At 41.4% G+C, this 72,089-nt stretch overlaps 1 protein-coding gene across 2 annotated transcripts; it reads right to left on the reverse strand.

The window, feature by feature from the left end:
* Nucleotides 1-8,023: 8,023 nt before the first annotated feature.
* Nucleotides 8,024-19,862, reverse strand: SLC38A2 (solute carrier family 38 member 2). Of its 2 annotated transcripts, XM_032347972.1 has the most exons (16): nt 19,557-19,862; nt 18,196-18,394; nt 17,784-17,865; nt 17,521-17,636; nt 14,602-14,675; nt 14,417-14,509; nt 14,207-14,288; nt 12,700-12,782; nt 12,181-12,239; nt 11,922-12,089; nt 11,440-11,519; nt 11,224-11,324; nt 10,551-10,675; nt 10,022-10,166; nt 9,811-9,908; nt 8,024-8,871 (listed from the first exon to the last, which is right to left on the reverse strand). In XM_032347972.1, the coding sequence occupies exons 2-16, from the start codon at nt 18,309-18,311 to the stop codon at nt 8,773-8,775; spliced, it is 1,521 nt and encodes a 506-aa protein (XP_032203863.1). In that variant the 5' UTR covers nt 18,312-18,394; nt 19,557-19,862; the 3' UTR covers nt 8,024-8,772. The 2 variants fall into 2 exon arrangements, with proteins under 2 accessions (XP_032203863.1, XP_032203864.1); XM_032347973.1 differs by lacking the exon at nt 17,521-17,636 and having other exon boundaries at nt 19,557-19,861.
* Between the last annotated feature and the right edge of the window lie 52,227 nt (nt 19,863-72,089).

Genomic DNA, 72,089 nt, shown 5'->3' on the forward strand with positions numbered 1-72,089 from the left:
TCCAGCATAGAAGTATGGAATCGGGATACTCCAGTTGTTGTTGTTTTGAAGTTTATAAAAAGCACATAATGCTCTAAGTATGTGATATTCTGAGACTTGCTTTTTTCTTCAAAGTATTACTAAAATGAACTGTAGTTCACTAATTCTCAGTGTTTATAGTATTCCATTGTCTGATATACAGTGAAAAACACTTTCCGGGTTACTTCACTCCATCTCCAAACAACCCCCAAATGGGCAGTTCTTATTCATCCTTACTTTGAGAGTAAGTTAATTAATGGTAAGACATCAAGACTGAGGCTTGAGTCTCAACTCCGTCACTTTCTGGGCAAGTCGCTTAACCTTGAAAGGTTGAGATTGATCTACAAGCCTCAGTTTCCTCTTCAATAAAATTTGGATTAAAAAAAAAGCTCCTGCCTTAGGGTACTATAATGATTATCCTTAGTGTGACCCGGCAGGTGGTAAGCACGAAATGATGTGAGTTATGTTAGATTTTATTACAAAGCGTACCCACTGGGGCATAGGCAGATTGAGGAACTTGCCAGCGATCAGATAGCTAGTAATGGCAAACCAGAACTTGAACCTGTCTTTGCACAACACAATGACAAGGTCATGTTTTTCCCCAAGACCTTATCAGTGTATTATGAGGGGTGTGTGTGTGTGTGTGTGTGTGTGTGTGTGTGTGTGTGTGTGTTGTGCTTGTTTAAAATGCAATTCACTAGGCTTTCTGTCACAAGCAAGAAGAACTTTCTCTTGCTTCATTGCCTTCAATACAGGCAGTAAGTACTAAACATTTCTTTGTGGAACAGTTTATGAGAGAAGAATGTTTTCAAATTTATGAGGCTCTCATGCAGTTAGAGAAGAGATTTTCATATTCCACATATTTCCTTCTTTGGATCTTTCTATTTAGGGATCAGTTTAAAAATACAATCCCTCTATCTGGAGCAAAAGGGTTGTGAACTCTGAGTTCCACATCTCTTGAGACTTTCAGTCACTTTCAAGGAGAAATACAAAGAAAATGAAAGGAAATAAAAAAGAAATATAGCTTATTTTTGGCTTGGAAAACAGCATGATTCTGTGTTAGGCTGCAGTCCATTGGAGACACTGGAAGAAAATCTGTCATTTACCAAAACTTCAGGGGTGCTTTTCCTCTCAAGAAAATAAACAGTTGCTTACTGGAATTGCATCCTTAAAATAGGCATCTTCAATATACTTGGTTTCTTTTACTGCCTGTTGACCAGATGCCTCACTTTTAAAAATTGTATCAATGTGGGATTTTGCCACATTTCCAGGAAGAATGTGTATAACTTCGGAAGTTTAAAGCTAAACACCGAGGACCTGGGAATAATTCCAGAAACCCCTGAGAAACAACAGATGATTCACGGGATTCATTTGTGATCACTTGTCCTTTTAAAGCTAAAGACCACCGGAACTAGATCTAACCAGAGTTGAATTTTTCTTCAAGATTTCTTCCCCTACATCTTTGAAAAGACGATGGCTTCTTTCAGCAAACTGAAGTCACTTGTTGGCAATGGTATCATCTTTGACTGGGGGCAGGAAACAGATTATTCAATATCTATACCGATTCTCTACTTAGATTGCGTTACCTACTTTACCTTAGGAATAGATGCCTGGAAGGACCTGAGGATTTCCTCGGCCACATATTCATAGTCATGGAGACTTGACCTCTTTGTGACTCTAGTGTCAATCTGGAGGTTGTTGGGTTGTACTGAGGTCAAGATGATTGGGTTACAGGGGTGTCTGGGTAGCTCATTCATTAAGCACCTGCCTTCTGCTGAGGGCATGATCTCAGAGTCCTGGGATCAAGCCCTGTATCAGGCTCCTTGCTCAGTGGGAAGCCTGCTTCTCCGTCTCCCACTCCTCCTGCGTCTGTTCCCTCTCTTGCTGTGTCTCTCTCTGTCAAATAAATAAATAAAATACTTTTTTAAAAAAAAAAAAGATGATTGGGTTATAGACAGGATGCTAGGACACCACCACCTTGTCAACAAGGAGAAAAAGAGACTGCTTGAAAAAGGTGACTCAGCAGCTGATCTTCAGGCTGGCAGGATTCTTGGCATCTTGGGGTCGCGATCTCCTGAAAGAATTTAGAGCCATGTTTTCACGCCATGTTCCATAGGTCTCTAGATTACGGTAGGACCTCACGGGCCATTGTGGAGAGATGAATCAAGTGGAAGGAGGTTGGAAGCTGGATCTCTTAGTCTGTAGACCTCACCCCTCCCCATTTCAGTCAGCATAGCTTTGCTTTTATTCTCATTTATAGAATGGACTCTACATCAGATATTTTTAATATAATCAGATGAGAAAGTTGAACTTGCCATAACTCCTTTCAGGGAAAGTAAGTAGTCAAGAAGAATACTAAGGTAAGTCCAGTAAATTTGTGTTCAGTAAAATGCTATCTCAGGAAACTGAGTCCTGATGACTTAAGAACTTCTGTTTATCTGGGAAAGATAGACTGGTTTGAACACAAAGTAGAATTACCCATGGGAATGGAAAACAGGCTGTGTATGTTGTGGGAGGAAGGGCAGATAGAATCTCTAGTTCACAGGCATAGCCAGAGGGACTTGGGAGAAGAAATATATCAAATCAGGTTTTACAAAGTGGTGCACAGTGGGATGCGTAAAGTAAAAAAAAAATTTTCTTTGGTACCTAACCCTCTCGACACCCCATGCCCCACACAATATTTTGTAAAACTTGTTCAGTAAGGCTTCGAGGCTTTCATGGTGGATAGATTCCTCCTGGAGAAGGCAAGAGATACCGATGCTTGCAAACTGATGGTGTAGAGAAAAAAACAGATACCATGCACATGTTTCGTTTGGTGATTTCATCAGAAGGGCTTCCAAGACTCAAAAGTAGATGATACTCACTTGCTCAGATTTATTACAGCAAGGGATACAGAGCAAAAGGGAGAGGGAAAAGATGCAGCAGAGGAATCCGGCGAGGTCCAACACAGGGTTCCAAGAACTTCCTTGACCGAGGCCACATAGGAATTAGTGCTCTTTCTCTAACAGTGAACTATAGGGATGCATGGGGAATGTCTCTGCCCGGGGAAGCCAAAATGAGTTCCAAGTCCAAGGCTTTGGTGGGGGACTGGTTACGAAGGCACATTCTGCTTGGCAACCGGTCTTGGCAACCAAAACTCAGGACCCCAACAACGAAACCAGGTGCACATCATTAATCTTGGCATCTGTGTGGAACAACCTGAAAAGCCAGTATAGCATGGGCCGTTGCTTCGAGTGTATGCAAGAAAACCATCAATCACTAACATAAGAACAGCCTTCTGAGGCCCACATTCCCAGGAATTGGCCAAGGAACATTCATGGTTACCTTGAGGACATAAGGAGTAAGCAACCAGAATAACTAGACCCGGGGCGTGAATGTTCCCCCTTAGGGTACCTGGAGCACAACCAGGTCTGGCTAGCATTTCAAATGGATTTTACCGCCGCCGCCGCCGCAGCAGCACCGCTTATATGGAGTAGAGGTTAAGGATGGCTTCTGCCACCTGGAGGCAGATCCCAGGCTAGGCAAGGAAGCCTTGCTGTCGGACAGAGGCTTCCGGTTGAATCGGAATAAACTCTCTTTTTAAGTCAGAGTGTTGAATTTCATGGTACTCGCTGTATTTATTTTACAAGCATTTAGTAAATTTTTACTTAAAAGTTTAAGCCTCACCCCAGCTATGCTATAAGAAATACAGGGGATATTTATTTGGAGTACTTAATGTGCTGTTTGCTGGACTGTTGTGAATGTTGGAGATGAATTAATAAAATGACAGTTGTCTGCTCTTATGAAGCTTACAACTCACGTGGGGGAAAATCAGAAATGTAATTGAAGGAAGATCTAATCCACTGTCTTGGGGCAAAATTATAAAAGAAGACAGATGTTCTACCTACAAGTCTAGAAAAAGGAAATCCTGAGGAAATGAGTTTATTGGTATCACGAGGCTGTTTTATCAGACACCTTTCTGCATGTCTTTCTAACTAGGGTTAGGGTTACCAACCCTCCCGGTTTGCATGGATTAAGGGGTTCCCCAGGTTGCAGTACTCCCAGTGCTAAAGCTGCGACTGTTGGTGACCCTATTTCTGGCTCATGACCATGTCACTCCTCCTCTGAGAACTCTTCTCCCCACCACGGGGCTGGGTCTTGGCAGCCATGAATTTTTGTCCTGTGTCATCCTGCCCACTGGGCTGTATTGGAGATCAGGACCCATTATTAGCCAATGCGTGTCTTGAGAAGTTGGCTGAAGAAATTGCTCAGAATCTAACTGCCGAGCTCTATAGTAGGTTTCTGTCCGTAATTCTGGCTTGTAGGTTTCTGTCCTTAAGGTCTCTTGGACAAATCCAGCATTTGACCCTTGGGAAGGCTGTTTATCTTCTAATTCTCTGAGGAACCTGATCTCCTGCTAAGTTCTCTTTTCCCCTGCACCATTTTTGCTTAAGCTAATTTAAATAGATTTTCTTTACTCTAACCAGAAGCTTATCTAAGCCAATTGTCCAGGAAAAGAGTATTCTCAAGTCAGGACAGACTACTCTAGTTCTTCAGTTAGAACATTCCTAGAATATTTTTCAGGTTTACTGGAAATATCTTTTGGTATTTCCCTGGTTAGAGAACTGCATTTTCACCCCTTGATATAGATATATTTGAAATAAATATATTTATTTCAGATTAATCAGCATTCTGCTTCATTTTGGTATCATTTCTTTAGAGTGGCTAATTCAAAGTGTATGGATTCTGTTACAACTGAGTCTGACACAGAAGAACCCCACCCTCTTTTCCTTGGGCACGTTAATTGTATGCAGTAGGCATTCAATTAAAACTTCTCAGAGGAGCAACAACCCGCTAAGCCTTTTCTTCTTCAGTTCAGGTGTGTCACAAATTCTGCTCTATTTTCTAACCACAAATAACTGTCTTGACCATTGCTACCGGATTATTCTCTTGCGGAAAATTTCACTTGCCTTTGCAACCACTCCCAATCATACCTGCTACTCTGAGGGATCTTCCTTTTTGTTTCAGCCCTAGATCTCTCACTGCATATGCCCTTAAGCTTCCAAGGCTCAGTAGGCCATTCCCGACCACTACCTTGTGTGTCTTAGCAAGCCCCCTCATAGCTAGCTTTATCTAGTACCCAGTCAGATAAACCTCAGCTTGCCTACGATGGCTCTGCCACCACAAGGCTTCCTCTTCTTCCCTGGACTGGAGCACCTCAGCTGAATTCCCCAGACTTCTAGACCTTTCTCAGTGCCCTTTACTTTCACCTGTGCCTCTGCATCACCTGGGTAGGACTTGGGTGAGGGGGAAATAAAACTCTGGGCTGCCTTCCAGACCAGTGGAATTAGACTACCACAGGCACATGTTCCAGAAAGCTCCATTTTTATTTTTTTTATTTATTTATTTTTTTTTTTTAAAGATTTTATTTATTTATTTGACAGAGAGAGATCACAGGTAGGAAGAGAGGCAGGCAGAGAGAGAGAGGAGGAAGCAGGCTCCCTGCTGAGCAGAGAGCCCGATGCGGGACTCGATCCCAGGACCCTGAGATCAAGACCTGAGTCGAAGGCAGCGGCTTAACCCACTGAGCCACCCAGGCGCCCCGAAAGCTCCATTTTTAAATAGCTCCCGGATGATTCTGATGCACTACTGGCACCCCTACAGTAGGCCCAACCCTAGGTCCTTGAGGTGCCCTTTACCGTTTTCTTTGTATTCCTTCTCACATGTTGCAAACTTTAGGAAAACTTTTTTCTCACCATGCCCTTCATTAGAATTTCCCTCATAGGGGGCCTAATAAGCTCTGATGTATCAACAGACACATTATCCCCCGACCTCAAAGAAAACACTGCTACTCAGGATTAAGCATGTATTTATTTTAGTTCAGTTAAAACATACATTGTTTCATTGAAACGGTGTAGCACTCTTTGCCAACAAGTCCTATTGGAACCGCTGGCCTCTAACAGTACAGTGGGGGTATTTACACTATATACAGAAAGCTAACACACCCAGGTTTCTCAAAGATCTTTCATTACATTAGATCACATTTGATTTCATTATACTAGATCACATTTTGAAACTACTGCATTTTGAAAATTAGACCTTATTTAAATTTTAAATAAGAGATCTGAATTTGCACCAAGTTTTCATGAAAAAATGTGATGTTCATCCAGTCTGTTTATTGCAAATACAATTTAAACAATATTTTAAATTCTTAGTGTTTACATAATTAGTCAATTTGTTTATATTGAAATCTCTGTACAGGTACTTTTTGGGACAATTCTTATAGATACATGTGAGTTCATCAAAATGCAGTTAAGAAACTTACAGGAATATATACACTTGAACCCAAGACCCAAACCTGACATTATATACATTATATATTACAAATACATATGGACAGACAATGTATGTACAGATTATCATAAATATTGAAAAATAGGTTAGCTTTAATGGATTAATGCTGTTCTATAAATAACATTACAGTTATAACTGAAACATCCACGGAAGACAGTAATGCAAAATGAGGTGACAAGACAGTGGTTTTAATACTGAAGACTGCTCATTAATGGGAATTCACTGTTTTAGGAACCTCAAGGCAGACAAGATAGCTCCAAGAAAACCATGCAATGGAATTTACCCTAGGCAGTTTGTTTTGAAACTCCAACAGCCGAAAGAGGATTGAACAAGCCTCCCCACGTCAATTTGCTGTGAGTAGAAAATTCCTTTTTTCTGTTCCTTCCTGGTTGCCACGGTAGTTTCTCCCACATGAAAAGGATGTAAACTGTAGAAAACATTTCTACTTGGTACTTCCTGGCAGGTCTCAGATACAAAATCAGCAATTCTTCCAGGAACTCAAGCAGAAGTGCCAATTCTTGGTCTGAACTAGAGGTGAGGTTCTGGATCTGAAGGGAGTGAGTGCTAAAACCCAATTAAATGAAAGCAGCGCCGTAGAATCCATCTTCTCACTGCCTTTCTGGATGGTCCCCAATCATGTTATTTTTGTAGGAACACAAATGGACCATTGGTTTCACCCAATGTAGCACTACAAGACGTCTTCCAGTTCCACAAGGGTCTTCACAGACATATCCTGTCTGTAATTTAGTCACATATAATACAAGAATGTGTAACAAAAACCATGTCGGCCATGTTTCTGGCCCCTACCTAAAACTAAAAATGCTTAGTTTAAGAGGAAACCTTAGAGCCAGAGGACCAATTGATGATTCCATTATTTGCTTCCCTCAACCACTAATGGAATTATGTGTATTAGATATTAGACATGATGCCTGATGAGCAAAGTACCACATTATTTAATATATTCACCATACACCATAACGTACAATAAATGTGCTCTTAAAGCCACGTGATTTTTTCACTTATAACTGGCACTGAAATGGAAGGATGAACATGCAGTTGGACCAACTACTTACACTCAGGATGCACTGTTTTCCCTAGCTAACCATCTGTTGGATGTAAACAAATAATTCTGTGTTGTACAAGAATGAGATGACAATCCAGTGCAAAGGAGTTTTAAAACTTACTGCATGAGAAAACCCAGTGGCCTGTCTGAAGAGAACTTATACCAAATACCGGTGTAACCTGTGAATTAGACCTCTACTGTAGACAAAACAAGAACACAACTAAGCCATACATTATCAAGTAATTCCCACTTCCAGCAGTAGATGAACATTGCAAAAAGTTGTACTCTCTGGATAGAATAGTTTTGGCCTATAGCCATCAAATGCCCATTTCCCACTGCTGGAAGCAATGTCAAAAAAAGGGCTGGCCCAAAACAAAAACAAAAACAACCCCCCCCCCCCAGAGCTGTCAATACAGCTCTGGAGACAGATGCAACTGAATAAACCCTGTTTTACCCAATTGCACTATTTGGTACCTCAAAATTAGTTATTTTACTTCCCACTGCTTTGTATCTTCCATTCTAATAGATTGAAGCCATAAGTGTATTTCAGTCTGAACGAAATAAATTAATCGGGGCCAGAGAAGAAAAGTGATGAACGAGTTCATCTGATTTGGTATAGCAATATAATCCATCAGTTATTCTTTAACGGTGAAGTCTGAATGGAAAAAACTACGCTCCTATTCATGGTACAATTTGTCATTACATCATTTTCTCTAAAAATTTTTTGGGTTAAAAAAAGTATTTGGCTTATTATGCCTACAAAAAGGCAAATCATTTCACCATACTAATATTTGTTTTTAAACACCAATGGTTTTTTCTTATGGAATTTGTTGACAATTGTTTTTGGATAAAGTTTAAAAAGAAAGCAACTTTTTTTAAAAGTAAAATAGTGCTTCTGAGGTCTTAAAATATTTTTGGTACAAAAAAATAATAGTGTTTTTCTCAATGGTTATTTCAATACTTTGCTGTAAATTAATAAGAATTGTTTCTCACATCGAATGGTTCCATTAGGCACATTCAAGTAAAATCATAAAATATCCAAGTTAAACAATGACACAGCCAACCATGTGGCTTGATAAAAGTTAAAGAGTTCGTCCATTCTCTGGAATGGAATAAAATTGTCACTTCCATTAACCCGAGACTCGTGGTTTGGTTGTTCATATCCATTTCTATCATACAGAATAGTTTCTTTAAAAAGAAAAAAAAAAAGTTCACTTATTCTGCACTCAGAAGAACCAGCGAGGAATCTGCACTTCAAAAGGAAGTGAAACTGAAAACATTAGGTGAAATTTCATAGTAAGTTGAGAGTTGACTCAACACTGGCATCAAGTGGACTAGCGGGGTTTCAGCGGCACCAGTTAATGGCCACCTCCGTGGGCATCGTGTACCCAATCCAGAACAATCAAGGCCATGCTTCCGGTCATCACGACTATGCCACTTAACAGGAAGAACACAGCCTGCAACAAGCATAGACAGAAACTCATCAGCCAGCAGAAGACATACCCATGAACATTCCTTCCTACTTTTAGGAAAACTCGGTTTTTGAAATCTTCCCCAAATTTGCTTTCTCATTCCTTTGTTTCAGACAGAAATGTAAATACTTTTCTTTACGGAATGAACTACTTCACGTCGTAAGCAGAACGGGACTAGTTTTTTGTTTGCTTCTCACATTTCTTAAAACTTCAAAAATTTTAAGTCACAATATCAAACCGAAGTCATCCTAAAACACAGCCTGGTCAAAGCCAGAGCTTTTCTAAGAGACATGAGTAAGTTTACTCCTCATTCTACCCCCTTCAGTTACTGCCACTATGTATTTTGAATAAAACAAGAATACAGCTGAATTATATAGAATTATAAACAATTTTAGTGTTTTAATCAGACTAGAACTGTAGCAGGGTGAGGACTGAAAGGCAGTCTTTTTGCTAAATAACCTCCCCCCCCAGGACCTTCTGTAGTTAACATTATCATGTTCTTTGTAAAATCAGCTGTATTACACTTTAAAGTACATTTTATTATTTTAAAGTATAGGTATAGCCCTCCTCCCCTTGCTCCTTGCTTTGAAGACAGTTTGAAGGCACATGTAAGTGTCGAAGTGGGCAGCGAGAGAGACAAATACCAGCTCCACTAATGCGGGACGCTGACTGAGCACCTCCACACTGCACATACACTCTTTATCTGTGCTCCTACCTCTGAAATATCTCAACTGCTTTCTTGTAATTAACTTAGGCCTATATTCGAAGGTGAACTGTCTTCCACTTTTCCTGCCCCAACCTTCCACCTGTGAAGATCACCATTAAAGAAATATACACTAGAAACTTAGAAGTAGAACTAAGGGACTAAAATCAGGTAATTCTAGTTTTAGAAGATCACGACTGTTTCTGTAAGTCTGAACTCACCCCAATCTTTTGTACAGATTTCATAGGTTCTTTCTTCACTAACTTGATATAAAAGGCAGATGGCAGAATAAAGATCAACATAGCAGCCGCAGATGCCCCTGAAAAAGAACACAGACCACTTCTTGAGAATTCAGTGAATCACTGGTCATTCCTTTTTTAAACTTTAAAATCGCTGATGTGATGAAGGACTCTGACACTTTCTAAAACTTACCGATGAAACCAAAGATATCTCTAATTGTTGGGACAAAGATGACAAGCAAATTGGTAAATGCCAGGATAGACACGGTTATGATACTATGACGCCACCAACTGAAATCTTTTGCTGCACACAGCAGGTGAGTTACAGAACTCCGGATCTGCAAAAGCAAACAAAGAGAGAGATGAAAATTCCAGCTTTAAATTAATGGGGGAAAAAAAATCCCCAAATAACAGGGGCTGTATCTTTAAAAAAAAATTTTAAAGCCCCAACTTTCTAAATACTTAAATTGTGCCCCTTCTTCTACTGCTGTTTCCTTAACATCCGAACATTAAAAGATCACTTTAGGTCTTCAATTACGGAAAATATACTCAGAATGTTTTAAAAACCTACAAAGTATTTTAAATAATCCTTTCAAAACCACCATCAACTTGGTATTGCTCTAAAAGCATTTCCCTTCTTACAGAAAAAGAAAATCTCACAAGTCTTCACATGTTTAAAACCTCATTCCTGGTGAGCGGAAGGCGGGCAGGTGACCACTTACTGGGAAGATGACTACTGGTACGGTCAGGGTGACAGCCACTAGCACAGCCAAACGAACAATGAGAAGAAGAATATCAGTTCCCATGACTGTAGAGTAGGTATGAAGCAACTCTGATTCAACATGTTCTATGGGGAAAGACAAAGAAAAAAAAGCTTCAAGTGAGCGGTTTCCTCTAGAGATTAGGTGGGAAATCTAACTTACAGCAAATACGCAACAAAGTTATTAGCTACTCACAAAACGGGTATAAACTATGAGGCTAAGAAGATTAATTTGGAATTAGGATTAATGCAATTAAAATAACATTGAAGGAAAATTTTCCTAAATACCAAGTAGAGATTTAGCCACATGACCCCCATCAAAAACAACAGGAGCTACATAGCTAAATCCCATGGTCTGGCTTACAGTTTGTGTTGTAGAATGTGAAGATGACTGGAAAAGGAGATAGCATAAACCCAGATGGAAGCATACCGTAAGAATGCCACCAAATGGCTAAGATATGACCCTGGGCTTTAGAAATTACTGATTAAAGACTATAGGAAATTCTCAGCTCTAAATTCAGTTTCTCATTCCAAGTAGGAAATACACCGAAACATGGAATTTAAGTGATAGATTATACATGTGCAAATATCAATTTTACTTCATGAAGTGTTTCTGAAAGCTAAACATTACTTACCATAAAATGTCAGGTATCCAAAGAGGGCAGCAAGCAGGTACATGAGAAACATGGCGAAAAATGAAATCTTGGACACATTCATCATTCTTCTACGGCTGCGGCTATGTAAATTCAAAGAAAAATACAGATATATACTTGAGCAGTAGTTATAAGCAGTAATCAAATGTTCTTCTAACTTTCCCAATGAATTTACATAAAAAGAGGAAGAGCACTCACCCTTTGAGTTCTTCGTAAATGGGAAGGATAGCAGGATGACAGACAAATGAAAAGGTCAAAATTGGAACTGCATAGACAGTCTGTAAAAAACGTGAAACATTTACTTAAAATCCTCATGTAACACATTTGGGTCATCACAGGTCTGCAGTTTGTATTTTAGAGTAATGAATTTTAGCATCAAACCCTTAAAGTTTTCCTTCTTCTAATCTCTCACTAAGTGTGATCAATATCCTAACCTCAGAAGGTGTCAATTATTAACATCATAGGATTATTTCATTTCAGTTCTCCATCCATTTTAAGATATAATCTAACATTTTCTTCTCAGTCTTCAATAATTCAGTAACCAGCTACTCATGTTTTCTAAAGAGTAGCTATACTACCCCTCCTCCTTTTGCCTTGGGAGTTATTTTTAAATTTCCAGGGGCTAGAATCCCTCTCTTCTTCCCTAAAATCTTAAGAAAAGAAAAACTACATTTAGTCACCTGTGAGTTGAAGATAAAATAACGTGGTCTGCAAGAATCATTGTCCGTCATATTAAATACCATCTCAGGTGTAAAAGCCGTCGGCTGGGTTAAGGTGCTGTTTAGGGTCTCATTAATTATCAAGCCAACTTCCACAGGGCAAGGAATCTGAAATTTCTTGCAAATCACCTGAAAACGGATTATTTTTGCATTTGTTAAACTGAATAACCTGACTGGGCTCATAAACCAAACTCTAGCTTTAAAGAAGAGATATACCTACCACAATCAGGAAGAACATCATACACAATAAGGAAAGGCCACTGGTATATCCCAAATATCCTGTAGGACGCAGAAATTATTGCTTCAATATAACACATTTCAGGCAAAAAGATTTTCTCAACTTTTAGGCAGTAACTCAATTCTGTCCGAAAGTCTTTAGTAATGAATACAATATTAAATTTCTAATTCTTATGTACTAAGGTATAGAATTACTTAACAAAGCTTGCTAATAACTAAAATAATAGAAACTTTCATTTTGTGTTATTACTATTTATAAAGCACAAATATTATCAAGTGTCAAAATATCCCAGCCCATCCTGGTAGCCACTGTTAGGATTTTGAAAAGGCCCAGCCCATCTGGTAGCCACTGTTAGAATTTTGAAAAGGCCTACACATGTGTACGTGGCAGCTCCCAAAGTCCTGTTTTGGGGAGCTTTTTAGCTTTCAGTTTCTATTAAGAGATAGCCAACTAGCTAGTGATAGGCTCATTTCAATTCTCTTTAGAGATGGGTTTACTCACCTAAATTTCTCAGCAGGGACAAAGGAAGAATGAGCACCAGCGACACCAGCAAAACCAAATAGTCACCGTTCAGATACCACAATCTGAATTAAAGAAAAGAAACACAAGGTCAAAACCAATCATGAAAATTCCCAAGATACTATACACCTCTTCTTACTGGACTCATTTCATAGAGACACTATAAAAATAAACACAAAAAACGGCAGGTCTGGAAAAAGCACTGCTTATTCACAAAAAGCCTATAGACAGGCTTTAAACAGCCTATAAACTTCTAGCTGTGTGCTAGCTCAATATTCACTCAGGTTAGAAATGGGGTATGAACAGTATAACTTTTGTCCCACTGTTTGCTCTGGGAAGGCTGCCAGCTGATTCATAACATAAAATGCTTCTTAAAGGCTTGATACTAATGTAGGGAACAAAGCAGCATTGTTAAGTCAGTAATCTTATCTTTCAGCATTTTTAGAAGAATTGTATACCAACTCGGTTATAGCTTTGGCTTACAATTTTTAATGCGAGAAACAAGGAAATTTAAAACAAGTTTCTTTTAGACACTTATTAGCAAGTGGAATTATTAAACACTTCAACAAGGAAATCTTCTCATACTTAGGTAAAACACATAGGCAAAGACAAACAACAAAACCCAATCCCCCCAAACCAGGATTTATTCCAGATAGTCAAGAGTTATGTTGTGACACCTTGACCCACCTTGACTCCAAAAACAGTCAAAAGGTCTCTTTTGAACTTAGAGAAAATATTACCCATGTCTCCTATAAGAGTTTTAACAATGTCTTTTCCTTCCTAGGTAATCAACCATACCCTCTCTTAAATCACTATTTTCAAATTCTAATTGTCCTGTGAATTCCACTATACTTACTTACTTCAGCAACAAAGACCCCACAGAAAACTAATGTTTAAAGATCAGCTTATTAAATTTCTAAAGCCAAAGAGATAACCACACTTCTCTATTTTGAGATAACGAGCTGTAAGTAAGTGGGGAAGTAAATTGCCCTTCCCCATGTTTACTCTAGATAAAAACCTGTTAGTCCACTGGGAGGAATAACTGTGCTACAAGGATAAGGTTTCTACAACGTGGCCATACATTTTCTGGTCTTATGCATTTGAACAGATTAAGTTTTAAGAATTTCAAATTTATGAAAAATCAGACAGGACTGATTTGTAATGTAATTCAAAGCTTCAACCTGACTTAGGTTAGATTTTGTGTTTCTCTGCTACAATTTCTTAGAGAACAAATACCAAAAGAAAGTTAAGAAAACCTGCTTTCACACACAGGTTAGAGAAATTATTATCCAGAATTACAGCATGAGCTTCAGTCTTTGGTCTTTCATTCTTACGACTTCAAATCAGTCTATGAGGGACTTCTTGGTCAATTTTAAGAGGAACATTTACAAAAAATAATTGCTAAGTATTTTGTATTCAACTTTGATAAAATGTATCTAATCATGTTAGACTATAATTTTTCTTATGAGTAACCTTACTTAGCACCTACCCAGTTGTATCTTCAATGTTCATTAATGCCTGGATCACCAAAGGTAACTCATATTTCACTATGAAGAGGTAGCTTGACATAGCTGGAGGAAAACAAAATTATACCATTACAAGTGCAAAATGTGGCATGTGACACCAAAAGTAACGTGTCACCACTCTGCTACACAAAGAGTAAAAAGTCTACCCAAATGACCTTTTAAAAAATTCTCACCTCCAATGTTCTGCATTGTAATTGATCCAGAGGCTGCAAGCTTTCCAACTAATCCAAATGCTTTATGTCCCAACTGTTCGTATAATAAAGACCCTAAAATAGAAGAACACAGAAGCATGAAGGAACGAACGAAGAAAATCCTGACAGGCATAACTGTTTTAGAAGTATCAAGAGTGCTACCATACCTCCTTCATTGGCAGTCTTCAGAAGGAGATGAACAGAATACAGGGAAAATATTGACACAAATGTCAGGAGGATTCTGATGAGAGAAGGAAAAGGCACAGGGTTATACATAAGCACAGCTATATGTAAAGGCAATTCTTATGCTTGTTATCAAAACATTATGTCCTAATATTTCTGTGCTAGATAGATAGATAGAAAGCCCCTAAGAACTGGTGCTCACCATCCTGGCTAGTGTCAACATCTTCCCTTAACCTGGTATTAAAAACCTGCATCGTGTCTCAGGTGTTAGCTCCAAGGTACTGGTTAAGAGCAAGGGTTTACCCGCTGCACCAAGCATGTCGGGAAACCCAGGAAAGCTGAACTTTAAGGTGGTGGAGTTATGAGACCTAGAATTTGGTTCTGGCACCAAAATATTTAACTGTATTCTTGCCACTTCTCTGCATTTTAAGGTTCCTTTTATCTGTAAAATGATGCCTGTCAGTAAAAATGTAGCACATGAGGCACTTGTGAAATCCAACTGAGACAGGTTCAGGAAAGACCCTGAGACCACTTGGACTATGTAAATAAGAAGAGGAATGGGACTAGGAAGGGAGTGAGATACCAACATTGGAAGCATCGGGCACAGCTTTAGAACAATTAGGCAAAAGTTAAAGAAGCACTGGGATGATGTACTGTATTGCACGCCATGGTGTGGAATACAGGCCGAGTATTATGATGAAGTTAAACAATGCCTGTGCTAGAACAAGTAGCCTATCAGTCTGACTGGGGTTGCTCTTGGCTCCACTGGGTGGAACAACAACAACAAAAGACGAGGGGAAACTAGAGGTTCCCCAGTGTCACTTCGTTTTCCTTTAAAGATACAAGTTCTCTCTCATTGCAGATTTACTTTCCTCCCCTCCTGGGAAAGCTAAGGAAAATGTGGATTTTTTTTCTATTAAGAACAACAACAACAAAAAAATCAGGAAAACCCATTGAAAACTCTGCAAACAAGACCATTACTTTTCCTGAATTCTGTCAAGGAAAACCAAATCCGGTACCATATAAGATCTGGCAAAGAAATTGAGGTCTGTTAGTTATAACACAGGTGGTGGCATTGAACTGCCATTCCAATGTCAAAAGCTTTACGGGGCCTAGTGAGAGGTAGAAAAATGACACCACTGGCCTTACCAAAAACAATGTTTGAAGTATGCAGACAAATTCAGTCTTCCTTTCTTACACTGAAATTACAATGAGGGATGAATGGACTTTATAACCTTTGAGCTCATTTTCAAGCTCAAGGCTGAGTCTGCCTAATAAGGTTAGCTAGAGTTGTTTAACCACACTGTGATAGCCACATGGCTTCTGGCCCATTTACCTCTACATCCTCTAAATGCACCTTATAAAATACTGATGGGATTAAAAACTCACTTGTTTAACCATTTATTAAAAGGGTTAATCAAACACATAGACCTTATTAAAGTATAATTTCAAAGGCACAAGGGTAACATCAGAATTTTGTTTTCACTTATGAAACAGGTGCCATTTTCTCTCATGTTAACTATAACCACACTAGCAGCATTAAAGATCGTCCAGTTTTTACAGTTCAGAGTCAGGAAGGATTTTGGAGTATTTAACAATGAGGCCATTCAAGTTCCCCAATAAAAACTTCAACACTCTCTGGTCCTTCCTATGTAAATTCCTTCACCTTAGTAGGAGGTCTCAAAAAGCTTCATGCTAATGAAGCAAGCTGCTAGCTTCCAATGCTCAAATGCCAGGCTTAACTTCAGTACAGGATTTCACCACAAAGTAGAATTTTGCAAAGGTCTTTTCTTTTCATGAGCATTCTATTCTGTTGGAGAAAATAACTTGAGTAGATGGCACCCGTCAGCTAACTGAAACCCATGTGTCACGAGGGGACAATTCCCTGCTCCCTCTAAGATGTGGTTTCTTCATCAGCACAATAAATCATACTATCTTCCACAGAAATTGCCTTACCAGGAGCCCAAGGGTACTTAAAGTTAACAGCTATGATACAAATATCATGGAAGATGTACGTTCAAATCTGCATGTGTTTTTGTTGTGTACCTTCTTCTCCCTGGAAAACAGGGTTCCTACTTTTCTTATTAAATTATCTGAGAATCATGACCCCAGACCAGTTAAGAACCACTGCACTAAAAAGTGTTCTACTGCTCCAAAATCCTATTCTAGGCATTTATGCTAGAGAGCACAGGAATAAATCATTTTAACGGGGCAACTAGGGAAAAGAACATTTAAAAGCAAGTACTTATTAAAATATTTATTTTTTTGCTATGGCATGTGGCAATCACACAGACCTGGAAGAAATAAATATTAGAATAAAACAGAACCAAAAAAAACAAAAAACAAAAAAAAACAAAAAAACCCAACATATGGGTTTCTTTTTAGTGTCCAGAAAATTATGACTCACTTTTCTTAGAACAAGCATGTTCCAGGTTAAGCAAATACCACCACACCCTATATATTCTAAAAAGTCTGTTTGCCTTATGAAAAGGTTCTTGGGAAGACTATGTCAATTTATAAACTGAGTTGGAAGTACCATACTTATTAGTATTTTTTTGCTAAACATTCTGCCAGAACAAAATTTCTAACAACTATGGATTTATCAATGGTTCTTTTTAGATATACAAACCCTGTTACCACTTAAACTATTCCCACTAACTTAATGACTTTTGATTTAATTACTAGTTTCCAGTGTTGTCCTATTTCTTCCTAACTGGCTTTCTGGAGATCATGCAGTTTACATATTACAACAAGGAGGCTTTTGGGTTTCTCATCTTAAATTTCACACAAATGATTTTAAAGTTAAGTATTTCAACTGTAAATTCTGTCTCTGGAGCCGAGAGTTTTATGTTTTATCATATTAACTGCCCTGCATGGCAGACTCACTACTTACACATACTTACATAAAAAGAGCAATTCCAGTATTAGCCATGGCATAAGAAAGCCCAAGGATTCCACTGCCCACAATCGCATTGCTCAGATTAAATACTGACATTCCAAAGGAAGTAGTACCTGGATGCTACATAGAGGGAAAAGGATAACCAAACATATAACAATAATTAAATGGAGAAAACCAGCTTTGGGCAAGTTAGATTGAAATCTAAAAGTACAACTATTCTTTCACTCCATAAAGCCAAAGACACACAAATTATTATGTTCAACTTACAAAGTCTGTTTCATACTTCTTCTTCCCCAGATTTGATTCAAGTAAAAAGTTCTGGTTTTCAGGATCTACATCTGCATAATGGCTGTGAGAAGGGGGGAAAAAGGAATTCTCAGTCTTTTCGAAACAGACAACGGAATGCTTTAACACAAACAGCCCTTTAGTTGTCACGCACCTTCCCTGAAATGCGTAAGCGTTAAGTAGGAGTCGACTTTCACCAGAGATACTGTCAATGCGACAATCGATGCTCGTTTCAGAGACTATACTCGCTCCAGATGCTACGGTAAGTTACAGCAACCGAAGCAGAATTCCAGGTCAAGAACCCTTAAGCCCCGCAAGCCGATCAAAAAACAAAACAAAACAAAACAAACAAAAAACCCCACAACAACTCCAAAACACACACAACTTCTCCCACCTTTTCAGAGCAGCTTGCTTGGTGGGGTAGGAGTAGTTGAAATCGCTGTTGGAACTGTAGCTGCTGCTGTCCTCATCCGGGGAAATATTGAACCTTCCCATTTCGGCTTTCTTCATGCTGGCACCGGGAGGAAGAGAGGGTGCAGCGGTGAACACTGGGCTCCTTTTGTCCTTGGCGGTGCACCGGCCCGCGCGGCTGCCTGCGAAGAAGGTAGAGGCGGCGCGTCAGGACTGCAGCGCTCGCCCGCCCGCCAGCCCGCCGTGGTCACGTGACGCCGCCGGGAGGCGCAGCGCGGCTGATTCATCCCCGGCCAGGCGAGTGGAAAAGTACCAGCCGAGCGCGAGGGGCGGGGGCGCGCCGAGGGGCGGAAAAGTACAGACAGCGGAGCCGCGGAGAACAAAGATGGTCCCACCGCGGCGAAGCGCCCGCAACGGCCCGCGCCCTCCGGACCCCAAAGCCCCTCTCCAGAAGACTTTAGTACTGCACGCTCTCAATTATCCCAAATCGGAGGGGAGGGGTGCACGGGGGCTCTGTTTCGGCTTCTCTCCAGCCTCTCTGGTCGTGCACAGGCATGCAGGGCACACATCCCACCCAGACATTGGTTAGGTGTGCGTGCAGCCCAGGCGCACGGCTCCCAGTTTCTAGCATTTGCAACAACAATGCGCGTAATCTATCTTTTCATGCCCGGAGTCCCAAGATGGGGAAATGCCTCTGCAGCAGAGAGAGAACTCAAACGGGGCAGAAAGAGCTGACACGGGTCCTCTCCCGAGAAGGGGAGAAAGCCCGTTCCCCGGCGACAAGAGGCGCCGCGGGTTTGTTTACACGCGCACGCCCGTGCCCTCGAGCACACTCGTCTACAGGCATTTGGCTCGCGAGCGCTTTCGCCCGGCCGGCCCCTCCTATGCCCGGAAAAGAAACTGATGCAATATCGATCTCCGATTATCAAATCTTCCGGGGCCGTCTTCCCCAATCGTGGCCTGTGTATACGAGAAGCCGAACCTTCCTCCGCTGCCCCCATATACCAGATCCCCCTCGATCTCATTTTTTTATTAATGCAAATCAGTCACAAGACTTGCCGCAGCGGAGCCGCCGGCCGGGGTGGTTCCCCTCCCCCTAACGGGAGGATGCGGCTCCGCTCCCGGAGGGCACGCGGCCCCCGCGCCGCGCCCCTCCCCCGCCCGAGAAGGGCGGCGACCCCCGTACCGGCCGGGACCGAAGGCGGATCCCGCCGACCCGACACGCCAGCGCCGGGAAGAAACAGACCCCGCAGCTACCTTCCCGCCGCGGCCCCTCCCGAGAGCCCCTCCCCCACTCCCGCCCGGGCCCCGCGCCCTCCGCACAGACGCCCCCGCCCGCGTTACCTCGGTGGTCTCGGCTCCTGTATCCCGGAAACGTCACGCAAACGCCTTCGGTGGGTTTTTCTCCGCTAAACAAAAATCGTAAAACAAAAACAAAAACAAAAAACCAGCAATAGACAGGAAAAATAATTTTAGTAAAAAAAGGAAATGGCAAGTCGCTGCCGCCCCAATCGTCCGGCGTCCGCCGTCTCGAGGGAAAGGCGCGAGGCTGCGGGAACGCGTGGTCCGGCTGCGGGCGGTGCTGTCGAGAAAGCTCTCCGGGACGGCGGCGTCGCGCGGCTCTGGTGCTGCCTGCCCGGCAGCGGGTTATAGCGGCCGCCCAGGAGGACGCGTCAGGGGGCGGGGCCGCGGCCGCCCGGGTGCCTTCTCTTTGTGTATCAACACTACCTGGGCTCCGCCCCCGGCCCGCCCGGGCCCGCAGACTCCGCCCCCTGTCCCCCTCCCCCCTCCTCCCTCCCCCCTCGCGGCCCACTCGGGCGGCCGGCCCCGCCCGCTGGCGCCCCCACCCTTCGGAAGAGCCAAACCCCGCTCTCTCCTGCCTCGGTCAGCCCCGAAAGACCCCCGTGCTTCCCTTGGCCAGTTCATTTCAACCTCGATAGGTGCCCAACACATGCGGTTGTCTTTACGGAGCCTTCTCCTCAATCCCTTCCGTCCGAGTTACCAGCAGTCTTTGCTATCTCCTCGAGGCTTTTTGGGGACACATCCCGCCCACCCAACCCTTTCCTGCCTGTTATTTTTGTGATTTACTTGGGGTTTTTCTCTCGCAAACTTGGACTAGTGCGGCAACGTGGTCTCCATGGTCGGTTCCGTTCTCGTTCTTTCTTCTCCATCTAGACCTGCTTTCACTCTAAGGAACTAGCCTGATTGGGTCCGTTGGCAGCTGTATTTGGGTCTATCCTTTCTGTACGAGCGTGGAAAACCCTACTGGGGGAAATGCTGCATCTCGACCAGGAAGCCAGACCCCTTGCAAGGGGATCCCGGTTAGGCCTCCGGTTGGGGGACTGGCTCTTTTGAGGAGGCGCAGGAGTCCCCAGTTTTCCTTTTGCAGACGCATCTCGCTCATTCCACCACCCCCGACCCAATCTGAGAGCTTTCTCGCCCTCCTCGCCTTCCTTCCCCTGTATTTACAAAGGCGCAGGCTCCCCTGGAATGCTGGTCTGGGAGGCTTTCTCCCGAGCCGGTCCTTCCCTTCCAGTGGTGATATGGTCTTGCTGAGCCAGGCAACTAGGGGGCCCCTTCGCTGCGGAATCCTCCGTGCTGCGGAAAGGCACGAGTCCGTCCCTTCGCTGGAAACAAAGGCCCCTTAGGAGAAATGCTTGTTGAATGAATGAATAAACAAACGAGTTTGACCTCCTGCTCTCTTCCTTTTGGGGACGTGGGAGAGATTGGGCAGGGCATAGAGGAAAGGGCTGGGTGTGATCACAATTTTTGCTTTCAATGTTTTCCTGAGGAAATCTGTACAGCTGTCTGTTTCCGTGGCACGTGAGGCTGCGGGTGTCCTGGGCCTGCACCAGCGTTCATGACTGACAACGGAGGACCCGCTTTCCCCTTTGCACTCCTCTGTGCCCAACCCCTTCTGCTAGTCAGACCAGTCTCACCTCAACAATACTCTTTCTTGCTTTAGTGCCCAACTTTCCCCTGACCATCCCTCAAGTCTTAGTCACTGAACCTCAGGCCGGGCCCCTCTTTTTTGCGCGAACTGTTTTTTAAGCCGTGTGGTGCTGGGCTTTTTTAAACCTGTGCTGTCTTGTACTCAAAATTGTCCCAGGTTGTTTGCAGTCTGGTCTCCCCAGGGAGAGAGTGAACTTCCCCAAGTCAGGATTGGCATTTGACATACAATCCGGGCGGAAAACACTTACCTTTTTTCTGCATTGTTTCCTTAATAACACCAATCAACTCTTGTTGGAGGGCATTCTTAGCGGTGGGTTGGAAGGACTCCCTGGAAGTTTCTTTATATCAGGTTTCAACTGATAAAAGTCAGAAGGTCTTAAACCACCATTTCATCCAGGTGGGTCCCCTTGCCCAGTCAGAGGGGCTACGGAAGCCCTCAGGGTGGGTGGTTTTGGTTGGCAAGGGGCACCCTCACAGCTGGATCTCTTGTCCTTTGGACTTTTGGTGGTTTGTAGGGCAACACATGCTTAAGAGAACCTGTAAAATTCAGGGTGTGTGTGTGTGTTTGTGTGTGTGTCAGTGTGTTGAAGGGAGGACCGTAATCTTGTTCTGACCTCCGTATTAGAACCTGAACAGTAACTGGTGAAAAAGAAAAAATTGGCAGAGGTATTGAAACATCTGTTTTTCTTTTGCCAGTTTTTCAAAGGCCAATCTGAGGCACATCTGTTAACTCAAGTGGCTTCCAGCTGAGGCCTGATAAGCTCTGGGCTAAAATGCATGGGACACAGTGCCTTTACCCAATTTCTGGGAGTCTGTGCTGCTCAATGCTTGTTGGTTAGAAGTGCTAAAATTTTGCTTCATTTCCAAACTACTGTTTTTAGAGGAATGTTTTTCAAACTGCAGAATGGAACCCAGTGGTGGATAGAGACAAATTCAGTGGATTACTATGAGCTTTTTTCCTTGAGTGCCAGAGAACAAAATAGAATAAAAGATACCACTATGCTATGATATAGTTATGCTCAATACTATTCTATAAAACTTTAATTTTGATTTATACATATGCATATATTCTGAGTTGTGATGTAAAAATGTATTTCTTACATTTTCTGGGTTGGGATCAAAGAATTTTGAAAGCTACTGAAAGCAAACCCATGCCAAGACAGAAAAATAATCACAAATATTCATTTGTCAACTTGGATTTTCAGAAATGCAGTCAAGGTGGATTGTTAGAACTTTCTAGCAAAGGTAGTTTTCTTCTGTCAAATTATTTGAACATTATCACCTAATAAAATACAGGGGTTTTGTTTCCTGGGGGCACAAGGAGTTGACGTTCCTAAAGGGTTATTAAACAACTTGGTCTTTAGGATGTTCTTCAAAATTCTATTTATCCAGCATTTTATTTTGCCTGAAGTAGGCTTAAATACTAAATATGCTTCTTTCTAGCCTCCCTTTCCAACCAAATAGTCTGGTTTGCTTCCTTTCTTCCTTGTTTTTTTTTTTTTTTTTTAATTGGGGGGTGGGTACAGAGGAAGAGGGAGAGAATCTCAAGCCGACTCCCTGTAGAGCAGGCAGCCCCCGATGCAGGGCTCGATCTCACAACCCTGAGATCATAACCTTGTGATCACGACCTGGGCAGAAATAGAGAGTCAAAGGCTTAACTGACTGAGCCACCCAGGCACCCCTAAATAGTTCTGTTCTCAGGTTGGCTTTCATGGCTTTCTTCAAGCTGGCTTTACTTAGCCTCTGTTTCTGTCCCTATCCTTTAGTATTCCTTGTGGTAGACAGCTGCCTGCCATTACTGAATACCTAAACTTTATCTTTCCTTTGATGCTCAGCTTAAATACCACAACTTTCATTAATTTTTCTTTATTAGATGCTGCCATTTGAAACTGATCTCATTCTACTTTGAACTTAGTGCTTTGTCAGTATCTTTTTGTGGCACTTCTTTTGGTGTTGTCTGTGTAACCGATTTTATGTTAGTATCTTTTCAGGGTAGAATTTGACTAATCATACCCAGCCTAGTAGCTTGTAAAAAGAAGGTACTTTCTGAGTAGAGAGATGAATTGAATAAGTTTTTTCTCTATAACACCTATGTCTACCTGAATTATACTTATTTATTTATTTGTTTGTTTATTGTTTATCTCCCTCACTAGAATGTAAGCTCTGTGAAGGCTGGAATTTAATCCTGTGAAAATTAATAAAAGGAAACCTCACCCAATGTGGATTTGGGATGCTAGAATGGGAGGCTGGTAGGGGTGATGGTGAGTGGTGCTGGTACCACTCACCATCAATTAGGAAAAGAATTGTTGATTATGGACCCAACAGAAGAATCCTCAAGTGGAAAGAATCATCAGTTACAGGCCCCCAGATGAGAAGATGTACATTGCATCTTCTTTCAGATATTAACTACCCCTGTAAATCAGTGGATGAGAAACTGTCATCACTTGAACTCTTGCTTCTCTCCAATAGACTTTTTTTTTTTAAGATTTTATTTATTTATTTGACAGAAAGAGAGATCATAAGTAGGCAGAGAGTAAGGCAGAGAAAGGAGGAGAGAGCAGAGAGCCCGATGCGGGGCTCGATCCCAAGACCCTGAGATCATGACCTGAGCTAAAGGCAAAGGCTTTACCCACTGAGCCACCCAGGTGTCCTCTCCAATAGACTTTTGCTCAAAACAACCCCTCCCAACCTTCTCCTTCTTCTCCATAAAATAAGGTTCCCCTCATTTGTTTGTTGGACTTGCCTGTGGTTTTGCCCTAGCTTGCCTGGCCCAGATTGTAATTGTCTGCCATTCCAAAATAAACCCACTTTGCTAGTAAAATGACTGGCAGTTGTAGTTTTACAGTTAGCTGCTTTGATCGCTGTTGGCTCCAGAACCTCGAACAGTGCCTGACAATACATTTTTGTTGAGTGAATAAACGCAGGAATAAAGAATTTTGAGCTTCTCTAGGACCAGGAGAAAACATACTATCTAGTGTAGCTAAAGAGCATCTATCTGATCCCCTACTGGCCAAAGCAGAACTCTTGATTTCCCTAGCAAAACTGTTCCTCTCTTAATTTTTACAAGTTAGAAAAGTAACACCACCGGGGCACCTGGGTGGCTCAGTCAGTTGGGTGTCTGCCTTCGGCTCAGGTCACGATCCCAGAGTCCCAGGATGGAGTCCCACATGGGGCTCCCTGCTCAGCAGGGAGTCTGCTTCTCCCTCGGCCCCTGACTCCCCTCTCATACTTTCTCTCTCACTCCCTGTCTCTCTCGAATTTAAAAAAAAAAAAAAAAAAAAGGAAAATAACACCACCATTCATAAGGAAGCTTAGGCCCCTGACCATGATCATCTTGAGCCATTCTTTTCCTCAAATATCCAATCCATCAGCAATCTTGAGGGCTTTGCCTCCAAACAGATTCAGAATCCTGCCACTTCTGACCATCTCCACTGCTCCAGTCCTAGGCCAAGGGACTGTCACCTCTCTCCTAGATCACTGCAAAAGCCACAGTCTAACTCATCTCTGAGCTTCCATTCTCCACCTAGCTGTCAGAAAAACCTCAGAACAGAAATCAAATCCCTTGCTTAAAAGAATAAATTATTTCCCTTCCTTTGAGCCCTCCAGTGACTGTTCATGACACCCAGAATAAAATCCATATTCCTCACTCACCATGCCAGTACCAGGTTGTGCCCTTGCCTGCCTCGGTGGTGCCCTTGCCAGCCTCCTAGGCCTCATCTCCTAGTACTTTTTTTTTTCTCCACATACTAGCCAAATTGATTTTATTTCTCTCCCTAAAACACTCCAAGTTATTCCCTTTTCAGGGCTCTGTAGGTGCTCTTTCTTCCACCTAGAAATCTCTTTACCTAGATCTTTGTATGGTGGTTTCTTATCACTTCGGTCTCAGTTTAAATTTTGCTTCCTCAAAAACAAAACAAAACATTCTGGAAAAATTCTTTGACATTCTGGAAAAATTTGTCCCTTGCGTGCATTCTCCATTTCACCACTGTCCTATGTTTTTTATTGCATTGATTTCATGGTATAAAAACATATTGTTTGATCATTTATTGGTTTGCTTATCACCTCCCCCCTTCCTGCCTCTCTGCCAGACCCCTTTGTGGAATAACTCCAAAAGGAAAAGTCCTTTGTTTTGAGAAACCACTGAATCTTCAGTGCCTACCACAGCACCTGATATATAGAAAGAGTTCTATGAATTAGTGAATTAGTATAGTTAACACAGAACATAACAAATAATACACGGAATAAATGTCTGTTGCAATGGCTTGATGGTGGAAAAGGACAAGTTTTTCTTGGATCCAGTCTTCTGTACGCTTTGCATGTGACAACTGATCCCAAGACTTGCTTTCTAATGGCTTCATTGATATGACCTTTTGCGGTGTACACAGCCTGACATTCTTGTGCGGACAGTGTTACTCAAAATTCAACTATGGACACTGGCATTAGGAAGAAACAGAGAAATTCGAACCTTCCCCAACCACAGCTGTCCCTTTATTCCAATGACTTACATATTTCTCAGCATTTGTCTCTCCCAGGTTCCTCAAAAATTCCTTTTCCTACTCTTTTTTTTTTTCCCTCTTATCATTTTGTGTATTTTATTCTTGACATTATGTTTAGTAGGAGCTCAACAAATGAAATGCTGTATTTTATCTTTGTAAGACCGCTCTCGGGCCCAAAGCAGTAATATTAACCGTCTGAGTACTCTGGTGACTCTAGCATGTTTTTCTGGTGCCGAAGGATACTCCATTAAGTAGCCATTGCCGTGTAATAAATCATCTCACAACTTAGTGGCTGAAACTTCAAAGTTTCAGTCTAGGAAGCAGATATTCAAAAGCAGTTCAGTTGTGTGTTTTGGCTTGGAGTCTCCTATGTGGTTGCAGTCAGCTGACGGCTAGGTCTGTAGTTATTTGATGGCCTGCCTGGCAAGCCCGGGTTAAGCGTAGGAGAAGACTACACAAGGGTATGAATGCCAGGAGTTGAGGCTCTTTGGGGGCGATACTGGAGGCCAGCCACCACAGAGAGGTTGTCAGCAGCAGAAAACATTTTATTGCAAGAAACACCGTGTGCCATTAAAAGTGGTTTGAATACTAAGGACTCATATACTCATATACTAGCTCATGTAATAGGAAGTCCGTAGATAGGACAGTCATAGGGTTAATTCTTGGCTTTGATAATCTCCTCAAAGATTAAGAGCTCACCATCTCTTCCCTCTGACATCCTTGGCATGCTGGAGATGTTTCCTGTCAGGGTCACGTGTTGGCTGCAGTGGTTTCAGGCGTCATATGCAGACACAGCCACATCCACAAAGAAAGGAATCAATTTTATTATAAGAGATAACATTTCCTGGAAGTACTACTTTATACATCTCAGGTCCTACTGGACAGAATGAGGTAACATAGTCAAACACAAAAATCCAAGATGCATATTGTGAAGCCATATGTTTGGAGGCATTACCATTCTGTCAGTACACACCTCATTTCTCAGTCAGAAAAAGAAAATCGTGGTGTCCATAGAAGCTCAACTTTAAACATAAAAGAAAAAATATTGAGGTAATTTTATAGATATTTTAGTATCAACATACTCAGTTCTGTTTGGGCTACAGAACTTTCCAGAGTAGCAGTACGCTGTTTTTCTGGTTTCTTCCAAGTAAAGAGGGAAGGAATGGCTTGAATAAATGACCTTTTTGTGGTATTTATCCATTGGCCTTTTCATGTGACCTGAGGATGGTCTATTTTGCTAGGTGTATGCATAATAATGAATGTGAACGAAAACAGTGTCAGAAAGATGAAGGATTTATTGACCATAGTTCTTTCACTGGGTAAACTGACACCTGCTAATTAGCAATAAGTGGCTTGGAAAGTGAAATGTGAAAGCAAAATCACAGACGTGAATTCTCACGTACAGGCTGCCAGGTTATTCAGAATGTGCCAAGTTTTCACTAAGAATACCAAATTAAGCTGGAAGACAACATGTGTATATACTTAGTAAAAAAATGATTTATGTTTTAGCCAATACTATAGGATGCTCCATTCTTTCAAAAATCAAAATTTTCAGACTCTTAAAATTTTGCAAAATAAGGTGATTTAAAATACCTTTATTTTTATGCTTGCTAATGGTCTGTTTTCTCGTCCAAAGAGAAATGACAGTAACTGCATGATGTGTTCTACTCAAACCACTCTTAGGCCAAGCCCACGGTGGGCTTACATTCCCGGTCTTCCGGTCTTCCGTCAATTTCTGGATCTTTCTTTGCCCAGGGCTACGATACTCAAATAAGGGTTTATTAAAATTAACATACCTGTAATTCTCGTTCTTAGATGGAAAACATTTTCATATCTGAGCTCGGTTCTGGAATCCTTACTCAGGTAAAACTCCCAGTTTTAGCTGAAATCTTTGGCAGCTGATTAGACGCCAGCGTCCAGTTCCAAGTAACCTTTTTTTGGGACATCTGGCGATAATGCCACTTCTCAATCCCCATTCCCCTTCAGGGACATCCACCCAGAGGGGCAGTCCAGAACCAACCAGTTGCCGAAACTGTTAAATTTATTTGTTTTCTTGAGGTGAACCACGCGCATAACACACCCCTTTTGAGTGAAATAATGTCATTGTGTAGCCATTTGTCACCCCTGGGTGGATGAGGTCAACAAACTCCCCAAAGTTGCTGTCTCAGGAATAAATTTCTTTCGTGGTTGGAAGAACGAAGTGAAGAAGGTTATGGGACAGGGAAAATAACTTGTTTATTTGCCTGCTGGTTAAGTGGGGGTAAGGAAAATAAAATTGGGCCGAACATGGGCTCTGCTGGGGCGACGACGCAGTGCGTTGAGTGAAAGACCAGACGCTGATCTGAACCGTGTTCTCCCTTTGTCTTTCACTCCACCCGAGGCGGGGGGGGGGGCGTGACAGGCGGATCTGGGGCGGCGGGACTTGAGGGGGCTTGCGGCGCCCCAGAGGCGAAGGCGGAGGCGCCAGGACGCCGCTCCTCGCTTCTCAGGATGCCAGCGGGCTACACACAAGGTCGGGGGCAAGGCCGCGCGGCGGCTCGGAGCCCCAAGGAGGGGCGCGAAGGAAGCGAGGGCTGCCAACCCGAGGGCGAGCCGCGCGGGCGGCGCCAGCCTGGAGGCTGCAGCGGGCGGGGCGTGCGCAGCGCGGCTCCCGAGGGAGAAAGGAACCTCCGCAGTGGCGGGGCAGGGCCGCGGCCGGAAGACGGGGGCAGGGGGGGCAGCGAGGGGGGGAAGGGGACGGCGCGGGGAGGCGGCGGGCGGGGCCTCCGGCGCGCAGCCCCAGTAGGTCTCCGGGAATTTTCCACTAAGGCGCGGAGCGCCAGAGCCGCCAAGGTGCAGCCCGCCTCTGCGCACCCGGGGCCCACGTGACGGTGACTCACCAGGCACCGCCTCCCCGAGCCCCGGGCGGGGAAGCGGCGGGCAGAGGAGCCAGGGAGGGTAGGGAGAGGAGGAGGAGGAGGTGGGAGAAGAGAAGGGAGGGGGTCGAGGACGGCGGGGAGGAGGAGGAGGAATGTGCTGGGGGAGGCGCACAGGGGAGGAGGAAGGGAGGATGCTGGAGGTGCGGAGGCCCCGCGGCGCTGGGGGGGGGGCGGGGGCCCCTACGACGCCCCCTCCCGGGTGGCCGGGACCTGCTGGACGGCTGCCGAGCGCCCGCCTGCCACGGGGAAACCTAGACAGCCCTCCAACGGCTGGGGCTGATCCCGGGGTGCTTGGAGGAAAGCCGCAGGGGGGGGGGGTGCTGGACGTCCCGCGGGGTTTTCGCGAACTCGCCAGGCCGCGGAGGGATGCCCCGCTTGGGAGATTGCGCTGTGGGAAACTGTCACGCCCTGTTGGCATCTGTCGGTGCCTGTGTACGTGGCTCTTGACGTGGAGAGCCGCGGCGGTGGAAGGCGCGCACCGGAGGGAGGGACGGACCCACGGAAAGACGGAAGGAAGGGTGCGGCCTTGGCCCATCCTCTGTTCCCCGGGAGACTCACAGGCCCTGGTATTGGTCCGATTAAACCCCCGGACCCACGAGGCAACCGTTGAGGCTGCAGAGAACGTGGGATTTGTGCAGCTGGTTCCAGATGGTTCCCCCGTTAAGACTTGGAAATCGGCATTCCAAAGATTCCCTCTTATCCTTCTGCTGGGTTGAGTAGACATTACACAGACACTCCTCCCATATCGCTGCTCTTGGAGGAAGCATTTATTATACAGAAGTATTTCAACTGTTTCATCTCTCGTGTCCTTTTAGGTTCTTTCTAGTAATTGTGGCCTCTTCCTTTTCCTCAAGTCATTCCATCAAAGACTTGGAAGCAAATTAAAAAGAAAAAATACTAACCTGAGTTACAAAGTTAAGATCTTTGTTTACCAACTGCATTGCCTGTGAAGGCATTGTGCTCTGCTCAGGGTTCCTCACATTCTCTTCTGGGGCCCTTTCATTTCTACCTGCAGGCAAAAGCGCAGACTAGAAAAAGCTGCTGAACCTGCCGGCTGCCATTTCTACACTGGTTTTAACTTTTGCACCAGAACTATGTATATTGTCTTCTCATAGCTTTCCGCAATTAGAATTATTGTAACTAAAAAAGAATAGCCAGTCTTCGCGCACTGCTTGGGATCGGTGCTGTTTTAAGTTCTTTATAAATATGTGAATATTTAATTGAAAAGTTGTGTGACATGGGGGTTGCCTAGGTCCCATTATACACCTTAGCTCAGTCCTTATAGATAAGGAAATTGAGGCATGCTTGAATAAGTTAGCTCGCTCGAGGCGATCCAGTTTGTAAGTGGAGAAACTGGAATTTGAAGCCAGACAGTCGGAGATAAATCTCATGCTGTGGTCACTATGCTATGGAAATTTCCTATTAAACATAACTGTATTGAAATATTACATTTACATTTTGGTGGAGTTCCCCCCCCCTTTATTTAGCCTTCCTGAGGTTTATTTTGAAGAAATATCTAAATTTAGTTTGGGCAGGAAACCACAGCAATTTAAAAAAGAAACTTATGAAGAAATCATGCATTCCAAGGCAGTATTATTACTTTTTTTCATACATGGAAGACTTCAAATATTTGACCTAAGAACTTATTTTCCTCAGGAGAAGTGTTTGTCTTCAAATACCTTTAGCCCCTAGTAAGTGGTGGGACCTCCAGGAAAATAAGGATGAGGCTCTTCAACTGTCAGTGTTGGATAAATATATAATTGAAACGTACTCAAGAAGTGAACAGCCTTGAAATGGTCAATGGCATAATGTAAAGTGAAAAGGAAATTTCGGAAAGAAACATAAATACTGGATACATTCAGTACGATACTGTGGATTCCTTCCTTTCTCCTTCCCTCCCTTCCATCCTTCCTTCCTTCTTTCTTTCTGGAACCTTCTTTTCTGCCCTCAAAACCTTCACTGACCTTTCAGGATCGGCTTCGAAGCCTCTTCTGTATGCTCTTGTGCCACCCAGAGTCTACTGTGGTGGCATTTATAACCACAGTGTATTCTCATTGCTTGTTCACCTAGCTCTGCCTCTCAGGAGATCCACCAGTTTCCTGAAGGGCAGACATTCTGTCTGGCTCAACAGTATATCTCCAGAGCTCAGCACAGTTGTTTGTCCTAAAATAGGAATTCAGCAGTACTGGTTAAAAGGTAAATTGTCAGTCTCCTAAGGATCTACCAAATTGGGATTCAACACAAACCAGGACACCAGTGTGACCATGGGGAACATAATCTCTCCATTCTTGGTCCATACTGAACTCTCCAGCCTCCCTTCTTTCTTACATTTCCTTGTTTGTTTTCTTCTTTCCTTCCTCCCTTCTTTACTTCCTATGTAGCTGCCTATCTATCTATCTGCTTTTCCACTGGATATTAACTACCCTGGACAAGGGAGATACCTTGTTTGAATGAGTACATATGCTGCTGCCCGATTTGTTATTTTGCACATCATTGTTTTCTGAAGTGTACTAAATAAGAACAAAACAACTGAAAAATTTTGTGTCTGGTTAGCCAATTTTATTTCAGTACCTAATTAAAGTTCAGAGGTTTAATATCCACAGGCTTAATCCTGACCTCACAATTTGGGATCCTTAGAATGATAGAATCATAGGATTTTGTTATTGCTGAAAGGGGACCTTACTACTGCTCTGTCCAATGCATAGCTACTACCCACACAAAGCTATTTAAACTTAAATTAATTAAAATTAAGTAACATTAAAAATCAAGGTCCTCATAGCATTAGCTATATTTTAAGTCCTCAGTGGCTACGTTGACTACTGCTTATCCTATTGGACAGCACTGAAATAGACATTTTCATTATTGTGGAACATTCTAATGGCCAGAACTGATAAGTTACAAAAAAAAAAAAAAGAATGGTGTTATTGGCTTAAACATATCACTATTGGTAAAAATTATTTCAGATTGGTTAGTTCTTTTACATGCAAAGATCATTGCATTTATATTTCAGATGTCTGTTATTTCATTTAGGATAAAATTTCCTAACAGTTGTGTTTAAATTAATACAAATTTAAACATATTCAGAAATACTGATGGTTCAAAAGTATTCCTCTTTTTTTCCTTTAAAGTAGATATTCACCCTTCCTGTGCGCTCTCTCGCTCTGAAATAAATCTGTTTTTTTAAAAAAGGGGGCTGCTTTCGTGGTTCAGTCTGCCAAGCAGCTGAGTCTTGATTTTGGCTCAGGTCATGATCTCAGGGTTCTGGAATCGAGCACCACATCGAGTACCACACTCAGTGGGGAGTCTGCTTAGGATTCTCTCCCTCCCTCTGCCCCATCATCCCGGCTCACTCACACACACTCTCTCAAATAAATAAATCTTTTAAAAAAATAAAGTGACTGTTCACCCCCAACTTATACTTTGTGAATCCTATTTTTTTTTTTCTGTGTAAAAGTCCTCTAATCAGCTTGAGTCACGAAACATGTTTGACATTCATTAGATTCAGTGGTACATTTTAAGCTCCCATGATTGAGAAACTAAAACTACTCAGTAATGTTGGTAAAGGACAAATGCCAGATAGTTTTGAAATGACCAAATATATATTTAATGACATCACACATGCGATACAGATAGTTGTCCATTTACAAGCACTCTATTCAGAAGCAGCCCCAATGTAAAGCATCCTGGCATGCATTTTTAAAACTCCTCTTTAGAACGGGTAACCAAGGTAGCCAGTGTGCAAACAAATTAGTAAATTAAAAAAAAAAAAAGGTAAATCTCAAAATTCTTAAAGAATGCATAGGTTGAGTTGTGGAGGCAATGCAAAGCTGTGAAAAGCCCTGGGAAATTTAGTAGAGTTATTTCCACAGTGGAGCAGATTTGCTTAAGTGCTAACCCCCTGACAAAAATAGTCCAGTTCCACCTTTCCCCACAGGCCCTGCCCCTCCTCACTCGACCAATCCCACTCCCACAGGGCTTACGAAATCCTCCGTTTCTTTTGTGCTCCAGTTTAATTTCTGTCCGAAGCTTTGTGATCTTGGCAAGTTTGCCAGCTTCCCTGAGCCTCAGTTTCCTGGACTCTGAAGTAGGAATAATACAATGCTGATTGTCAAAAATTAAAGGAAAATCTATGTGAAAATACAGATTGGAAAATATAAAAACAAGACATTATGATGACTTATATTAATAAAGCTCAAAGCCAAGGTTAAATGGTTGTCATTCCCCTGCATATGATGGGAATCAGGTCCATCAGGATGTTTAAACCAGCTGATGGCTTGATGTTTCTTGGGGAAGGGAGGGTGTTCTGGGAGAGGGAAGAGAGATTTTAAAAAGGAGGGAAGGCAGCTATCCAGAAGGAGTCTGGGTAAATACTATGTTTTCATTTAATCTTTTAAAAAATTTTAAAAAGATTTTATTTACTTGAGAGAGAGAGAGTGAGAGTGTGTGCACAAGCAGGCAGAAGGAGAAGCAGACTCCCCACTGAGTGCAGAGTCCAGTATGGAGCTCAAATCCAGGACCCTGAGTTCATGGCCGCTGCCGAAGGCAGCTCCCAACCACATTTACTTTTAAAGAATGAATGTAATTGCTTGCATTTTCTCTCTACTTCCTTCTTCTGTTTCATTGATTATTCTTAAGGCTAAAGTTTCTCCTTTACGTTTTAATTCATCTGACATAGCATGTTTTTTAAAATGTAGCGCTGCTTGCTTTGATTTTCCAGGTCTCTTTTGCTGATGGGGCTTCTGTGAAGGGCAAAATCAAAGGTACAGCTGGCTGTGCAGCACAGGGGTAGGAAAGCAGTGGTTGTGATGGGGGGAGCGGGGCAGCTACACCTGTGGCTCTGGCAGAAGCAATGCCAGTCACAGCTACTTGCTGGCTTAAGGCAGCAGCAGCCGTAGTGAGACCAGAGCAGACTAGACCACACAAAAGCAAACAAAAGGGAGAGAGCGAGCGAAATGGGGGAATGGAGGTGGTGAAGAAGAAGGGAAGGACAGCAAAAAGAGTGATGCATAACATCCGTCGTTCTAAGTACAATGCACGTAACAACTCATGTAAACCTCATGACCATCCTATGAAGCAAACTGTATTATTATAACACCCCTTTGAGAGATGAAGAAATTGAGATACAGAGATGTTGAGCAACTGTCCCCAATGTCACACAGCTCCTAAGTGGTACAAGTGGGATCTGAACTCAGCCATTCTCACTCTGGAGTTTGTGATCTTGACCACTGCACTAGCAGTTCTCAAACTTTCTGGTCTTGGGACTCCCCTTTGCACTTTTAAAAATTATTGAGGGCTGCAAAGAGTTTGTTCAAATGGGTTGTATTTATTGATATTTGCCATATTAGAAACTTAAACATATTTAAGTCATTAAAAAATAAGAAACCAATAATGTGCTAACATACATAATATTTTAAAGTGAAAATAGCTCTATTTCTCAAAAGAAAAACATTTGGGGAGAAGGATGGCATTGTGTTACCGGGTGCCATCATTTTACAGTTTTGCAAATTTCTGCACTGTACTATATCCCTTTCGGTGTGACGGTGGTTAAGAAAGGGGAAGGAAATGAGAGCGACTGAAGGGTATAAATGATGGGAACTTAAGGTCTGTCTCAATGAGCAGCCCATGTGAACTGTATGAGGAAGAAATGTTAACTAAAGACTTGTCTGAATGGGACAGAGCAACACCTGGATTTTCATGTTGTTTTTACTCTTCAGTAGGTTGTTGGAATCTCTCTTGCTCTCTCACCTCTGTATCTACACACACACACACACACACACGTATGTTTGAGCTTCAGTTAAAAAAAAAGTTTGAATCTAAGATTCTGAGTTGGAAGGGATTTAAACTTCATCAGATTAAGTTCATGAAGGATGCAGCTGAGGCTGGGCAGGAAAAATATCACTGGCTGAACCACTTACTGGTTAGTGGGAAAACTGGGAGGTAGAACTCAGGTCCCCAGTCTTCTCATTCCACATCTGAGTGCCATGTCATGGGAATTAATACATCTAATTATGCAGCCATTAGATTAGTCTGTTTCCACTGGAAACCTTGTGAATTGACAGCCATGAAATCTATGCTACATTCACATGCTTCATCAATGACATTGTGAAAAATTGCTCATCTCCTCTGAAAATTGCCTCTCCCCAAATATCTTGGTCCGATATTTTGTTAGGACTCGTTACAACTTCTTGGTTATACATGTCACGTCTCCAAAGGTGATTCCAGATACACAATTCTGTCTTTTGTTTCCCACGTAGTGCTGAAGAGAGTATGGGCTTGGTGCTGGACAGAGGGTAAGAACAGGAGAACCAGCAGTTCTGAGACATCTGGGAACAGGGATTGGCCAGTCCCTGTTATCTGCAGGATCTTCTCTTCTTAAGGATGAGCATATTTTGGTCCATAGGTTTCCAAGACAAGCACATTCCAGTTGACATGATCCCTGGACAAGCTGTTCTGGAATTTGAACTTGCTACTGAAAGGGGGTTAAGTCCAGGACACACACACTCATTCAGTGGGGGGGTGATTCATAGCTGGCTATGTTAGTACCTCATTATACAACAGTTTCAGGATAAAGTGATTCCAGATGTGCTCTCAGCAAGTACCTAGTACTTATGTTTTTAATCCATCAGGCTAAAATGCACCTTTCTGAATTTTGGAGGAAGCAGAAGTTAATTAACTAGTCATTCCTAGTTACTTTGTAAAGTTGATTCTCAACTGGCCATAGTCTGCCGTATGCTTTAAGCTAGCTGATTATAACCATATAAAACATAGATATTTACATAGTATACATGTATTCACATATATACATATCTGACAAGGATTAGAAGTTCATTTTGAGGATGAGTTTGATGATCGTTAAGTTCTTCTCTCCATCTAAGTAGTATTTCAGTTTCCTCCTTCTGATCGATGAAGCTGTGTGTGATTCTGAAGACCAAACTTCAGGGGAAGTCCTGGTTAAATACTGACTCCCCGCCCTTGGCCTTTTTAAACACAATTGACATTTTTTACCTCATAAACTTTGTAACCTGAATTTACAAAGAAGAATGGAAAAGATGCTGAATATCTTCTCTGACAAGTCAGATTATGGTTAAGAATGTGGGATTTTTGCATCACTTGGTTCTGGAAAGTGGGGAGCTGAGGGTGAGCATTTTACTTCACTTTAAAGTATTTCAGATTAGGGGCACCTGAGTGGCTCAGTTGGCTGAGCGGCTGGTTTCCGCTCAAGTTGTGATCTCAGGGTCATTAGATCGAGTCCCACGTCAGGCTCTGTGCTCAGTGTGGAGTCTGCTTGAGACTCTCTCTCTTCTGCCCCCCCGCCAAAATAAATAAATAAATCTTTAAAAATAATTTCAGATTTGTCTATAGAAAGTAAGTGGGGTTTTGTTGTTGTTATTAAATGCAAACCAAATCTGATCTTTGCTTATTGTAGTTGAGAATGATGCATTCTAATATGCTCTGTTGATAAGATATTAAACATATTTAAAAAAAATATATTTTGTATTTAGCCAGGTGTTATATCTGGCTTTAACGACCACAGCATTTTTTTTTGTTTTTGTTTTTGTTTAAGACTTTAACCAAGGACATTATTCACTGGCTGGAAATATTGGCAAACATTTTTTCAGAAGCATGTGTTTTGTTGCAACTAGAGTAGCAACCATAGCGGGCAATCTAGATAGGCGAATGGATTCTGGCTCTAGAGTGCCTAGCTTGATTCCTGGGTCTGCTTTGGCTAGCTCTGCGCTTCTGTGTTCACAAATGTAAAGAATCAGTGACGACCGGTGAGGGTTTTAAGAGTCTATACTTGTAAAGAAAGCCCACAGAACCATGGCTAACACATTTTAAACACTATGCAAGTGTTCGTTTAAACAAATAAAAAAATCTCAAACTGTGTTTGCCACATCATAGATGCTAATAGCGAGTGCCGGCAGAAGCAGCGGCACATCACTAGTTAAAGTTAAAAGAAACATGGTCCTTAGGGTTAATCCCCTGTTGTGAAGACACCTCTTCTAGGTGCTTCCATCCAACTGGGGCTAAAGCTGGAGGACAAGAAGGTGAGGAAAGTGTAGCAGAACGTCAGTCCCTTGCCTAAAGCCTCAGGTTGAGACTTTGCTAGATAATGATTTGTTTAATGTTATTTCCAGTGACACCAAGACCCTTATTGTCACCCGTCAGTGGGTGATGGATGGACACAGTCGGTGTGTGGATTGTCAAGCATTTGTAGTTTAATCATATGAAGGGCTTACTCCGGATGAAATGGAAAATTTGGGGTTTTCCCTAAGTCATTTAGGGAGCCACTGCTGAGTCAACCAGGCACGGCCCACTGGACTCTGTGACAGCTCCGTGACAGCTCTGTGCTATTGCAGCCCTTGGGAAGCACGGGGCCATTCTCGAGGAGTCAGCTCCTCTTCCTGCTGGCTGATAGAGTCCCTCCCAGAGAGTAGAGCCCCAAGAGGGGAGGATAGGCCAGGTCGCAGCCCCCAGCGCCTCCTCCATGTCCTCAAACTGCATGGTGAATGCAGTCGTCCCAAAGGCAGATTTTTGCATATCACTTCCTGTGCTTCTGTTGCAAGTCCCTGCTGTTCATTTGGTTCCATCTTAGTCTACTTAAATAGCTGCAGTTGGGGAAGAGATGGTGTAGTGGTTTTTGTCATCAAATCCAAGGGACAACTGCTTATCATTACTTCGGATAATCCACAAGCATCTTGCTGACAGTCCACGGCTGTTTTCTACCAGAGGTTTGATTAAGGCACTCAATTTAGGGTTAGGGTACCACTGGACCTTTTAGGACTCTGAAAACAAAGAGAAAGACACACTGGAGTATTAGCCCCTTTTAGTCGTAAATCATATTTCTGCAATGCCATTGGTTCTTTTTTTCTGCATGCGCTTATGATTTAAGATAACGCGTTTTCTTTTATTTCTGATGGTCTGCAAGCTATAACTGAAGGATTGAAAGCTTGGGAAAGACCCGGGGTGCACGGCTCAGTCTATTGACATAGAATCCCATTAGGCGTGGCCTCACAAGACTTATGAGTTTTTGCCTCTCCTGTTTCTCATCAAATATTTCTTTTCAGTATTATCCACAGTCAAATTCCTCATTGGAGATGTAATAGCTTAAAATCCCATTAAAGGTTGCACTTCGACAAGCCATAGCAGAAAGGCTTGATTCTTTGACATTACCTCCCCAGATTCTTTTTTTTTTTAAAGATTTTATTTATTTATTTGAGACAGAGATCACAAGTAGGCAGAGAGGTAGAGAGAGAGGGTGAAGCAGGCTTCCTGCTGAGCAGAGATCCCAATGTGGGGCTCAATCCCAGGACCCTGAGATCATGACCCAAGCCAAGGGCAGAGGTTTAACCTACTGAGCCACCCAGGTGCCCCACCTCCCCAGATTCTTTTATTACAGTTTCAGTGGTCCTGAATTTTGGAAGGTGTGGATCCTTTGGTAGCCCTATTATCCCCCCACAAAGACAGTTCCACCTGTAAGAAGTTTTATTGTTCCAATTGTATTTACTTTCATTCTTAGGGAAACTTGAAATAACTTCTATTGTTCTAATCTTATTCCCTCTCATTTAGAAAGACTTCATTTCCATTCCCAGCTCCTGCCTTCAATTTTTCTCATTCTAAAATGAGTAGGAACTCTGCTTTTTTAGATCATTCATGACACAAGCAGAGCTTTGGAAACAGGTGTTTTGATGATCAAACTTCTAATAGTAAGTCACACGCGTGCAACACATTACACTTTCTAAAGTACTTTTCGAATGCATTATTACATTTAATCAACCTGAACTTTTGAGATGGCTTTTATGATTTTCTCCATTTTTACAAACTGGAAAACTAAAGCTCAGAGATCTACATACTGTGCTAGCCAGAGTATGATGAGAACCGGGCTTTTCACTTTTTATTGACTGATATGAGAGATTTTCCCCCCATATTTTTAATAGGATTAGCCAACATTACAATCTTTTTTTTTTTTAAGGATTTTATTTACTTACTTGAGAGAGAGACCGTGAGAGAGAGCATGAACGAGGGAAGGTCAGAGAGAGAAGCAGACTCCCCATGGAGCTGGGAGTCCGATGCGGGACTCGATCCTGGGACTCCAGGATCATGACCTGAGCTGAAGGCAGTCATCCAACCAACTGAGCCACCCAGGCGTCCCCAACAGTACAATCTTAAGACATGATTTGCTCACTTGATTATGTGTAACACAGTTCATGTGGAAAATACCTACATTGGTAGCTAGCCTGTGACTTTGTCCCTACTTATTTATAGAATCTTTCGAATGGTTTAAAATTCTTAGGGTTTTCAACTCACACTAGACAAAAGGACAATGCACAGTTCTTTGGCAAAATTTACAGTGTTAACATATATGTAGCTTCTCAAAGTAATCAGTCAGAGAACCTTGCATTTCTGTTTTGTTATGTTTATCATGTATCCCAGCTAATTTGACATTTTCATTTTTTAAAACTTTTCTTCAGGATGTATTGCCCCTCTGGTTAATTTTGAGCTGCTTTTAAGAATATCCAGGGCCTAGGGACGTCTGGGTGGTTCAGTTGGTTAAGCACCTGCCTTTGGCTTAGATCATGATCTCAGGGTCCTGGGATCGAGCCCTGTGTGGGACTCCCTGTTCAGTAAGGGAGTTAGCTTGTCCCTCTCCTTCTGCCCCTCCCACTGCTTGTGCTCTCTTGCTCTCTCTCTCTCTCTCAAATAAATAAATGAAATCTTAAAAAAAAAAAAAAAAGAATATCCAGGGCCTAGCATATAATAGGCAATAAATGCATTTCAAATGACCGAATTGTTCAACATATGGGTGTAGGGCAATTTGTAAATTATATCCCTAAAATCCCTAAAATGCAAATAATTATGTTTATTGATTAAAAAAAATTTTTTTTAATCTTTTTTTTTTTTTTTTTTTAGTAATCTCTACACCCAATGTGGGGCTCAAAGTCACAACCCTAAGATTAAGAGTTGCATGTTCTTCTGACTGAACTAGCCAGGTGCTCCATGTTGTGTTTATTGTTCTAAACTAGAAGATTTTAACATAGTCTAAAGTGTTGTAGGAAGGATAAAGGACTTTGACATCTGAATGTTTCTGGGCTTGACTCTTCAATCTATAACTTACTGCTAGTTGCTGTACCTTTCTTAGGCAACAACTTCTCTGGTCTTCAACCCCCTCACCTCTAAATTTGGGATTATATTATCTACCTTGCAAGAGTGTTGTAAAGATAATCTGGAAAGACATATGCAAAGTATCCAGCATTCTGTCTGATGCATAAATTGTGCTCAAAGTTCATGCCCAACATTTAAGGAAGACAGAGATAACTGTAGTAGTTTTAAGTTTATGATACATTATTATAGTTCAAAAAAGATACTTCTGAATGCTGTTATGGAGTAAATATGTGAGAGGAATGTAAAGATCCCTATAACATTTTCTTTGTTCTGCAAGATTCCTACATTTGCTATTGAGGGAATGACAACCTGAAGTTTCCAAAGGTACAAAGACTAATTTAAATCTTGTCCTAGAAGTGGGATGCATGCTGAGGACTCTGAGGGTCAGGCCACATGGAGGTGCGGGGTTGGGGGCATGTAGATGAAGTGGAACGTTTTTCAATCTCACCTCCCATACTGGTCATAAGCTGGTGCGAGGGTTTCCTCCTCTTCAAGAATCAGGGAAGATCCTGCCAGTTACTGACAATGATCCAGAAATGACAATGAGCCATTGATTGGTTGGGTAGTACCATTCAAAGTAGAGCAAGATGGCTGAGTCTCTTTCTGAGGGAAGACCCAAAGTCTGCCAATAACCATAATCAACCAAAGTCATTCAGCAATTATTGTTTGATATGATTTGGAGTATGGCATCTTTAGAATTTGTGTCTGCAGCTTATTTAGCAGCCAAGCTACCACTGATTAGGTTGTATTTTACATGATTGACCTTTGTTTGTAAAAGTCAGTTACATAATCCATAGCATAAAATACTCAGGATAACAATAGCAGTTGGGCAAAGTTTTCTAGATTTTACATGGAAGAGCAAAGAGCCCAAAATAGTTAAGATAATTTTGAAGAAGAACAAGGTGCAGAATTTTACTTTATTAAGACTTATTATGAAGCTATAGTAACCAAGACAGAATAATAATGAATACGTTTAGAAACAGATCTACACATATGTGAAAACATGAAATATATGAGAGGTCAGATTGGGGAAAATTTTGATGGTTCAGTAATGGATTTTGGTACAGTAAGAAAAAAAGGAGAATTAGATTCTTATACTATATACACAAATGAATTATAGATATCTTACAGACATAAATGTGAAAAGCACAATTTTTAAAAAGCTAAAGAAAACATAGGATTTTTTTAAACAATGTACAAAAATGTAAAGAAAAACATGGACAAATAATCTTGATTATGTTAAAATTAGAAACTTTGGTGATTAGAAGATGCTTAAACAAGTTAAAGGCCAGTGAACAAGTAAGAAAGAGATTTAGGGAGAACTGGGTGGTTCAGTCGGTTAAGCATCTGATTTTGGCTCAGGTCATGATCCTGGAGTCCCAGGATCAAGCCCTACATTGGACTCCCTGCTCAGCAAGGAGTTTGCTTCTTCCTCTGCCCCTTGACCTGCTCATGTGCTCTCTCTCTCAAATAATTAAATAAATTATTAAAAAAAGAAAGATTTAAACATATAAAAGCATCCATACAGAGACTATATGAAGAATCCCTATAAATCATTAAAGGAAAGGCAGCCCAACAGAAAAATGGGTAAAAGATATGAACAGGCAGTGCACAGAAAAGAAAACTCAAATAGCCAACAATCATGAGAACATAGTAATCAGGGCAATGCGAAGTTTAAACTGTCAGAAGACAGGATTTTGCATCCACCAGAGACCAAGTGTTGGTGAGGATATAGAATGACCAGAAATCTTATGCATCGCTCATGGGAGAATTTCCCTGGCACTTCCACTTGGGAGAACAATTTGACAAAATCTAATACTGTGGGTGAGCCTGCCGTACTACCCGTACCTCCCTGCTGGGTTTAATCTCTGGAGATTTCTAATCTCTGGGGACTTTCAGCCACACTCCTAGTGCAAAGCAGGAGCTCAGTAAATATGATCTTTAAAAAAGGAAAGAAGGGAGGAAGGCAGGAAGAATATTTATGTCATTGGCCTCATTTCTGCTTTGTTCTGAATGTGGTGGGACTGCTTCCTCCTTGCCAGGGTGATCCCAAACCACCTTACAGGTTTGTCAAATGCCTGCAATCTTGAGAATCTCACCAGATTAGCCTCTACATCTTCCAGATGGTAAGGAGATAGCGATTTTCATGACTGATGAATTAAATACATTCCATAAATGCATTTTCTTACAGAATTCCCGGTGGTGTAAATGTTAAGCTCTAACTGCTTATGTAAAATGAATCTATCTAATGTATAAAATGAGATGTGCTGGTATGTTACTGGTAGCATAAAATATTAGTTATTAGTGGGTCCTTACAATTCTAATGGCAAAGAAAGGTGAGACCTGATGCCCTGAAAAGATAAAAACGTCCTTTTTAGGCATATGAATCATCAAAAAATATTCCACTGATTTATGAAGAAACGGGTGTTCTCTTTAAATAGTAAATATTCATATGCACTAAGCCAATCCTTTTATAACTATATTCCTAAGTGCATAGAAAACATGGCAGCTCTTCCCATAGCTGGAAGAATGTGTGGTTACCCTGGCAACAGCATCTTAGTTCCTGCTTCCAAGTACCACCTGGTGATTTCAAGTCTAACAGCTGTGCAGCATCTACATTTCCATTGAGGAAATAAAATGCATTCATGCATCATCTCATGGAGCATTTAAGAAGAAACAAGCTTACAAATTTGGGGAAGGAGGGAAAGAAATAACACTACATATTAGCAGGACCAATTGCAGTTTAAAAGGCCTAATGGCAGTATTGGAAACTTGCCCACAGCAGCCATGACCACCATAGTAAGGCTGTAGGATCCTGAGGCAGATTTTCCATCAGAACACCAACAATCCCATAGACCCAGTAGCCCAAACACATTTTCTTATCCCTTACCCAAAATATGTACTTTTCTTTTTAAAAAGATTTATTCACCTATTTTAGAGAGAGAGAGAAAACAGGGAGGGGTGGAGGGAGTGGGAGAAAGAAATTCTAGCAGACTCCTTGCTGAGCTCAGAGCCTAACTTGGGGCTCAATCTTATGACGCTCAGATCAAGACCTGAGCGAAACTAAGATTTGGGCACTCAACCGACTGCGCCACCTGGGGGCCCCAACATATGTACTTTTTTTTTTTTTTAAAGATTTTATTTATTTATTTGACAGACAGAGATCACAAGTAGGCAGAGAGGCAGGTAGAGAGAGAGGAGGAAGCAGACTCCCTGCTGAGCAGAGAGCCCGACGTAGGGCTCGATCCCAGAACCCCAGGACCATGACCTAAGCCGAAGGCAGAGGCTTTAACCCACTGAGCCACCAAGACACCCCCCAAAGTATGTAATTTTAAGTGGAATTGGCACTCTCTGCCCTCAGAGGCATTTAAACAAAACAGCTGGGTGCCCATCACTGTGAGAAGTAGAGGTGGGGCACCTGGGTGGCACAGTGGGTTGTGTTGGACTCCTGATTTGGGCTCAGGTCCTGACCCCAGGGTGATGGATCCAGCCCTGCTTTGGGCTCAGCCCTCAGCACAGATCAGATTCTCTTTCCCCCTCCCTGCTCCTCCTCCCTAACCTCCCTCTCTCTCTCTAAGTAATTAAATAAATCTTGAAAAAAAAAAAGTAGAAGAAAACAGTATTCTCAGTTTCATGTTTGTTTCTCAATACTCCCAATTTTACCCAAAGTATTGGGATTTTTTCTGAGGTCTAGTCATATTAAAAAAGCCAAATCCTACAGTGATTTCCAACAAAACAAGTTTTGTGGGACTTTCTGGATTAGGTGGTTGAGTACTGGAGGGAAAGAATAGCATTGCTGGGCTGCGGGGCACATTTGGCTAGGGAATAATTTCCTGTCCTCTCAAAAAAAAAAAAAAAGTCTACAAACACATAATTTAAGGTGTTTTTTTCTTTTCCCTTTTCTGATTATTATGACTCTACACACATGTTATGGAAAATTTAGAAATTAAAAAAAACTATATAGGAACAACAACAAAAATCACTGAAGATACTAAGCTTGTTCATAATTTCTCTGGCTTTTTTAATGCATTTTTTTTCACTTTTGTTCTATATTTTAGAAGGGGTACTCAGGTGATCCATCAACACAATGATTTTCTGTAGTACCCGTTATGAGTATTGTTTCAAAGGAATGCTTTGATTCTGATACGGCATTTTGAGTTTTCTTAAATTTTTCTCTTGCTCTAGTGGCTTCATTGTCTTTTTTCCTTCCATCTTTGTCTATTCATTCTCGAATTTTCTTCCTCTTATATTACAGCGATCGTGTCTTTGTACACCTCTGTTCAGGACACCCACAGGACATCAACATTTTCTTGGGTACTGTAGAACCTTTTCAAAGGTATCATGTTACTCGTGTCCTGTTTCACATTCTCACAGGGAGAAATTTACTGAACCCAACGTAAACAGGGTTCCCAGAACACCCCTAGGACTGGCCACTTCTATTCTGACTTCTCCTCTCTGAAATGAACTTAGCATTGAAGGCTGGCATCTGTTCTGTTTCCAGGGCTTAGGAGTCCTTCACCGGAGCACTCCAGAAACATCTGAATTCCAAACTCTGTGCAGACACTGTTGTGGGTGCCGGGGCTAGGGTGGTGAACAAAACAAGCTTATGTAAAAAGAAGTAAACCTATATTTGTATAATGTAGATTATAATATTAAGTTTTGGGTAAGGGAGATAGGACGCTAGGGGGCAGTTCTTTTATCTAGGGGCTCAGGGAAAGACTTGAGGACTGAAAGGGTGCTATTTGAGCTAATGGAATTCAGGAAATGAGTTCTTTGATTATCTGCGAGAACATTGCCGGAAAAGTAGTCAAAGAGGGCCTTCTGAGCTCTGCTAAAGCTTTTGGGTTTTCTTTCATGGGAGAGGGATCGCCATTCTAGGGTTCGGAGCAGAATAAAGTCCCAGAAGCCCAGAACCAAGAGCAAGCGTGTCCGGTGCTGGATGGGGTGCATGAGGGGAGGCTGAGAACGGACCGTTGTGTGTGGCACCATGGTGGGGGGGGTCACTGGTGACCGCTCACAAGTTATTCCAGTGAAGGAACGAGGGGGAGAGCTGTTCGGAGTGGATTCCAGAAGGTGATGGGGGAGCTGGACTACTCTTTGAGGGGTTTTACTCTGAAAAGGAAGAGAAATGGAATGGTACCTGGAGGAGGATGTGGGACCAGGAAAGCTTAAAAATATTTTTTTTAAAAAAGATTTTATTTATTTATTCGACAGAGAGAGATCACAAGTAGGCAGAGAGGCAGACAGAGAGAGAGAGAGAGAGGAGAAAGCAGGCTCCCTACCAAGGAGAGAGCCTGATGCGGGGCTCGATCCCAGGACCCTGGGATCATGACCCGAGCCGAAGGCAGAGGCTTTAATCCTCTGAGCCACCCAGGTGCCCCTTAAAAACATTTTTTTTTTTTAAAAGATTTTATTTATTTATTTGACAGAGAGAAATCACAAGTAGATGGAGAGGCAGGCAGAGAGAGAGAGAGGGAAGCAGGCTCCCTGCTGAGCAGAGAGCCCGATGCGGGACTCGATCCCAGGACCCTGAGATCATGACCTGAGCCGAAGGCAGCGGCTTAACCCACTGAGCCACCCAGGCGCCCCAAAAACATTTTTTAATGGAAGACATTATCACAACATTTGTGTGTTAGGGGCGATCCGATAGAGAACAACCACTCAGTGAAGTGGGCGCAGGGGGACGACTGCTGGAGCGATGTCTTGGGTGAGGAGGGACGGGTCCAGAGTACATGGGACAGGAGCGCCAATGTGCACTTGGCACCAGGAGGGAGACTGGGCTGTGGACACAGGGGGACCATGGCAGGTGGAGGATAGACATCCGCTCAGGAGGGCTCAGTGGGACTTCGCTGGCGGTTAGCATATTTGACAGATGAAGGAGCCATCAGCGGTAGGTCGGGTGAACCGTGGGCACCGGCGCTCTTCGTGAAAGGCCAGCCTCTTCCTCTGCCTTCGTGGGCACACACCTGCAGGCACTTTCCCCAGGGCTGACCTTATCCTCACCACTTTGTGTTGGTAAGGCAAGCACGACATTCATGATCATTGTGCCGTTTTAAAGAACTTGGGCTCAGGGGGTGCCTAGGCAACTCAGTCAGTTAGGAGTCAGTCCAACTCTTAATTTCCATTCAGGTCATGGTCTCGGGGTCATGAGATGGAGCCCGGCATGGAGCTCCACACTGGGCATGGAGCCTGCTGATGATCCTTTCTTTGTCTCCTTCTGCCCCTCTCCCCACACATGCATGCGTGTGCTCTCTCTCTTTCTGTAAAAACAAGCAAACAAACAAACAAAAACCAAACTTGGGCTCAGAGCAGTTTAGCCAATAACATAAGGACCCGCACTGATAAACAATAGAGCAGGGAATTGAATCCAGACATTCTGACTGTTTCTGGGTTCTTCTACACTGTTATCAGGGTGGACCTGGGGCAACAGGAAGGGAAATTTTACTTCCCAAGATTGAGATGCAATGCCTTTTTCCTGCTCTTGTCTACAGAGGAGCCCACCACAGGGATGATTGTGTGAATGTACGATCCATTCAGGAGCATGGGGGTACCTTCAGAAGACTGGGGGGGGGGGCATGTCCAGATGCAGGCAATGTACAGACAGCCTTGTTGCCTCGTTCACTGGAGCTGAGGCTTAAAGCACACGGGAGCCCGTGCTGCTCATCACTGCCTTTGACGGGTGGCATTTGGGCTGCGCCTTCCTACTTGTTCATCCTTCAATTGCCTTTTGGTTAACATTCCACTGTTTCTTTTTGCTCTTTAGGTCTAGGGAGAAGCAGAGTTTTGTGCTCATTCAATTGCCCTGAACCAGAAGATAACAGATTTTTGAATGTGGAAGGAATCATTCCAGGACCTCTGGTTTAATCCTCTCTTTAGGCACCCCATTTTCTTTATCCGCTATGTTGGTATCTCAGGCACCACCTCACATCTACTTCTAGAACTTTCTATCCTTAGCACAGGAACACACGCACACACACACCTATCTGCTTTGTTTTCTTTTGGAAGAAGAGCTAAGAAAAAAGATGTGAGAGTTCAGCTCAGTCCCAGCTATGTCAAGGGCTATCATTGCAATCATTTTGTGGGGCCCTGGAGGTAAGACTTTAACATGCACCGGGCAGTCACCCCATGTACCATGCATTTCCCTCAAAATCTGTGACTGTGTTAGGTGAGCTGTACATTCCAAGTGGCAGGTGTTTTCTATTATACATATATAAGGCGTACTAAATCTTTGTAAGCTATCGTGTAATGTCATGGCTAATCAATTCAAACTCATAGTTATAAGGAAGTGTTCTTATTTAAATAGTTCAGGGATACAGATGAATGAAAAGTTTGTTTCAAGAACTAAAACTTAACACATGTAACCAAGGAGTATATTCAGATGGTACTTAAACATGCCTTAAAAATGAAAGTTTAGGTTAAAAATATTTAGAAAAAAATAAAGTTTAGAGCATATATGTATAAACTTTATTATTTATATACATAAATATATTATTATAGTAGACATAAAATATAATAATATTATATATATATAATATATATATATATAATATTTTCAAATGCTCCTAGGCGTCAGAAGCATACCCACTTGAAAATGTCTTGGAATAAAAGATGTTTCATTCTGTGCCCTCACCAGAAGTTTTACAGGAGTTCTCCCATTGGTTTGCTGCCTTTTGCAATCTCTTGCCCTGAAGGTATTCTTCCTTTGTGAGAAAGTTCAGGCCTAGAGAATCATGAAGGAGAATCAATCATTTCGAAGAGAATGAGATGATAGCTTTATTAACATCTCCATATATGTTGATCGTGTGTATGTGTTGAGGGTGGAGCGGAGGATTCAGCAAAGCTGGAATTAGTCATATGAATTATGGGCTTGTTTGGACACTGGGCCACTCCTGCCCCAATCAGTGCCAGTAAATCCTGCAGACAGCTCCAACACCACCACTCTGTTTCTATCCCACTCATATAAAATTCCATGCCAAGGTACAAACCACAATCCTCCCTTTCTTTGGTTTTTCATGCAAAAACTATTTTAGAATAAATTTAAATGTCAAACCTTCAAGATCTCTGAACAGAGGGGACTTCAGCTCACTCTATTTCCGACACAGCTCATATTTTTAAAAAATTCTGATGAAAGTCCTGAACTTTTAGAGGTCTATATTTTCTATTGATTTAAGCTCCAGAGAGAAACAAAATTGCTATGTTGGAGCAATAGGATAAAAGAAGAAACAGTGAGAAAAGCATAAATGTCAACGGCAGCATTTTCATGCCTGGGAGAGGTCCCAGGGCCCTGTGTGTGCACAACATGGCAAGAGCTGCTTCGTGCAGAATGTAAACAAGCACGGTCCCCACACCATTTACAATATTCAGCATTGACCTACGCAGACATGGACTCCGAATGCTAGGCCAGACAGACACCCATGAACGTACACATGGCACACACTGCAGGAAGACCTCGGTACCTCTCCCCGCCCCCCAACTATTTTATTATAAACACATTTCAGATTCAACACTCATTCTGTGTTTATAGTCTGAGCAATAGAAAACACATTTTTAATCAGTCCTAGACAGCAGGAGAAACTTTCTGCAGAAGTTCTAGGAGGTTTAGTCTTCATTTAACAGATGTTTGTTGATAGTAGAAGGCAGGAAGTTAGAGGACAAGTCTCTAGCTTCAAAGAGCTTACAATACGGTTGAGATTTTTAGGGGAGCTTAGTCATCAGGGAATTTAAGAGAACTTTTGTATTGTTACAAAAGTATATGAGACGGGTATAAAAAGTATGAGACAGGTATAAAAAGGAATATAGGAATATAAAAAGACAGTTGTAAAGAAGAAAGAGAAGGTCAGAGTTTTGATTTCAGAATTACAAACTAAAAAAGAATGTCCAGGCAATCTGGAAAAGTCTTGAGGTAGAAGCCACTGAACCAAGAACAATTGCATGCTTTATCTAATCCAGAGTTTCCCAAATTGTGGAATGGGACTCCAGTGGACTCCCATGAGAATGTGATAAAAGTTATGGGCTGAAAAACAGCCATCTACCCTCCAACTTGAACACAAAATGTAAGAGATTGGAGCCTGAGGCCACGGACTTTACATTTTAAATCTAATACAGTTGCATTTACCATGGTTAATGAATTGTCACCATTTAGGCCCATTCTTGTCTCCTCCAGTAGAAGATAAGCATTTCTAGGCCAGGGCAGCATTATGTTTTAGCTTTCTTTCATTCCAACCCCTCTCTATGACCCCGTGCTTAGGTGTTAGGTTAATACAGCATCTTCCAAACGTCAGTCATTTGAATAACTTCAATTTCGCCATTTAAATGGGCTATTTACCATCTTTGTTACTACCTCCTACCGACAGTCGCAAAATAATGAATTTTGGTAAGAAATAATATCACATTTCAGAATGAGAGAGACTGTTGTTTTCATCCTATTTGTTTTCAGTCCAGCTTACACCAAAGAGAGAGCTCCAGTTTACTTCTGGTCTATCTCTTGTGCCTCTCTGACCTTTGGGAGTCTTCCTTTGGGACTAATATAGAGGCTACTGTATGCTGCAGTATCTGACTCGAAGTGAATAATATTACTTTATTCTTTATTTTTTCACTGAGTTTCGTTTTATGAAAAAAAGCGATACTAATTTTCTATCTATGGAAGTGACAAAAATTTTCTTTTAACATATACTTAAGCTAAAAAAAAAGTGTATTTAAGGAAAAGCAGTAAATCAATGATCTATTGCCATTTAACAAGCTACCCCAAACATAGTGGCTTAAGAAACCATGATATTAGGATTCTATGGGTCTGCTAGGCTTATGTGGCCAATTCTTCTCCTCCACGTGATGTCTGCTGGGGTCATTCCTTCATCCTGACAGCTTGGATGGCGCTGGAGGGTCCAACATGCCTTCTCTCATGTTTGCCAGCCCAACTGGAGCGGCTGGAATGGCTCAAGCTGACTGAGCTAACTGAGCCTCTCTCTCTCTCCACGTGGCCTCTCACCACTTAGTAGTCCGGCCGGGGCTTTCTTACATTGCAAAGGGTTCTCCAGAGATCATAACGGGAAGCTGCAAAGTCTCTTCAGGCCTAGACCTGGAAGTCAAAAAGTGTTACTCCTGTTGCATCTCATCGGTTAAAACAAGTAACAGGACGAGTCGAGACCCAAAGGGCAGAGAAATAGTCTTTACATCTTTTGGGGAGGTTAGTGGCACACCTGTGCAGAGGTGGAAAGAATCTTTCACAATAGTTTTGCAAATAACCTACCACAAGTGATAAGTAAGTAAGTAAGAGGACAAATTCTAGGAGATATGGCAAAAAGTAGTGAGAGTGTTATTCAAATGACTAGTATTTGGGAATGCTGTATTCATCTAATACCTAAATATTGCCTTAGATAGTCAGTCCCTTACCTTTTTTAGTACCGTGTATATCTCAAACACACTGCTCCACACAAAGGGATTGAAAGAAGATAAAACATGGTACAAACATACCCTCCAATGCTGTGCACTCTAGTGAGGAAGACAGGTGTGTTTAAGTAGAGAGTTATAACAAAAAGCCATGATGCTTGTTATAGTAAAGTGTTTAAAATGTAGAGTCCAGACATTTTACATAGAAGTTTAAGAACATGTGGATTTTTTTGAGGGGGGGACTTTATCAGATTCTCAAGAAAGTGTGAGACCCGAAAAGCCCTAGAAAGCACTGACCGAATCAAGAGACACACGGGTGTGATGTTCAGGGATGACAGCTGCCAGTCACAGTGGGGAGGAAAAGGCATTGCAGAGGCCATGACACTTTCTGGTGGGAAGGAGCCATGACTGAGGAGGAAAAGCTGACTTGAGTTGGAAGCCCATTAGATGTATGAGGGGATGGAGCGGGTGACATGCACAAAGGGGAAGCAGGAGAAAAATGGTGGAAGAGGATAGGAATGTGGGGAGTTGGAGAAAGAAGAGAGAGAGAGATCGATTCCAGGATGACTGAATTTTCTAGCTAGGGAGAATGGTAGATGGTAGAAAATAAATGAGGAAAAGTAGGTTTTCTGGGAACTCTTCCCAGAATTCAGCTTTTTCCAAGTTGTAATTGAGGTGCCCATATGATAAACCAATGAGTAATTGGAAACACAGATCTGGACATTTTCTACCTTGTGCCAGGCACCTTTAGAAGAATTGGGTATAAAACAGTGAATATCCTAAGAGAGGTGATGCTCATGTTCCCAAGGAGCTTATATTCCAGGAGGGCTGGGGGTCAGGCAGAAGATGGGCAGAGAGACAATTAGGACATAAAAAAGATCGTAAGAATTTTATCTAATGTTAAATGTCAAGAATAAAATAAATCCAATTAATGGAATAGAGAGGATTGGGGCAGCTACTTTATCTAGGGTAATATGGTAATTGAAGGCAGCCTTTCAAAATACAATCCAAAACTGGGAGGGAGCCTACTTTTTTTAACTTAATAAGGTAGGGAAATGATACTAACAGGATACTGACTTTTGCAATGTAAGGTGGTCTCACTCAGAGACCAGATCGTTGTGGACTCCTCCCCAACCACCTCCACCCACAGACATCTGAATCTTCCTTACGTAGCCATGGAATCATGGGGAGTAGATAATGAGTATAACTGGAAATCTGCTCTGATGGTCAGGACACCAGAGAAGTAGAGACCACAGGGAGAGAGGAACTCTAGGGGAGAGGGAGAGAATGCATAGAAGAGTGTGGTAAGGGGTGGGAGTCACTCACTGGCTGTTGCTGGGGTGTCATCTGAGGCTCCCAAAAGTAAGGAAGTGGGTCCCACTCCCATGGTTAGCACCTAGGAATGAGTTAATCTAGCAATGCCACTCTCAATTCCTTGCACAATTTGATGATGTACAGGATGGATTACGTCACTGTATGAGATGGATTGCGTCACTTGCTCTTGAGTGAAGAGCCCATTGTACAGTCTTTTGGGTTTTGGATGTGTTGATTTGAGGTGATGGTTGGACAAGATCCTCTCTCACCATCCAAAAGCAGTTTGTCTGAACCCCTTGAGTGGGGACAATGGATTGAGAACAGAGTTTCTTCTGGATCAGTCCACCACCAGGAGACATTGTCTTCTGACCCTTGTACCCCATCCACATCAAAGTGAGGATATATTAAATTTTGAAATAAAATTTCATAGCGTAATATTATTATTTTACTATTATTATTATTATTATTATTTTGTTACTCATTTCTGAACACATCTTCCCTCCTCCAGTGAAGAATGTGTACAATGGCTAAGTAAATCAGTCCTTGTCAGTGACTCTGACCTTGTCTTCTTTGGCTGGTGCCAGGATCCCTCTAGATTTAAGGTGAAACAAGAATAAATTAGGTTAAGACATGTGTTGAAATTAAAGGATCCCATAAAATGAAATTTTTAGTGATCAGAATGTATTATTTTAGAGCTTATAAAAATTTCAAATACTGGATGAACAAAAAAGAATTCTTTTTAAAGATTTTATTTATTTATTTGACAGAGAGAAAGATCACAAGTTGGCAGGGAGGCAGGCAGAGAAAGAGGGGAAAGCAGGCTCCCTGTTGAGCAGAGAGCCCAACATGGGACTCGATCCCAGGACCCTGAGATCATGACCTGAACTGAAGGCAGAGGCTTAACCCACTGAGCTACCCAGGTGCCCCTGAACAAAAAAGAATTTAAGTGATTGGATCTATTATTATAAAACCCCAGTCTTTGAGTATTACTAGAAATTTGGGGCAGAAGAAACAAGTAATGTGCCAGTGTATTTGTCACAGTCCTAGACTTCATTCAGAGCAAAGAGGCTTGGGTTTAGGAATGATTCGAGACCACTCTTTTTCTGCCATTTGCTGTTATCACCCTGATTCAATTCCATAAACTAGGGCATTGTTCAGGATACAAAATGTAGTCAGGGAAAAGTTGATCCAATGAACACAGGCAATATATAGGACGAAAATCCTAAAAAGTACCCATGACAGAAAAGCTGGGGAAAATTGGGGCTTGGTGTCATGGAGCTACTATCTTCCTTCATTCTATTTTTTGTGACCTTGACTACTTCCATCATGATGTAAACTCCTGGAATCAAATCACTGACATGTTTATGACTCTCTAGTCACGTTTGGTAGTTATTAATACGAGAGAGGTGGCAGGGACACTTTCAACAGATGGTGCCTCCTGTCAAGAGAAAAGGAAAGCCTTCCGGTAAAGGTCCCAGAGCCTGGCTGTAGGCTTTGTTCTCAGTCAGACTCTTAAAGTGGGGCGGGGAGGTGGGGGGTCTGAACTATTCGCCCTCAACCTAATCTAAAAGAGGGAACGATAGCAGCACCGAGATCCCTTGTGTGGGTGGCAGAGAATACTACCATTACCCCTGCTACTCGCTGCTACTCCCGCCAGTAAGGGTACTAGATAGAGGTTAGAGCAATGACTTGGTACTTACTGTGTTCTAAGGATGGTTGTAAGCACATTCCCTACATTAACCAACTTAATTGTCATAGCAGCAGTAGACACCACAACTACCCTCTTTTTGCAGATGGGGAAACTGAGGCCCAAAGAGGTCCCACCTCTGAGAAGCGGAGGAGCTGGGATAGGAGTGGGTGCCAACAGGTGAACGAGACTGAGAGCTAAAGCAAGGAACAGAGGGTTTTCTGTAAGGGTTAGAAATGTCACTTGGAAAAAAGCTGTTCCGTCTTTGAAGCCGCTGCTAACACTGAGGAGAGGGAGTGATTTCAGTTTCCCAGACCTGGGCTCCACTTGGCCATGAGAAGGGCCAAGAACCAGGACAGAGGGTGGGAGGGGGGCTGCTGCCCAGACCCTTCTATTCTACAGCCATGCACCCCGGAATCTTACAATGGAGTTGGAAGGACGGCTGAGGAAACCCTAAACTTCTCTGGGGCCCTGAAATGTCATAAGCATTTAAAGTTGGGTTACAGGGACCCCCACCCCTTTTTTTTGGGTCCTAAGTAAGCAGACTTTTTCAGTTAGCTGAACAGGCATCTGGGGCCCATTTTATTTGTGTCTTTTTTCCCCCCCAAACCTCCTGTCCCTGACAGACAGGAACAACAAGAATAAAAGCTAGGATAAAAGGGAGGAGATCCTACCAGCTTTTATGGAGATGTATGTGAACAGGAAGGAGACCTTCGGGCAGAATTTATTTATAGCTCTATGGGGTGTTTGGATTTGTGGTTATGGGTATGAGCACTCAGGAGCTGTGACGTTTAAATTCCTTTAATGTTCTTAGAAGGTGCCCGGGAGGATTCATTATTTTAGTTTTCATATTGATGCTGTTGGGAAAAGTTAAACAATTTAGAACAAATTATTTCTTCGCAGAAATTCTTCCTGGTGCCTTTTCAGGTGTGGTTAACTTGGGCATTCGCTGGTGTGCCATGCTTTGGATGTGGAATCATCACTCTTACTGGGACCCTTTGTTGTGGACGGAGGTTCCACTCAGGCATTTTGGACAGAAGGCACCTTCCCTTACTGCCATGTTTTACCCTAGCCCCTCATTACTGTGTTCAAGAAACCACTCCTCTCTCTACCCCTAATTATGCCCCTGGGTACTTTATGGAAGTGTGACGTTTTTCTCTTGACAGATGGTATTATAGTATAGAACTGTCCTTGTCACTCTTTATTGTTTTTTTTTTTTTTAAGATTTTATTTATTTATTTGACAAACAGAGATCAGAAGTAGGCAGAGAGGCAGAGAGAGAGAGGAGGAAGCAGGCACCCTGTGGAGCAGAGAGCCCGATGCGGGGCTCGATCCCAGGACCCTGGGATCATGACCTGAGCCGAAGGCAGAGGCTTTAACCCACTGAGCCACCCAGGCGCCCCTCTTTATTGTTTTTAATAACTATGAAATCTCTTACGAGAGGTCTAGAGCTTCATCCACATATGTTGATGGCACTACTCTATCAGTCCCAAAATGGTCAAGGTCACAGACAATGTGCCAGAGGAAGGAAGACAGTGAATACACTATTATAAATAGATACGGGCCTTGAAAATGACCCTTTCAGACATGGGGATATTAGTTGGCAATGGGAAGGAAGTGATGAAATGCATTAATTTTATTTTACTTAGGGAAGTTTCTAGGTGTATGCCAAATGTTTGCTATGTTTCATCTGACTGGCATGTTAGCACGTCAGATGTCTAAACATTTATTATAGTTATTTCATGATCATGAAAGTGAATTGAAAGATAAGGATGGAACAAAAGTACAGTTTGGACAGTCAAAAGTTAGCATATGATAGGTTATTTTAACTTAGGAAATTTAAGAAAAATCTGTCAGAGCAGTGTATGTTACATTTTGCCATTCTGAGCTTCTTAAAAACATAAGCACTGGGGACCCTGTTGGGTAGTAAGTTGAAATACTAGTATGGGGGGCCTGGGTGGCTCAGTGGGTTAAAGCCTCTGCCTTTGGCTCAGGTCATGATCGAAGGGTCCTGGGATAGAGCCCTGCATCGGGCTTCCTGCTCAGCGGGGAGCCTGCTTCCTCCTCTCTCTCTGCCTCTCTGCCTACTTGTGATATCTGTCTGTCACATAAAAAATAAATAAATAAATAAATAAATAAATAAAGTCTTAAAAAAACAAAAAGAAAAGAAATACTAGTACCAGATCTCATTTCCTTGCCTCTTGATCTCTCATTCATCCACAGGAGATGTATTTCAACAATGCAACATCTAACAGGTCTATTGGTTTTGTTTCTTGGTGCTTGAAAATGTCCCCAAGGCATCAGTTTGGACTTGGCAGTGTCGAGGCTGATGGTCTGGGCTTAACAGACTTCTGAACTCTCAGCATCTGGAAAGAGAGAGAAGCAACAAAACAGTATCACCGCCTACAGCAATAGCACCAAAAATAATGACAATAGCATTAATTGGTGTCCATGCACTTTAATGTTAACCCCTTCAACACCCTGTTTAGACAGGTATTATCACAGCAGTATAAGGGATCAAGGGTTCAGGCAGTGAGGTTAGACCTTGGGGAAGTTCATTAACCCCTCTCAGAATGGCAATTTCTTCATCTGTAAAGGAGGAAGTATTATTATTACTTGAAACAATGATTAATACAGTCTCAGAGGTTTTCTCTGAAGAGTGCATGAGTGACACATGTAAGCACTTAGCACACTGTCTATATTATTGTTGCTAATTACCATCATCATTGTCCCTGTCCCCATTTTTCAGATGGGGGAAGCACGAGCACAGAGATTCAAAAGGTTGGCAAATGGGAGGCAGGAATCAAACAGGGGGGCACTGGGCTCCCAAACCCTTCCCAAGTCCCTGCTGGTCACCGACAGCTCCCCACCCCACCACATTACAGAATGGCGCCTTTTGGGAAAGGAAGCCACTGGAGTGCGGGAGTGCAATGTAGCCTTTGGCCAGGAATCTAACTCTGACTTTGGGAAGACGTGAGAGGACGTGGGGAAAAGCAGTTATTTATAGTCAGGGCCTCTGGGGCCTCAGAAGCTGCCTCTGACGGGTGCCCTTTTCCCCGCTGCATTCCTGTCTTCTCCCAGGGGTGTTGCCCTTTCCAGGAGTGCTAGTTGCCCAACACTGGAAAACGTTGATCAGGTTACTCAGGCCCACTCTCTGTGAACTCGCTGAATCCCCTGGATAACGAACAGAAGAGAAGGGGATTAACCTACCTGTGGGATATCCCGCCTCCACCCCCCTTACGTTGTGTAGACCTAGGTGCTTTGCTTGTCTGCGCCGTGCCACTCAATTTAAGCAGCTTTATTTGTAGCATCTCATAGCAAAAACAATGCTCATCTTGTATAAGCGTCACCACAGTGGGAACATAACATCACAAGAAGTTGCCCTGGTTTTCTATCTAGGTAGTTCCTTTTCTGGTAAGACGTAAGCATTTGTACAGGGCAATGCCTCGCCCCTTGCAAAAATGTGGGAGGAGAGGTGCTTTTTGAGGTTGAAGATTTCTTTGTATGACAACCAACAAGTCTTTGTTTTGCACTCTTGTCTGTTTAAGTGTTTTTGGAAAATTTTTTTTCTGCAGTAGTCTGGTAGGGATTGGTGAATTCACGTTCCCCTCTGTATTTTCATCTCTGGGATTCTCTTTGGTGTTAGACTTAGTTGTTTGTGTGTTTATTCCCCCTGTTGGGACACAGGCTTCTTGCAGACAAGGACAAGGCTTTCTTCTCTTCCCTTGCACCTGGTACAGCGCGTTGCTCAATAAACATCGGTGCGCAGAGAGCTAGTGGATCGCTATGTACTAATTTGGGCTAAACCTTCTTGCTGGCCGCTAAGCTGACAAATGAGTGAAAAGGAGAAGGGAGCTTGTAGTCTTGACTCCAGGAGACAAATAATTTTAGCAAGTCAGGTGCCTCTGGCAGTCACTCATTGACACCAGCAAAGGGGAAGAGGTTAAAACGGAAGAGAAAAAAAAGGAGGGGGCAAAAGCCATTTTCCTAGGTAAGTCTCCTGAGTCAAGCAAAACAAATGCAAAAATAAATTGTTGGGACTACATCAAAACAAAAATCTCCTGGACAGCAAAGAGTGAAATATCAGCAAAACTAAGATAACCTACCGAATGGGAGAAGATATTTGCAAGTGACATATTGGATAAAGGGCTAGTATCCAAAATATGTAAAGAACTGATACAACTTAACATCCCATAACCCAATAAACCAGTTAAAAAATGGACAGGGGACATGAACAGACATTTCTCCAAAGAAGACGTACAGATGGCCCATAGACACATGAAAAGATGCTCAACATCTCTCATCATCAGGGAAATTCAAATCAAAACCACAATGAGATATAACCTCACAGCTGTCAGAATGGCTAAAATTAAAAACACAAGAAACGACAGGTGTTGTAAGGATGTGGAGAAAAAGGAACCCTCTTGCACTGTTGGTGGGAACGCAAACTGGTGTGGCCACTGTGGAAAACAGTATGGCGATTCCTCAAAAATTAAAAATAGAACTACCTGTGATCCAGTAATTACACTACTGGGTATTTACTCAAAGAATATAAAAATGCGATTTCAAAAAATGTATGTATCCCTATGTTTATAGCAACATTGTTTACAATAGCCAATTTATGGAAGCAGCCAAGTGTCCACCGAGAGATGAATGGATAATGATGTGGTAATATATATAATGGAATATTATTCAACCATAAAAAGAATGAAATTATACTATTTGCAACAACATGGATGAATCTAGAGAATATAATGCTAAACAAAATAAATCAGTCAGAAGAAGACAAACCATATGACTTCACTCACATGCGGAGCTTAAGAAACAAAACAAACACACAAAGGAAAAAACAGATTAACAAAAAACAGACTTTCAACTATAGAGAACAAACAGATGGTTACCAGAGCGGAGGTGGATGGGGGGGATGGGTGAATTAGGTGAAGGGGATTTAGAGTACACTTATCATGAGCACTGGGTGATGTAAGGACTTGTTGAATCACTATATTACACCTGAAACTAACACTGTCTGTGAGCTATACTAGAATTAAAATAAAATTTTATTTAAAAAAAATTTTTTTTAAAGATTTTATTTATTTATTTGACAGAGAGATAGAGAGCACAAGTAGGCAGAGCAGCAGGCAGAGAGAGTGGGGGAAGCAGGCTTCCTACTGAGCAGAGAGCCCGATTCGGGGCTTGATCCCAGGACCCTGAGATCATGACCTGAGCCGAAGGCAGAGGCTTTAACCCACTGAGCCACCCATGTGCCCCTAAAATAAAATTTCAGTGAAAGGAAGAGAGGGCAGAAGAAAGGACCTGAAGACACACAAGAGGCTAGGATAGGGAAGATATTTTACATCACCCATTATTTGTCCCAATTCCTAACCTCTGTCTTAAGCCAGTGTGCTCTGCCATTACAAACATCTTTATGCATTTGTTTGTTTGTTTATTAAAATTTTATTTATTTGAGAGAGAGAGAGAACATTAGCAGGGGAGAGGCAGAGGGAGAGGGAGAAGGAGGCTCCCTGGTGAGAAAAGAACAGGACACAGGGCTCAATCCCAGGACCCTGAGATCATGACCTGAGCCCAAGGCAGCTGCTTAACCAACTGAGCCACCCAGGTGACCCCGCACTTATTTATTTATTTTTAAAGCTTAATCAAGAGATTAGGTTTTAGTGGACTCTCAAATAAGAAGTCAGGGCTGAAACTATATGGCAGTGAAAGGTGGGTCATTCTTTTCCTTCCTTCAGCCAGGCTAAGCATTCTGGTATTAGCAGAGAGATGGAATGGATGGTCTGAATATCTGATCTCCCTGGCCCAGGAACAACTGACAGTGGTGATTGGGAGAGGAAGCGCAGGAGGTAGGATCCACTGTGTTATTAGGGGCAGGTGATGCAACAGGTCACACACCAGTGTGGGGGAGTTACACGTGTTTTGTCCAGAGCTAGGCAGAGCAGACCTCTATGTGGGTAGATCGAAATCTCCTGGGAATTTCAGGGGGTTGGTCTTGCCTGATCACTACTTGGAAAGAAATGGCCTTCCATTTTCTGTTTTTATAAACTGTTTTTCCTCTTTTACGTTCCTCCGATGTCTTCTTGGACTAATAGAAAAAAAGGAGAATAGGAAATAAGGGTGTACTTGGTTGTAGAATGAATAAGCAATTTCCTAAAGCCAGGAACCACAGTGTTAGCCTTGGGTTCTTCCAGAAAAAGTCCTCAGCCCTACCTTTGCTATTCCTGATAATCTTGGCAATACTTTTATTTAAATTTAATTTTGTTTTTAACCAATCATCATGACTTTCATAAGGAGGCTGCTTGGGTTTCTTAAAGCTTACCGTAAACAAAACGCATTTCAGAGTTCTGCAGAATTTAAATGTCAGCTGGTTGAGGGTCATTTGTTTTCTTTGTAGAGACCTCTCTGAAGAGAAAACGAGGTAGAGGAGAAGGAAAAAGAATGGGCAATGAGTACAATTAAGAGGAAGATTTTTGTAGGGGTTGCCTGGGTGGTGTAGTTGGTTGAGCATCTGACTGTGGATTCTGGCTCAGGGCATGACCTCAGGGTCGTGAGATCAAGCCCCGCATTGGGTTCTGTGCTCAGTGGGGGGGGGGGGGTTGCTTGAGATTCTCTCTTCCTCTCCCTCTGTCCCCTCATACACTCCCCCACACAAAAAAAAAAAAAAAAAAAAAAAAAAGTGAAACACTGATCACGTTGAATAGATTGGGTTCTTGTTTTACCAGAGACTAAAGGAGCTGCTTCTTATCCCAAAGAGGAACACGATTCTGTTGGCTTGTCCTATGTACTCATGGCGATCGTCAACTTGGGTCCACAGCCAGCACTTTGGAGTCATTCCATTCCCAGGCCCTGGGGACTAGGAACAATGCAGCAGTCCCCTCTTGCTCCCAGAGTGTTCCATCTGGGGCACTTTCTGTCATTTAGTTTCCAATTTGCTTGAAATAGTTTTATTTACATTAAAGTAGGATGTTCTGTGTTGCCAGTGACAGGCTCTGCAGCCCCATCCCCACGGAAAATGCTGTCAGCGCAGAGTTAAGGAATAAAAAGCTAACAGGTGGAGGTCAGATGGAGCCAGCAGCGAGCACAGATGGTGGTGCAAAAAAATCTTACCTTTATGCTGCTTCAGGCCTGCTTTGTCTTTCCATATTCTTGCTAAGGTGGCACAAAGGTGCCAGAAGCATGGCTCTTTTTTATCCACACTCATAAGAGAGGCAACACTAGAATTTCATTTTAATGATCGGGTGTCAGAATTTTTTTTTTTCACCTTCTCATGAAATCTGTTTCCCAGTGTACTAAAGGATAACACAGTAGGTACTAGAGATCAGTGAACTAGTCTAGAGGCTCAGTTCAGTTCATGTTTATTGTCTTCCCTTATTATGCTTCAACGTGGGGGTGATAAGGATGAGAAGAACGGAGTTCCTGACTTCACCGAGCTCACAGGTGAGCCAAGAGAGACAAAGGCAATGGAAGCATGGGTTCAGGTGGAGATATTGTCTCTGCTTCATAATACTTTGGAAGAAATGAATCAAGGGCTACAATTCTTGAACAGCACTGACAATTCGTTTTGGCAAGAAGGATGGTGATGGAAAGTCCAAAGGATAAGTAGGAGGGAAGGGGAAATTTTGGGGGGGGTGTTGTGTTAGGGGAGAGTGAAGGGAATTGTTCCCTTCAATTTTTTTATATTTTTATCTTTGAAATTTTTATTTTATTTTAAGGATTATTTATTTATTTGAGAGAGAGAGAGAGCGCGCACACCAGCTGGGGCAGGGGCAGAGGGAGAGGGAGAAGCTGGCTCCCCGCTGAGCAGGGATCCCTGACTCAAGGTCTGATCCCAGGACCTGAAGATCACAACCAGAGCCTAAGGCAGATGCTTAACTGAATGAGCCACCCTAGGGGCCCCTCTATTATTTTTTTAAGGAAACTCTACACCCGATATGGGGTTTTGAATTCATGACCCTGAAATCAAGAGACACGTGCTCTTCTGACTGAACCCTCCAAGCACCACTCCTTTGATTTTTTATAAATTGAAAAATCTCGGATTTGTAGAAAGAAAAATAGTACAATGAGTACCCATATACCCTTTGCATGGATTTATCAATTGTTAACATTTTGTTGCATCATTCGCACTATTTGTGTGTGTATTTTTCTGAACCATAAAAGTGGGTTGCAGACCTCTTGACATTCCACATCTCAGTATAATAGGCATGATCACACCCTTGAGATATACACTGATTCCATAATATCATCCAAATGTAAATATACTCTCCTAAGTATGTCTTTTATAGATATTTTCTATGAATTGATTCCCCATGAATCAATTCATGATTTGATCAGGGATCCCACATTCCATTTAGTTGTTGTGTCTCTTTGTGTCTGTGGATTTATATTTTTGTTTTGCTTTGTTTCGTGATATTGACTCTTTGAAGAATTTAAGATGGTTATCTTGAAGAATGTCCCATATGTTGGATTTAGCTGATTATTTCTTCATGGGTAGATTCAGGTTAAACATTTTGGCAAGAATCCCAGCAGCATAACAGCTTTGCATCTAGAGTTCATGGACCTCTTAGCTTTATGTGTGTGTATCTACCTGTATTCTACTGGGAAGGGGGCTTTAGTTGTTACGAAATTTCCAAAAACTCTATGAGCCCCTCAAAAGTTAAGAATTGGGGCAGAGGAGTAAGTTGTTATTAGCAGCAAGTTAATAGTTATTAAGTCTATGCTTAAACCTTAAGTCTACTTAAACCCTTAGATATTGTGTGCATCTTTAAACACGTATTTTCACTTGAGGTTCTTAAAAAAGTGATGCGATACATGGTAAAACATTCAAACAATATAAAAATATACAAAAAATTATCCTTCTGACTCCAGTTCTTCAGATCCTCTGTTCTTCTTGGCAAAAGTAACCTGCATTTCCAGTTTCTTGATCGCTCCAGATAGTTGGTGGACAGGTAAGTATATATGTGGATATGTGTACGTTAATTATTTTATACAAGTGGGAGAATTTTACAGAGGAGGTATGTTATAAGTGAAATTGATTTAATTTATTATATCAACTGCAGATATCTGAAGCAGAAAAAAAGTCCATTGCCTATAGTAGGCAACAAACAGGATGTTAGTAAAAAACCAAACCAAAACAAAGAAACCAAAGCAGGAGAGAATCAGTGCTGGGAATCGCACCCGCCATTCTACTCCACGAGGGAGCAGGAGGTGGACACACCAACCTCCTGCTCCTTCAGCTGGTCTCACCCTCAGAATGTGCACAGCCTGAGCCCGGGGTGAAGCTAACTTTTTATTTCTAATGGACTCTGGTAAAGACACTTCATATAAGATCTACCCTCTCAATGGATTGTAATGGGTACAGCACAATATTGTGAAATAAAGGAGTACTGTTGTACAGCCCATCTCTAGAACGTCCCCCTCTTGCATCACTGAAACTTTAAACCCCCGTGACTAGTGACTTTTCCTTTCCCTCCTTGCTGCCCTGGGCAACCACCATGCTTTACTTCTGTGAATTTGACTACTTCCAGGCCTCATATAGGTCATTCGTCCCTCTGTGACTGGTTTATTTTACTTAGTATAATGCCCTCAAGATTCGTCCATGTTATTGCACACCGCGGGAGTTCCTTCTTGTTCATGACTGAAGAGAGGCTCGCTTGTAACAACTGTGTTTATCACACAGCACGGCCCCTTACGTGGAAGCCGGCTTCATCTGATATGTCACTGAGGATCTAAAACACCTTTTGGGACCAGAGAACACCAGTTCAATGCAGGATTTACCGAGAAAGGGTTTGTGGCTTCCCTGAGAGAGGGTGTGTGAGCCTCCAAACTGGCCTTGCTCCAAGGGATCTTCCAGGGATGATGTTTGAACAATGTGCCGTTCCAGCCTTACCACTGACTGGAGAACCCAGGGCTCCTTGCTCTGTTCCCCGCTTTTAACAAAGTTAACAGAATATCTTGTTTGTTTTTCCCCAGCACATAGAAACCTAACTTATTCTTTTAAATAGCTACATAGTAATCCATCACCTGAAGGTAGTAGAGTTTGTTCAAAACCGGTTCTCCACTGATGGATATTTAGGTTGTGTTCAGATTTTTGCTACTGCTATTATAATGCTGCAAGGAATGATGGGTCATTTTATAATAATACATTTCAAGGATTTTGAATGACCAAATGATCATGGGAGAACAATTAGAATACTTTTGCTATATATATTGGAAAATTTGGGCTTTGTTTTCTTTTTTATTAGTATTATTTTCATCCTAATTCCTGTGATTTCAACTTTTCAAAGTGAAGCTTAAAAAATATCATTTATGCCTGAAAAAATCCCCATTAGTATAGTTTTAAAATCTATTTAATGACATTAGGATCCCAAAAGACAACTTGCCAAATATCTTTAATATTAGTATTTATTCAATGAATATTTCTTAGGTGTCCCTATGTGCCAGGGAGAATATTAAGGGTTTTAATAGATTTTATGCCTCCTAGTATCATTGAAATTCTGCTGAAATTCAAGACTAAGAACTAGTTATAAGATAATTAATTACTCATTCATTCCATTAGGTCTATAATAAGACATTTGTATACTAGTGAGATAGAAAGGAGGAGAAAAGTAATATATTTGTATTAAAATTATATTTTAATGTATCTCCTAGGTAGCAGTTAAAGAAACAGGTCTTTTTCTTTCTTTCCTTTTTTTAATATGATTATTCTGAATGCTAAGGCTTAACATTAAAAGGTTTTGGAAGCCTTGACTGTTCTAGATTCCAGGATGAAGTTTTTAAAATATACCACATTATAGTATAACTAATCTCTGATTAAGATTGTAAACCTATTACACATAAATGGATTCTAGATATTTAAATGCAATTGATATGCTTCCCTTGTTGATAGAACAGAAAATTATTACTATCTTTATTTATCCAGTTAACATCTACACATTAAAATTATTTTATCTTTTAATTTTTAGATGGTTTATACATGAATATGATACACAATTTTAAAATGGTGCAAAAGACATCTAAAGAGCCAATAATATAGCTACTTTCTTCTGGGATGTTCGGTACAGACCAAGCAATCATATAGGCTTCCATTTCCAACTTGTGGAAATGTCCTTCCCTCCCTTTCTTCCCTCCCTCTTTAATAATTGGTTTGTTTGGTCCTTCCTAATTCTTTTTATCTTTCCCTCAATGCTTTTTCCTAGCTATTAGTGCTTATTTAGTTTCATACCAGAAACTTAAAGTCATTTGTCTAGATTGAAAAAAAAAATCCTTCTAATAATCTTGGAAGTGGGATGCACTTCCAAGATTAATTGGAATTATTATATTCCAATATTTATAATTCACTTTGAAAGAATTAATTCACTTTGAAAGATGCAGAGTCTTTTATTTTTATTTTTTATTTTTTTTTTAGTCTTTTAAACCAAAAAAACACAATATTTTTCTTTCAGTCTTTTAAAAAATTACTCAAGTTTATCTTGAGAAGTTTATATCTTTTTATTAATTTTGGGGGGTGGTGATTCCTTCTATTATATCTTCTGGTTGCTGTTTGTATGTATGGAGACTACTGTTTTCCATATTATGTTTTTTTTTTTTTTTTAATCATACTGGATTTTTTTCATGGTTTGTAAGAGTTGTTCAGCTGACTCTCTTGAGTTCCCCAGCTAAGCAATCATTTTGTCTACACATACTTTCAGGACAATATTAAATTATTGATGATGTTAAATTGTATGGTTAGGTTAATTTACTCAGGTGCATAGTTTCCAACAAAGTCTCTCTGGAAATCTGCTTAACTGAAAAGCAGTATAAGCTCTTAAATATAAACACAAACAAAACAACCAAATCTATAGTTACCCACAAAGACAAAACAAAACAACCAGCCAACTAAAACTGTTCTCATATGCAATCTTGTGAATCAAGTTTATCTCACTTTAGTGAAAACAAAACAACAAAAGGAGATATTTGGATACTGAGGTTAAGATCTGTATCACTACCATGAATAACCTATAAGCTGCAATTTTTTGGTGTTCCTTAAAACTCATTGTTCTCGGTTTATTAATCTTATATTAAACATGTGACAAATTTGCACTGATAAAATATTCTAGTAAAATATTACTTTTATTGTCTGTTTTTTATCTTGTAGATCCACACAGGATGTAATTTGAAAACTGAGCTTAGACAACAAGGAAAATTGAAAACTCTGGATTTAGTTCTCTTGCCATTTGTCACTTTGCTGGCATGGAGCTTGCATTGTAGACCAAGAGTCAGTAGGTCAATGGTCCAGTACAATGGTCCTTGTCTTTTATGCTGGAAATATCTATAGAGAGGGAATCTTAGAATCCTGTAAGTGAAATTCTTAACAATACTAATTGTTTGCTTACCTGCAATGTACGGATCATTAAGATAAAGCAGGGCGGGAACCTGACCTATCCAGGCATATCTTTCATCTGAATATGAAGGAAATGATTCATTGATACTCAACCTAAAAGACCTTGCCTGGAAAACACAGCACAGGATTGCACAATCAAGCATTTGAAAACCGAGTGTCCAAGAAAACAGTTTGGAAATCAATTCCCGTCATTTTCTCTTGTTAGCTTATCTAGTGTTTGCTAGTGTCCATGATATTAACTATCCCCTGCTTTGTTTTGCAGTTTTGTGTTATTGTGGTGGCTTCCTGTGGTGCTGGGTGGGTCTTGTCACTCTCACTTAACAATCGAGGAGAGGGAGGCTCACAGTGGTTCAAGACTCACTCACCCGGGGTTGTGTAGGCAGAAAAGTGGCAGAGCCAGGATTGACTAAATCTAGGTCTGCCTGCACGGATTATATAATTTCATCTTTAAAAACTGAGTGTTTTGATCCTTGAATGAGCGCAGTAGTCATTTTGCACACGGTATTGCTATAAAAACGAAATGAGCTGATGTAGGTACAATATCCAGGTCAGTATTAAACATACACAGGAAGCTTCATACATATTTATTTCATTTACTTTTTAGCTCTTTATTCTCATTGCCGTGTTTACGGTTCTATACCTGTGGGCTTAATTCGTTTGTTAAAATTTCCGCTGCCTGATTCCTTATGTATGATAATAGTAAATTAGGGTATTGAATCCTCAATATAATGCTTTTCCTGGGACTTACAGCAAGTTTTCTTTTGGTATTTTAGTTTACTGACCCTCTTCCCCCACTTTTGGGCTGAGGGCCAAGAGTCTCTTGAAGGGATTAAGATGAACCTACAATTTATTGAATCTGACCATTAAATAGGGCCAGAGTAAAGTTATAATACATCTGCAAGGTGACATATCTAAAGGGGCAAGAAGCAGCGGGCGCAAGCAAAATCATAAAAAGTCCATTTATCTGCCAGCACATTTGTGTAAGAGATTACACTACTGGTCAGGAATTTCCTGCCGTATGTCTTTTTCTTCTCTTCTCTCTCTCTCTCTCTCTTTTTTTTTTAAATGGAATTTTTCAATAGCTTGTAATGGGCTGTTGCATTTCCTCTTCAGGCTTGGCTGTTATCAGCACCGCTCAGATATTCCTTCCTATTCAGCTTGGAGTGTTTTGTGATACTTATGAATGAATGCATCTATTTTTTAATGATTAGCATGTTGATTTATATCATAGCAGACTCCTCATTTCTGTTTCCCCATACACAGGGCTGTTGTAAGAACTTATTCTTTTAAAACACACATACATTATTTGGTCCTCCAGGAAAAGGGTGTCATAAAATCAAAAGCCGCATGTGAATTTTATAAGAAATAACCTCCCACTAAAATAATATGCAATGGTAACAGTCGAGAAAATTTTCAAAGGAAGTGAGGAAACACATTGGAGTGTTTCTAATTACATGCATGATGCCACGTGAAAAGAAGAGCATGTAGAAAGAATATTTAGTGGGTAACAGAAAATCAGAGTTTGAGTCTGAGCTCTGGGACCTACTGTGTGAGCATGGGCAAGACACATAGGGATGCTGAGTCTCATTTTCTTCAGCTGTAGAAATGGGCACTGTATCATGGCCCTGAATCTCTGTTTTATTTTATTAGGACAAATGTACCTCCTCGGAAGAAATTAATTTACAAATGTGGCATTAAAGCTTTACTCATACAGCCTTATTTCAATGTGTGTAGATATGGAAATTAAATCTTTGGCTATTGCAATGTTCTTACAAGGAATTAGTAAGTAGCAAGTAAAATAAAAGAAATAAGTAGATTTAATATTTTCTAACTTCAGTGGAAAAACAAGGTTTTATGTTTTATTTCAAAAACAATTAGATTCAGCAGTAACTTAGATTCAGTAAATTAATTAGCCACCTAAACATAAACCAACTTCAATCTTCTTTTCTTTTTTATCAATTTTACATCAATAATCTGCCATCAAAGAGAAAAAAAATTAAGATTTTCTCAAAAATGACCTGTATACCCATTGCATACAATGGATGTCAATTGTATCATATCAGATATTTTGATTCACCTAAATTGAAATTTCTGGTATATTGTATAGGTGTAAAGATTAAAAAAATTTTTTATGACTTTTTTTTTTTTTACTATAAAAATAGAGTTGCTTTCCAGAAATTCAAGTGTGGGTAAATACAGAGACGATTGGAAAACTCCATTGTGCTAATGGATAAAAGGAGAAAAATGAACCAGAGATGCATACCATTGGAAAAGACATACAAAATTATCACTATGTGCAGGGGATGTGATTATTTATTTAGGAAAGCCCCAAAATCCATCATAATACTTTTAGAAGCAACAAGAGAATTTAGTAAGAAAATAGGTTAGAAGTAAATCCACAAAATTCAATAGCTTTCGTATACACTTAAGAATATATACATTTAAGAATATAAGGGGAAAAGAGAGCTCCATTTTCACTAGAACAGGAACTCCATGATAAACACCATCTTGCCTGCTGCTGCTTTCCTGTCTCCTAGAATTGTGCCTGGTCCATAGTAAATAATAATAAACATTTATTGAATAAGTGAGTGAATAGTAACAAAAACATCACAAATGGGGGCACCAGGGTGGCTCAGTCCCTTAAGCGTCTGCTTTCAGCTCAGGTCATGATCCCAGGACCAACAGCAACTGCCCCCCGCCTCCTTATTGGGCTCCCTGCTCAGCCAGGAGCCTGCTTCTCTCTCTGCCTCTGTCCCTCCCCCTCACTGGGGTGCATGCACGCTCTCTCTCTCAAATAAATAGGTAAAAATCTTAAACAAAACAAAACAAATCAAAATCACAAATGATTAGGAACCATTGTGGTATGAAGTACATGAGGTCTTTATGATGAGAATCATTACAGTATACTGAGGGACATGATTCAGTATACTCTAAGAATACTTGAAAAAAGAAGACTCTGAAAAGAAGACTTGAAAAAACAGTAACTGGTTCTTACTTGGAAGGATTCAATGTTATAAAGTTATCAATTCTTCCTAAAATAATCTTTTTGTGCAGCATTAATCTTATCAAAATCCCATGGATTTTCCTTCTTAGTTGGCCAAATCAGTTCTGCATTTCATGGAAGAATCATTGTGTAAAAAGGGCTGGTATTTCTCAAAAAAAGGTAGTGGTTGTGTATAGGATGCTTTTCTCTACCTGATAGTCATTCGTTCAACAACGATTTTTGAGGATCTCTCTGTGCTTGGCAGTGTTCTAGGCACTGGGGATACGAAAGTACATAAAACAGACCTAAATCCCTGTTTTGCTGGAACTTAGTTTAGAGATGGAGATAGTAAAACATGCAGGATATCAGATGGTGACGTGTGTTAAGGAGAAGAACAAGGCTAAGAAGGGACTCGATAGCGGGAGGGTGCAGGGCAGGGTGGGGTGGATAGAAGCTGTGGTTGTAAGTGGGGTGCTCAGGACAACTCTCACAGAGAAGGTGGGATTTGAGTAAAGACCTGCAGGAGGTGAGCCATAAGGTTATCTGAGATATTAAAAGCTACAGGAATTAAAACAGTGTGGTCCTAGCACCAAAAAGCCATGGGAGGATGGAACAAAATATTGAGTTAGGTGATTGCCCCAAATATATATGGAGATTTAGCATGTGATGGGACACCTGGGTGGCTCAGTTGGTTAAGTGTCTGCCCTCAGCTCAGGTCCTGATCCCAGGGTTCTGGGATCAAGTCTCGAACTGGGCTTCTTGCTCGGCAGGGAATCTGCTTCTCCATCTGCCTGCTGCTTCCTCTGCTTGTGCTCTCTCTCTCTGTCAAATAAATAAATAAAATAAAATAAAAAGATTTAGCATGTGATAAAGTGGTCCCAAAGATGGACTTTTTATAAGTGGTGCTGGGACAACTTGCTAAACATTTTGGGGGAAAAGAAATGTTGGGATTGTACTTTAGACAGAAATTATAATTGGGTAAAAGATTGTAATGTTAAAAAACACACATTAAACTGCTAGATGACGCTTAAAGTAAATATTTTTATACTCATACCCTGTGACTAGAGCAGGCTTGTGAAAGCATGATAACAGGGCCAGAAAACACAAACGAATAACCCACAAATCTGACCATAGAAGTTTAATACAGCAAAAACAAAATAAACAAAAATCAGAATCACCACCCATAAAAGTTAATTTTTTTGAAAAACAACACGTATCACAGAAACTCTGTAATTTCTTTCTCTAATTTTTTCACCCTTTCTGAGGTTAGTGTGTACATTTCATGTGGGAACGTCTCCTTTCCTCCGCTCTTAAGCACTGTTAAATTAATAGTGCATTTTCTAATAAACTGCATACTAGAAGCCAGAAATAACATATACAAAGAGCTTTAGAGAACAAAAAAATTTATCTTGCAGATTCCAATAGCAAAAGTAAAAAGAATATGAACACAATTCACAAAGAAAGAAATACAAATCACCAACAGAAGTAAAAACATGTTTAATCTTGGTGGTCATCAAAAAAAGATAAGCCAAACAACACTGAGATGTACTTTCCTACCAGTTGGGTTGGCAAGGTCAAGGAGGACTATTATGAGAGGAAAAGGTGGTACAGCATTCTCATTTACTACTCATGGACATGCATGTTTTCATAGCCATTCATCAAAACTAAATATGTTCAAGTCTTTAACATTTTTTTCAGATTATTTTCCAGATATAATTGGACAAGGGATCAAAGATGTATATATAAAAATGTTTATCTCAGTCTAGTTTGTGATAGTAAAAACCTGGACATGACCTTAATGCCCATAAAAAATATGGAATAGCTAAACTACCGTATATATGGACTACAGAATACTATGCAATTATTATTTATTTATATGAAAAGATGTCTACAATAAATTGCTAATTAAAAAGCAGACTACAACAGTCACTTTGGAAGAGAGTCTGGCAGTTTCTTACAAACACACATAGTCTTACCATACAATCTAGGAGTTGCAGTTCTTGGTATATATGTATACACCAAGTTCTTGAAATATATATATATATATATATATATATATATATATATATATATATATATATATATATCCCTCAGCTTGAGGCCCCTCCTGTAGCATTTGTACATGACTCAGGACTTCAGTTCACTGAGGTGTTTCAAACAAAATCACTATCTATTTGTACAGTATTTTATAAGATCTTTTCCTCTACAGGTTGGATTCAAGCACCCAACTGACAGAATAAATACGTTGGAGCATTTCTGATGATAGTTAGGTTTTTTAAAAAAAATAGCTTTACTATTAAGGTTTTTTTTTTTTTTTTGGTCAAGTATTATTTATGAAGAATCTTAAAAGCAACTGTATAGAAAAAAATGTCACAGAGAATAGTTCCCCTGGGTGGAGTCTAGGAGATTCATGCTATATATAAGCTGCCTCTTATCAGAAGCTACCAGTGACGCCATATCCTTTTTCAGTAAAGCAAGCAAGACTTTTTTTTTTTTTTTAATATTTGACCTCTTTGAATTACTTGCTGATAGCAGAGGGGACAACCCTGATGTATTCATGTAATTTCAAAGTATGTGAAGTCCTCTGCTACCAAAGGAATTGTTCCACAGAAACCCAAGGCTTGAGCGTATGCTTTTTAAATGATATTTCATTGAACATTGTGGATTAGAGATTAGCTGAGTCTATACCCAGAGATTCATTTGGAGGAGGTGATGAGGAGAGTATCATACGGATGGGGTGGAGGGAAAGCATGGAGTGTTAGGCTGTTTGATTCCCAAACTCAAGGGATGTGCATGCTGCCCCCAGGGTGAGGGCATTCCCTGTGCTTCCCAGGCTTGGTGCTAAGTGCTCTATGAGTATCTTCTCATTGTTTCCCTGAACAAAACTGTGAGGTGATAGATATTATCTCCTCCTTAAAAATGAGGAAACAGACACAGAGAAGTTTAAGTGAATGACCCAAGTTCTCATAGTGAGTAAACAGCAGAGTCAGAATTTAACTCAGGAACCTTTGGACCCTGAGGAGACCTATGTGCTTCACCATGATTCATACCTCCATCTAAGCAATGCTGACATTATGTAATTTCACCCAATTTGGTTTTTGGTTAACTGCCTAGAACTTATAAAAAACAAATGGCACATACTCCAGCTTATTTACTTATTTTAAAGATTTATTTATTTATTTCAGAGATAGGGGAGTGGCAAAGGGAGAGGGAGGGAGAATCTTAAGCAGAGCTGGGTCTGAGAGCCGAGCCCAACACTGGGTTCGATCTCACGATCCCGAGATTATGATCTAAGCCAAAACCAAGAGCTAACACTTAACTGACTGTGCCACCCAGGCACCCTGATATAGTGCATTTTTATTCAAAGTAGGGAGACCTGTTAGTCACCAGGATAGCAACATATGTTGTTCCTGACTTCACTCCTCTTCACAAGAAGAACAACTACCAATTATTCAAGGACAAGACGCCTGTGAGAAAATTCTAGAACACAAGGATGAGACTGAAACACCTCCTGTACCTCAGAGACCAAGACAGACTGCCTTAGAAGGAGCAGACAAGTGGCTACATGTTGACTGCCTTTCTCAAAG

Source organism: Mustela erminea, chromosome 6 (assembly GCF_009829155.1).
Source record: "Mustela erminea isolate mMusErm1 chromosome 6, mMusErm1.Pri, whole genome shotgun sequence".
Lineage (NCBI taxonomy): Eukaryota > Metazoa > Chordata > Mammalia > Carnivora > Mustelidae > Mustela > Mustela erminea.

What these genes read in the sequence shown, in the direction of transcription:
- SLC38A2 (XM_032347972.1), bottom strand. Translation starts at nt 18,311, where the DNA reads ATGAAGAAAGCCGAAATGGGAAGGTTCAATATTTCCCCGGATGAGGAC. An exon ending in AGAAGTATGAAACAGACTTT is followed by an intron (nt 17,637 to 17,783) that starts GTAAGTTGAACA and finishes CCCTCTATGTAG; the next exon opens with CATCCAGGTACTACTTCCTT. An exon ending in ATTTTATCTTCAACTCACAG is followed by an intron (nt 11,520 to 11,921) that starts GTGACTAAATGT and finishes CGTTTTTTACAG; the next exon opens with ACTGTCTATGCAGTTCCAAT.